Genomic DNA, 72089 nt, shown 5'->3' with positions numbered 1-72089 from the left:
ACAGGGTGTTACGGTACAGAGTCAATGTGGAGGCTATATACAGGGTGTTACGGTACAGAGTCAATGTGGAGGCTATATACAGGGTGTTACGGTACAGAGTCAATGTGGAGGCTATATACAGGGTGTTACGGTACAGAGTCAATGTGCAGGCTATATACAGGGGGTACCGGTACAGAGTCAATGTGGAGGCTATATACAGGGGGTACCGGTACAGAGTCAATGTGGAGGCTATATACAGGGGGTATTACGGTACAGAATCAATGTGGAGGCTATATAAGGGGGGGTACCAGTACAGAGTCAATGTGGAGACTACATACAGGGGGTACCGGTACAGAGTCAATGTGGAGGCTATATACAGGGGGTACCAGTACAGAGTCAGTGTGGAGGCTATATACAGGGGGTACCGGTACAGAGTCAATGTAGAGGCTATATACAGGTGGTACCGGTACAGAGTCAAATTTGAGGCTATATACAGGGGGTACCGGTACAGAGTCAATGTAGAGGCTATATACAGGGGGTACCGGTACAGAGTCAATGTGGAGATTATATACAGGGGGTACCGGTACAGAGTCAATGTGGAGGCTATATACAGGGTGTTACGGTACAGAGTCAATGTGGAGGCTATATACAGGGTGTTACGGTACAGAGTCAATATATACAGGGTGTTACGGTACAGAGTCAATGTGGAGGCTATATACAGGGTGTTACGGTACAGAGTCAATGTGGAGGCTATATACAGGGTGTACCAGTACAGAGTCAATGTGGAGGCTATATACAGGGGGTACCAGTACAGAGTCAGTGTGGAGGCTGTATACAGGGGGTACCAGTACAGAGTCAATGTGGAGGCTATATACAGGCGGTACCAGTACAGAGTCAATGTGGAGGCTTTATACAGGCGGTACCAGTACAGAGTCAATGTGGAGGCTATATACAGGGGGTACCAGTACAGAGTCAATGTGGAGGCTTTATACAGGGGGTACCGGTACAGAGTCAATGTGGAGGCTATATACAGGGGGTACCAGTACAGAGTCAATGTGGAGGCTTTATACAGGGGGTACCAGTACAGAGTCAATGTGGAGGCTATATACAGGGGGTACCAGTACAGAGTCAATGTGGAGGCTTTATACAGGGGGTACCAGTACAGAGTCAATGTGGAGGCTTTATACAGGGGGTACCAGTACAGAGTCAATGTGGAGGTTATATACAGGGGGTACCGGTACAGAGTCAATGTGGAGGCTATATACAGGGTGTTACGGTACAGAGTCAATGTGGAGGCTATATACAGGGTGTTACGGTACAGAGTCAATGTGGAGGCTATATACAGGGGGTACCGGTACAGAGTCAATGTGGAGGCTATATACAGGGGGTACCGGTACAGAGTCAATGTGGAGGCTATATACAGGGGGTACCGGTACAGAGTCAATGTGGAGGCTATATACAGGGGGTATTACGGTACAGAGTCAATGTGGAGGCTATATAAGGGGGGGTACCGGTACAGAGTCAATGTGGAGGCTATATACAGGGGGTATTACAGTACAGAGTCAATGTGGAGGCTATATACAGGGGGTATTACGGTACAGAGTCAATGTGGAGGCTATATACAGGGGGTACCGGTACAGAGTCAATGTGGAGGCTATATACAGGGTGTACCGGTACAGAGTCAATGTGGAGGCTATATACAGGGGGTACCGGTACAGAGTCAATGTGGAGACTACATACAGGGGGTACTGGTACAGAGTCAATGTGGAGGCTATATACAGGGGGTACCGGTACAGAGTCAATGTAGAGGCTATATACAGGTGGTACCGGTACAGAGTCAATGTGGAGGCTTTATACAGGGGGTACCGGTACAGAGTCAATGTGGAGGCTTTATACAGGGGGTACCAGTACAGAGTCAATGTGGAGGTTATATACAGGGGGTACCGGTACAGAGTCAATGTGGAGGCTATATACAGGGTGTTACGGTACAGAGTCAATGCGGAGGCTATATACAGGGTGTTACGGTACAGAGTCAATGTGGAGGCTATATACAGGGTGTTACGGTACAGAGTCAATGTGGAGGCTATATACAGGGTGTTACGGTACAGAGTCAATGTAGAGGCTATATACAGGGGGTACCGGTACAGAGTCAATGTGGAGGCTATATACAGGGTGTTACGGTACAGAGTCAATGTGGAGGCTATATACAGGGTGTTACGGTACAGAGTCAATGTGGAGGCTATATACAGGGTGTTACGGTACAGAGTCAATGTGGAGGCTATATACAGGGTGTTACGGTACAGAGTCAATGTGCAGGCTATATACAGGGGGTACCGGTACAGAGTCAATGTGGAGGCTATATACAGGGGGTACCGGTACAGAGTCAATGTGGAGGCTATATACAGGGGGTATTACGGTACAGAATCAATGTGGAGGCTATATAAGGGGGGGTACCAGTACAGAGTCAATGTGGAGACTACATACAGGGGGTACCGGTACAGAGTCAATGTGGAGGCTATATACAGGGGGTACCAGTACAGAGTCAGTGTGGAGGCTATATACAGGGGGTACCGGTACAGAGTCAATGTAGAGGCTATATACAGGTGGTACCGGTACAGAGTCAAATTTGAGGCTATATACAGGGGGTACCGGTACAGAGTCAATGTGGAGGCTATATGCAGGGGGTACCGGTACAGAGTCAGTGTGGAGGCTATATGCAGGGTGTACCGGTACAGAGTCAATGTGGAGGCTATATGCAGGGTGTACCGGTACAGAGTCAGTGTGGAGGCTATATACAGGGGGTACCGGTACAGAGTCAGTGTGGAGGCTATATGCAGGGTGTACCGGTACAGAGTCAATGTGGAGGCTAAATACAGGGGGTACCAGTACATACATTTCTACATGGAGGCTAGTTATTCACTCCTTTGCCCCCTCTGTATAGCAGGCCATTTATGACCTTCAACATGGTTTTGACTCGATTCAAAAATCACTTACTGATCTTAAACTAGCGCTAAATGCTAATAAAAACAGAAGTATTTTGGTCTCTGAGGACTTGGGTGTTTGCACATTGAAGGGAGCCCAAGTTGTGCAAGTTCCCCATTATAAATACTATTGGATTCTTGTGTTAACTTTGAACATTGTTATACTGTCACGCCCTGGCCATAGAGAGGCTTTTATTCTCTATTTTTGGGTAGGCCAGGGTGTGACTTGAGTGGGCATTCTAGTTTCTTTAGTTCTATGTTTTCTGTTTCTATGTTTTGGCCGGGTGTGGTTCTCAATCAGGGACAGCTGTCTATCGTTGTCTCTGATTGAGAATCATACTTAGGCAGCCTTTTTTTCTTTTGAAGTTTGTGTGTACAGGTAGTTGTCTTTGTTAGTGGCACTATAGCCCTAGTCAGCTTCACGGTCGTTTCTTTGTTTCTTGTTTTGTTGGCGACATTTATAATGAATTAAAGGAAAATTTACGCTCACCACACTGCACCTTGGTCCGGTCATTTCCACGACGACGGCCGTGACATATACTCAGAGTATAGGAACATTAGTTACAAAAGAGACATGAGAGGGGGCCATAATGAAGCTTGGGAGGGGCTGAGTGCAGGGAACACGATCATGTGTGACAGTACTGATAAGGTGGAGAAACCGTGGAAGGCTCATATCACTTAGTTCCCTGGTGCAATGTTTAGAGATAAGGAGACTCCACCCAATGTTTAGAGATAAGGAGACTCCACCCAATGTTTAGAGATAAGGAGGAGACTCCACCCAATGTTTAGAGATAAGGAGACTCAACCCAAAGTGGGGTATGAATACCTTTGGGATGAATTCCACTTGGTTCAGCTTCTCTAGTGTCCGTGAGTTATTTCCTCTGAAAGATTAGAACCTAACATAACTTTTTTGGGGAGGAGGGGATTGATGACAAGCTCTCTTTTAAAACACACATTGAAAAATTGACCCCCAAAAACCTGAGAATTAGGATTGGTTTCTTTTATAGAAAGTAGAAAGGAAGATTGTTCAAGCAACACTTCCCCCAGTTATGGTGATATTATCTGCATACATGAGACCTTTAGATTCAGACAGTCTATCACTCAGCACTGCGCTTTATCACTGGGGACAATTCCCCTTCACATCACTGCATTTTGAATGGTTCTGTTGGCTGGGAGTCTCTGACTACCAGAAGGGTTCTTCAGAGACTCCTCCTACTACCTCAGCTCATGTATTCACTGGAGATCCAGCCATTTTCAGACCCGCCTTCTGGACTAGCTGGTTCTGGAGGTCCCACGGGTCTCCACTGGGGGGGGGGGGGGGGGGGGTAGCCTGGTCTCCATTGGACAGTTCAGATACATTTTGAGGGAGATAGTTGTGTTTGATTTGATGAATCTGGTTGTGTTTATTGTCACGTGTTGAGGGTGCTACTAGGTTGTATTAAGTTGCGTGTTCAGGTTCAAAGGGCTCCTTTCAGTTTAGACCCTGCTCTCAATGGTGATCCTCCTGTCCAAATAAAAGCTCAATACAAATATATATGTATATTAAAAAAAACATTTAAAAAAATGTCTGTCTTGGTCTGGTGGTCATCATGCCTGGCTGTAGTCTGGTATGGTAAGAGAAACTGTTGAGAAACAACGTTTGAATCATTCGTTTTAAATGACAGTTATTTCTCAACTCGGAAGTCATGGGTTTTCTCAACTCGGAAGTCATGGGTTTTCTCAACTCGGAAGTCACACAAACTGTGTGACTCAGCTGGTAAAGCATGGTGCTTACAACATCAGGATGATTCCTGCTAGAGAAACCTGTTAAAGACATACAACATCAGGAGGACGGGGTTGATTCCTGCTAGAGAACCAGTTAAAGACATACAACATCAGGAGGAGGGGGTTGATTCCTGCTAGAGAAACCTGTTAAAGACATACAACATCAGGAGGAGGGGGTTGATTCCTGCTAGAGAAACCCATTAAAGACATACAACATCAGGAGGAGGGGGGTTGATTCCTGCTAGAGAAACCTGTTAAAGACATACAACATCAGGAGGAGGGGGTTGATTCCTGCTAGAGAAACCCATTAAAGACATACAACATCAGGAGGAGGGGGGTTGATTCCTGCTAGAGAAACCTGTTAAAGACATACAACATCAGGAGGAGGGGGTTGATTCCTGCTACAGAAACCCATTAAAGACATACAACATCAGGTTGATTCCTGCTACAGAAACCCATTAAAGACATACAACATCAGGATGATTCCTGCTACAGAAACCCATTAAAGACATACAACATCAGGAGGAGGGGGTTGATTCCTGCTAGAGAAACCCATTAAAGACATACAACATCAGGTTGATTCCTGCTACAGAAACCCATTAAAGACATACAACATCAGGAGGAGGGGGTTGATTCCTGCTAGAGAAACCCATTAAAGACATACAACATCAGGTTGATTCCTGCTACAGAAACCCATTGAAGACATACAACATCAGGTTGATTCCTGCTAGAGAAACCCATTAAAGACATACAACATCAGGAGGAGGGGAATGATTCCTGCTAGAGAACCAGTTAAAGACATACAACATCAGGAGGAGGGGGTTGATTCCTGCTAGAGAAACCCGTTAAAGACATACAACATCAGGATGATTCCTGCTACAGAAACCCATTAAAGACATACAACATCAGGATGAGGGGGTTGATTCCTGCTAGAGAACCAGTTAAAGACATACAACATCAGGAGGAGGGGATTGATTCCTGCTACAGAAACCCATTAAAGACATACAACATCAGGTTGATTCCTGCTAGAGAAACCCATTAAAGACATACAACATCAGGAGGAGGGGGTTGATTCCTGCTAGGGAAACCCATTAAAGACATACAACATCAGGTTGATTCCTGCTAGAGAAACCTGTTAACGACATACAACATCAGGAGGAGGGGGTTGATTCCTGCTAGAGAACCAGTTAAAGACATACATCATCAGGAGGACGGTGTTGATTCCTGCTAGAGAAACCTGTTAAAGACATACAACATCAGGAGGAGGGGGTTGATTCCTGCTACAGAAACCCATTAAAGACATACAACATCAGGAGGAGGGGGTTGATTCCTGCTAGAGAAACCAGTTAAAGGCATACAGTGTTTATACAGTTTTATGGTTTGACAAAGCAAATTACAAGATAGAATTTCACCCTTAGCTGGAACCGAAACACTTCAGTGGCCCCTGTGGTTAGTCAAAGGAGACCCCAATAAACTGGTAACAGTGAGATCATAGGAGGAATGACCCTGCCTGCTCACACCACAGAGGATATGTAGATGGCTGGACCTCTAGGGTCATAACCCGATTTGACGCCTTGGTAGAGGTACGTCTCCTTCACACACACAGAACAATAAGGGTCTATAAACAAAGACAGGCAGATATATATATATATTTAAAGGGCTGTCAAGGATGTCCAATTTTATGGGAGGATATTCCCAAGGTGTCTATCTGGTCAACAGTTTTATTGTTCTTCTGGCAGAGGGGATATTCCTTTTTTAAACACACCACGTAAACACACACGTGGTAACAGAGTATTCATGCTGAATTCAGTGACCTTGTGATGTTACCAGTGGCAACAAAGGATCTGCAGGAACTCTGAGTTCCATATGAGACACAAATTCAACCACTTCAGAGAGAGAGAGACGCGTTTCACCAGTTTGGCTTCTCGCCATATGACCAACATCTCAAAAGGGGTATGAGTTGTTAAGAGTTTGATGTACTGGTGCCCGAGCTCACCACCTTCTGTAGAGCCTTCCGGGTCGGTTGCCTTGCAGTTGCCGTACCAAGTGGTGATGTAGCCAGTCAAGATGCTCTCAGTGGTGCAGCCAGTCAAGATGCTCTCAGTGGTGCAGCCAGTCAAGATGCTCTCAGTGGTGCAGCCAGTCAAGATGCTCTCAGTGGTGCAGCCAGTCAAGATGCTCTCAGTGGTGCAGCCAGTCAAGATGCTCTCAGTGGTGCAGCCAGTCAAGATGCTCTCAGTGGTGCAACTGTAGAACTTTTAGAGAATCTGAGGGCCAACACCAAGAACAGAATATGACTTGGCCTACTGTTAGTTATCTGGCAATGCTCCATCTCATACGCTGTAGGCTTGTTTAGCTGACAAGATATGCTTTATTTTATGCCATTATTTTATTTTATAGTAAGAAGAATATAATTGAACTTAGCTGAATAAAATAGAAATAGTATTTTTCCATTCTTGAGCCAGTGTGCATATGAAGTGTCTATGTTTCGTGTGAAAGTGATCATTTTATGCTAGATTTAGAGTTATTTGGAAACTTTAGATGTGACTGATACAAACCTTAGAATGTCTTAGAAATCAAAACATATATGGGCTGCATGATGTGACTATAGTCTATTGATGATTTGAGAAAGTAGCAAAAATAAAAAAGACTGTGATCTGTTCCTTGCCTCAGGCTGCAACAGCTGTTCTCTCATCAAGTGATCATATTTTAACCTTTCAGACTATTCTCATTTTAATCTTGTCTTTGCTAATGTGTAAAAAATAGTTTTGATTTAGAATGGTCCATTATTAAATGGGGAGGAACAAGGGTAAGGGAAAAAGTATATGTCCTCTGTATCCCCTCAATTAGCAAACGTGGCAAGTAGCCTAGTGGTTAGAGTGTTGGGCCAGTAACCAGCAGGTAGCCTAGTGGTTAGAATGTTGGGCCAATAACCAGCAGGTAGCCTAGTGGTTAGAGCGTTGGGCCAGTAACCAGCAGGTAGCCTAGTGGTTAGAGCATTGGGCCAGTAACCAGCAGGTAGCCTAGTGGTTAGAGCGTTGGGCCAGTAACCAGCAGGTAGCCTAGTGGTTAGAGCGTTGAGCCAGTAACCAGCAGGTAGCCTAGTGGTTAGAGCGTTGGGCCAGTAACCGTAACGGTTTACCCAAGTTGACAAGATATAAATCTGTCATTCTGTCCCTGAACAGTTAACCCACTGTTCCTAGACCGTCATTGAAAATAAGAACTTGTTCTTAGCTGACTTGCCTGGTAGAATGAACAAATATTAACAGAGACCACGCACTTTCCCACTGGTTGGTGTTTCGATGATGTGTCGGTTACTTGGGTTTTATAGAGGAGCATCTGCTAAGAAATAAATATAGGAACACTTTCCACGCAGTATAAGAACACACTCCACGCATCGACCATTGTTTGAGGACCATGTTCTTGCTGCGCGACAGGTCATTAGGATCTGATGGAGGGACACTAGAGCCCTGAGTACCAGGCCGTTAGGATCTGATGGAGGGACACTAGAGCCCTGAGTACCATACCATTAGGACCTGATGGGGGGGACAATAGAGCCCTGAGTACCAGGCCATTAGGGCATGATGGAGGGACACTAGAGCCCTGAGTACCATACTATTAGGACCTGATGGGGGGACAATAGAGCCCTGAGTACCAGGCCATTAGGACCTGATGGAGGGACAATAGAGCCCTGAGTACCAGGCCATTAGGACCTGATGGAGGGACACTAGAGCCCTGAGTACCAGGCCATTAGGACCTGATGGAGGGACACTAGAGCCCTGAGTACCAGACCATTAGGACCTGATGGAGGGACACTAGAGCCCTGAGTACCAGGCCATTAGAACCTGATGGAGGGACACTAGAGCCCTGAGTACCAGGCCATTAGGACCTGATGGAGGGACACTAGAGCCCTGAGTACCAGGCCATTAGGACCTGATGGAGGGACACTAGAGCCCTGAGTACCAGGCCATTAGGACCTGATGGAGGGACACTAGTGCCCTGAGTACCAGGCCATTAGGACCTGATGGAGGGACACTAGAGCCCTGAGTACCAGGCCATTAAGGCCTGATGGAGGGACACTAGAGCCCTGAGTACCATACCATTAGGACCTGATGGGGGGGACAATAGAGCCCTGAGTACCAGGCCATTAGGACCTGATGGAGGGACACTAGAGCCCTGAGTACCAGGCCATTAGGACCTGATGGTAGTTAGCTATTTGTATTCTACCAAAGCATGTCCAGAGTGCATAACAGGAGATTACAGTGATGTGGAATTTTACTGCTGTCTTGACTCATGACTGCTGGTGTGATGGTAGTACGGTCACTGCAACAGCCCTAATACAAGTTTCATTTACTAAACAATATAACAAAAATAGACACTCTATCTCACTTCTTCAAACAAAGTCAATCAGGTGATTTATAATGTTAACATAAGATCTTACTGTTTACCACTGAAGAGAGGATCATCAGCATTCTAAATGTCTGAGTCACTTCCTTGTAGTCAGTGGTGCCTCTGAGTTATGAGGTTTTCCCAGAAGCTAACAACTCCATAACAAGAAAATTATCACATGTTGCCACAATAGTGACTTATTTTTTTTACACCAGTGTGTTCTCCTAGCAATCCCCATCTGCAAACACACACCATTTAATCACATCTGATTTTGGGTGGAAACAACCCTTTGAAAAGCTTTCTTTAAGCATGCTTAATTGTGTAATATATAACATTTAGCTGACACTTTTACACAAAGCGACTTTCCTGCATATATTTTCGACATGGGTGGTCCCAGCTGGAATTGAACCCACAATGCTGCTGTTGCAAGTGATGTACAATTGTGTGTGTGTATATCAGATGACTTAAAAGCATTCATTAAGAGATGTGGCAAGTACTTGATCCAAAGTTATTGACTGTATAAACCTAATCTCTGTCAGGCTGATACAGGCCCCGTGGTTCTGTTTAATGTCCCAGGATCAAGGTTTCCTATGAAGCCATATCGTGACGAAGAGGCTTTCGTGGGGTAAACAGACACAAACAAAGGGTGTGGTGTGTGTGTGTGTGTGTGTGTGTTTGTGTGAGGTGGGCTGGGCTGGGCTGCAGCTGGTAGGTTCACACACAGCTGCTCTCTGTGTCTGGATCTTTCGCGGTCTGTCAGCTAATCACCAACAACATGCAGTGACACACACACACACACACACACACACACACCCATAATTACCCAATCATCAGCCCCTGTTCACATATCATCCTTCCAGACCATGTACACACAGCCACAATTAGGCTTACCCCTCAATATCCTATGTCCACATACACAAACACACATACACACACATGCACCTGAGTCCTGGCACTCCGTCTACCCTTGTTCACCCAGGACGAGGCCCATTCTCTCTCCGACCCGTCTTGTCAGAGATCCCGTCATCAGTCACAGCTGAACATGGTATGCTGGAAACACTAAGTTTGTTGTTTTTCTTGTTTTTGAAAAACAAAGATATAAATAGTGAACTTGTTTTTGCATATGGATTCCGCAACCCGGTTAGCTTTTAACAGCTAGGACCGCTATTTCTTGTCCCGGGATCCCACTTAATAGATGCTGGCTTGACAGAGTCCCCGCTAGTTAAGCTGCTAGCCATCAAGCTAACGAAGTTCGTCCCAGATGAGTTTTTCAATGGAGCCCTTTTTGTCTTGAGAAGTAAATGAACGCTTCCAACGCTGTAGGAGCTGTATCTACAGTGCTTTGTTTCTGGACCAACCGGATCACTCTGAGTTCCAACGCTGTAGGAGCTGTATCTACGGTGCTTTGTTTCTGGACCAACCGGATCACTCTGAGTTCCAACGCTGTAGGAGCTGTATCTACGGTGCTTTGTTTCTGGACCAACCAGATCAGTCTGAGTTCCAACGCTGTAGGAGCTGTATCTACGGTGCTTTGTTTCTGGACCAACCAGATCAGTCTGAGTTCCAACGCTGTAGGAGCTGTATCTACGGTGCTTTGTTTCTGGACCAACCGGATCACTCTGAGTTCCAACGCTGTAGGAGCTGTATCTACGGTGCTTTGTTTCTGGACCAACCGGATCACTCTGAGTTCCAACTCTGTAGGAGCTGTATCTACGGTGCTTTGTTTCTGGACCAACCGGATCACTCTGAGTTCCAACGCTGTAGGAGCTGTATTTACGGTGCTTTGTTTCTGGACCAACCGGATCACTCTGAGTTCCAATTGTTTGTTTGCCGAGGATTATAGGATTTAAGTGGTTTCCTTGATCAAGCAGGTCGCCAGTCTACGTAAGAAACTGGGTAAAATGCAGAGTGGAATGTGTACATTTTCTACGCCGGTGGCTGGACAGTGTTCGGGATTCTTGGATGCATCTCCGCCTTGCCGTTTGTCAATGTCCAACTGGCCGGTGTTGCCCAGAGTTTGTTCACCAGGGGAGCCATCTCCTGCCTCTCCTCCCCCATCTGATAGCGGAGTCAAAGAAGAGCAAGAAGAGCATGCTAATCCATGATGTGCGCTTTTCATGAGCAGTGGAAGCCGAAGACAGCGGCCTCCCACAAAGCAGGCTACATTCCCAACGAGAGGCCTGGAGCAGATACAAACAATGGTCAAGTGACCGCTCTAACAATTGAAATGCATGTCCTCAAAGATTAAAGGGAAGAGGTGGGACCATTCTAGCCAATGTGAGGGCAGATATACATGTAAACAGGCCATAGAGATGGCGGATTCATCTTTGTATGGGATGTTGGCTATCATCAACAAGACAACTCCTATGACTAATTGGGAATGGGACGCAAGCGTAGGATTGATCACCCTGTCGCTGGCCGCCGTTGGGGAGGGTGTATAGTGTGAAAGGCCGAAACACCCTAGGAACCAAAAGGTACACTACTGATGATGCGCTCCCCAAATTTCACCAGGCTCACTGTTCATTAACTCTTGTAAGTGCTTGCACAAAGGATAGTAACATCTCATCCTGTGTTCTTGGAATCTGAATATCTGGACTTGTCCAGTGACTGCTGAGAAAGATCAGCTGACAACAGGGGAAAGTCCTTGTGGCGGCACGGAGAGACGGCTGACAGGAGGGAATAGACCCCACTGGGACAGTCATGGGGTAGCTTCCCATTTCTGTAGTTTCCCATGCGTCGCAGTATGTTGGAAACACCCGCTTTAGCTACAGAAAGTCAACATACGAGAATACCCCTAGAGTCTGCGAGAGCGGGGGCGGAAGATGACTCATCGGCTGACAACATGGTAACGACTGGACCGGAAACGACTACGAGTAATGAGAGCACAGCACAAGAGAACACCACAGCAACTGTCACAAGTTCTGCTGCAACAGCGGGCCACAAACAGATGCAGGTATGTGTCTGTGGTTGGAGGAAAGTTACATCACACCATGGGTTGAGGATCCACCAGGGGAAGAAGGGGTGTTTGGGTAAAGAGAGACAGAGGCCTCGCATTGATTACTTTCTGCGAAAGCGATCAAATCAGTCGAATGAAGCACAGCAACTGGACGCAAACCATAGTTTGCAGTGCATCAGTACCACTGTCATGGAGGACGTAAACTCAAGCACCGAAGTAACAACTGAGGTGGAACCAACAACAGTAGTGGAACTCACCGAGCCTCCCAGACCTGCAGTCGAGAGGAGACTACCAGGGCACAGACCATATGTGAAGTGGCCCGGCGCCAGTGACAAGAAGTTGTGGGAAACAGTGAATACTGACCTTACCTTGACCCTCGAGACACTTCGAGGCACAGTGGAGAAGAAGTTGGAGAGGATGGGGGACATTATCTATGAGTACGGGACAGAAAGATTTGGAGTGGAAGAGGCAAAAAGCGGGAGAAAGGTTCCAACCCCACCAGTTTCCAGGAGGCAACAAGAAATCAAGCGCCTCGTTCAAGAAAGGCGACAGCTTAAGAAACAGTGGAAGAAGGCCTCGGAAGTGGAGAAGGAGGGCATAGAGGCACTTCAGGCTGATATCAAAACCCGGTTGGCATCCCTCCGTAGAGCAGAGAACCTACGGAAACGCAGAAGGAAGAAAGAACAAACTAGAACTCGATTCTATAAAGATCCCTTCAAGTTCCTTAAAAGTCTCTTCACGAAGGAAAAAAGTGGAGCTCTAAAAACAACAAAGAAAGACCTAGAGGAGCACCTGAGAACAACAAACTTTGACTCAAAGCGACATGAACATCTGGCCATCCCATCAGATATCCCACCCATTGAACCCCCGGAACATCATATTGAGACCAGCCCTCCGACATGGAAAGAGGTGGAAAACACAGTTCGACGGGCAAGAACAGCATCAGCCCCGGGGCCAAATGGAGTCCCGTACAAAGTGTATAAGAACGCACCAGACGTCCTGAGGTTCCTCTGGAGGCTTATGAGAACAGCTTGGAAAAATAAGATAATACCCAAAGTGTGGCGTAGGGCAGGCGGGGTCCTGATCCCTAAGGAGAAGGATGCAGTGAACATCAGCCAATTCCGCCCAATCTCCTTACTGAATGTCGAGGGTAAAATCTTCTTTAGGGTCATTGCCCAGAGGACCTGCAAAGGAATTGGTACGTCGATACATCTGTACAGAAGGCAGGAATATCAGGGTTCTCTGGCTGCTTGGAACATTCCAGCATGATCTGGCACCAGATCCAAATGGCCAAGGTGGAGAAAAGGGACCTCCATGTAGTCTTTCTCGACCTCGCCAATGCATTTGGCTCTGTGCCCCATGAACTCCTGTGGTCTGCCTTCAGATTTTTCCACATACCGGACACCATCACAACCCTGGTGAAGTCGTACTTCCAGGATCTGCAGTTCTGCTTCACCATCTCAGAGTTCACCACCTCATGGCAGTGCCTGAATGTAGGTATAATGGCAGGATGTACCATTTCTCCGTTGGCATTCATAATGGCAATGGAGGTTATCATCAGATCCTCAAAATGGGTTGCTGGTGGACAGCGAGTCGACTCTGGTTTCCGCCTCCCTCCACTCAGAGCCTACATGGACGACATTACAACATTGACTACCACTGTCCCATGCACCAGGAGACTGCTCAGAAAACTCGAGGAGAACATCAGCTGGGCCCGTATGAAGATTAAACCATCCAAGTCACGCAGCATCTCGATTGTGAAGGGAGTACTCTCTGACCTGAAATTCTTCATCGGAGATGACCAAATCCCAACAGTGTCTGAGCAGCCGGTAAAAAGCCTTGGAAGGTGGTATGATGCAAGCCTGAAGGACAAAGACCAGGTGCAACAGCTGCGTAAAGACATCAGTAGTAGCCTACAGTCCATCGACAACACCCAGCTACCTGGAAAGTTAAAGGCCTGGTGTCTGCAGTTTGGTCTCCTACCCCGGGTGTTGTGGCCCTTAGCAGTGTATGAGGTTCCAATCTCAACAGTGGAGAAGATGGAAAGAGGAGTCACAGGCTACTTAAAGAAGTGGCTCGGAGTTCCACGATGCCTTACCACCATCGGCCTCTATGGAGATGGTGTCCTCAAGCTGCCCCTCACCAGTCTAACAGAGGAATTCAAGTGTTCAAAAATCAGGCTCCAGATGACACTGAATGAATCTCGAGACCCAGTGGTGAGCAACAACGCGCCGACCTTGGCAACTGGGCGCAAATGGAGGCCAGGAAAAGCAGTCCAGGAGGCAACAGCAGCCCTCAGACATGCTGACATTGTGGGTCATGTTCAGCAAGGGAGAGGAGGCCTTGGGCTAACTAGCCGTGCTGCTTGGAGTAAGGCCACTGCACCAGAGCGGCGGAAGATGGTAGTGCAGGAAGTACGCCATCAGGAGGAGGCTGCAAGGTGGGCCAAGGCAGTCTCTCTTTCCAAACAGGGACAGTGGACTCGATGGGACAGTGTGGAGAAGAGGAAGATCAGCTGGAAGGATCTGTGGGCCATGGAAGCGAGGCGGTTGAGCTTTTCCATCAGAGCAACATATGACGTCCTTCCAACTCCAGTTAATCTTCACCAATGGTATGGTGAAGATCCGGACTGTGCCCTCTGTTCCATGCCAGCCAACCTCAGGCACATTCTCACGGGGTGTAAAACAAGCCTCACCCAAGGACGCTACACTTGGCGTCACAACCAAGTCCTTAAAAACCTTGCGTCCGCCCTGGAGGACAAGCGAGCTGCCACCAACTCCCTACCACCCCCAGCAGCATCACACCCCTTACGGACAAACTTTGTCCGCGAAGGGGCTAAACCACCGAAGCGCGGCTCGACACCATTAGAGCGAGACCAGCTGCGCTTGGCCCGCGACTGGAAAATGCTAGCTGACATTGGCCGGCAACTTGTGTTTCCTCCGGAGATTGCAACCACCACCCTAAGACCTGACATGGTGCTCTGGTCCCGTTCGCTCAAGAAGGTCTTCATCATTGAGCTCACAGTACCCTGGGAGGACTCAGTAGATGAGGCTTATGAGCGAAAACATCTGCGCTATGCCGATCTAGCTGCCGAAGCACGGCATCATGGCTGGAACACAGAAGTCCGACCAGTGGAGGTGGGCTGCAGAGGTTTTGTGGCAACATCTACAACCAGACTGCTTAGAGACCTTGGAATTAAGGGCCAGAGCCAGCGTTCGGCAATCAAAGCTGTATCGGAGGCGGCAGAAGGCAGCAGTCAGTGGCTCTGGATGAAGAGGAAAGACCCCAGCTGGGCCCCGAAGTGAGAGGGCCAGGAGGTATGCGGTCAACAATGCTTGACTCAGGGAGGAGGACGCCCCTGCCATGCATAGTCCCATGGGATGTTGGCTATCATCAACAAGACAACTCCTATGACTAATTGGGAATGGGACGCAAGCGTAGGATTGATCACCCTGTCGCTGGCCGCCGTTGGGGAGGGTGTATAGTGTGAAAGGCCGAAACACCCTAGGAACCAAAGGTACACTACTGATGATGCGCTCCCCAAATTTCACCAGGCTCACTGTTCATTAACTCTTGTAAGTGCTTGCACAAAGGATAGTAACATCTCATCCTGTGTTCTTGGAATCTGTATCTGTGCCATTATAGTGTCTGACAGCATGGGCAGTGCCATTAGAGGCCATCTCCAATTTTAAAGTAGTACATTTTCTTCATTGGTTGATTGCTCCCAACTCAGGAATCCCCACCCAGTTGACTACTTCAAAATGGTGGAAGCCCTCTATGGCAATGTCCATGTTAAAATCATCCAAGATGGCGTAGCAGTAAGTCGTCCTGTCGTGTCGTGTCCCTGTATATTTTGTTTATATTTTGTTTATTTTTCGTTTTTTACATATTTTTCGTTTTTTACATAGCTATCCCTTTAAAAACATTTTGCTAAACCTAAGCTTCCAAATAAGCTGGATCTTCACAACTAGCTATCTAGCTAAACCGCAACCCCGGATGATTACCCCTGGCTAGCGTTTCCACCCACTTAGCTTGAAGCTAGCCCGGCCTGCGCTACCACCGTAGCATACTCCTGAGCTACAATACCCGGGCCCACGACCGGTCTATCGATGTCACCGCATGAAGAGGAATAAACAGACTCACCCCATCGCGACGTCCCCCAAAGGCTAACTCTCTAGCCCTCGCTATCTCCCTGCTTGCTAATTCGGCCTGCTAACTGCTAGCTTGTCCAGCTCCGGTCCGCTAACTGCTACCTTGTCTAGCCCGGGCCTACAAACTGTTAGCTTGTTAGCACAGGCCTGCTAACCGCCTGAATCGCCGCGTCCCAAACGCCCACCGGACCCATATTTACTTTCTATCTCTTTTGACTTTTAATTTGTTTATACCTTCCGGAAACCTGCCTCACCCAATGTGATACGGAATCGCTATTATTTTTTATTTCTTTTTAGAACACACTCAAGAACCTCCAGAAGCTAACCAGCTAACTAGCTACAAGCTATTTAGTCATTGTTCGTTTTTTTTTAACCTGGATAACACTCGCCAGTCCAGCTTCCCTTCCCCATCCACCGCTGCCCCCTGGACACTGATCTCTTGGCTACATAGCTGATGCACGCTGGACTGTCCATAAATCACGGTACTCCATTCTGCTTGTTTGTTTTATCTGTTGGCCCCGTTGCCTAGTCTACGCCATTTTACCTGCTGTTGTGCTAGCTGATTAGCTGTTGTCTCACCTACTGTTTTAGCTAGCTTTCCCAATTCAACACCTGTGATTAGTGTATGCCTCGCTGTATGTCTCTCTCAAATGTCAATATGCCTTGTATACTGTTGTTCAGGTTAGTTATCATTGTTTTAGTTCACAATGGAGCCCCTAGTTCCACTCTTCATACCCCTGATAACTCCTTTGTCCCACCTCCCACACATGCGGTGACCTCACCCATTACTACCAGCATGTCCAGAGATACAACCTCTCTCATCATCACCCAGTGCCTGGGCTTACCTCCGCTGTACCCGCACCCCACCATACCCCTGTCTGCGCATTATGCCCTGAATATATTCTACCATGCCCAGAAACCTGCTCCTCTTATTCTCTGTCCCCAACGCTCTAGGCGACCAGTTTTGATAGCCTTTAGCCGCACCCTCATACTACTCCTTCTCTGTTCCGCGGGTGATGTGGAGGTAAACCCAGGCCCTGCATGTCCCCAGGCACCCTCATTTGTTGACTTCTGTGTTCGAAAAAGCCTTGGTTTCATGCATGTCAACATCAGAAGCCTCCTCCCTAAGTTTGTCTTACTCACTGCTTTAGCACACTCTGCTAACCCTGATGTCCTTGCTGTGTCTGAATCCTGGCTCAGGAAGGCCACCAAAAATTCTGAGATTTCCATACCCAACTATAACATCTTCCGTCAAGATAGAACTGCCAAAGGGGGAGGAGTTGCAGTTTACTGCAGAGATAGCCTGCAAAGTAATGTCATACTTTCCAGGTCCATACCCAAACAGTTCGAACTACTAATTTTGAAAATTACTCTCTCCAGAAACAAGTCTCTCACGGTTGCCGCCTGCTACCGACCCCCCTCAGCTCCCAGCTGTGCCCTGGACACCATTTGTGAATTGATCGCCCCCCATCTAGCTTCAGAGTTTGTTCTGTTAGGTGACCTAAACTGGGATATGCTTAACACCCCGCCAGTCCTACAATCTAAGCTAGATGCCCTCAATCTCACACAAATCATCAAGGAACCCACCAGGTACAACCCTAACTCTGTAAACAAGGGCACCCTCATAGACGTCATCCTGACCAACTGGCCCTCCAAATACACCTCCGCTGTCTTCAACCAGGATCTCAGCGATCACTGCCTCATTGCCTGTATCCGCTACGGAGCCGCAGTCAAACGACCACCCCTCATCACTGTCAAACGCTCCCTAAAACACTTCTGTGAGCAGGCCTTTCTAATCGACCTGGCCCGGGTATCCTGGAAGGACATTGACCTCATCCCGTCAGTTGAGGATGCCTGGTCATTCTTTAAAAGTAACTTCCTCACCATTTTAGATAAGCATGCTCCGTTCAAAAAATGCAGAACTAAGAACAGATACAGCCCTTGGTTCACCCCAGACCTGACTGCCCTCGACCAGCACAAAAACATCCTGTGGCGGACTGCAATAGCATCGAATAGTCCCCGTGATATGCAACTGTTCAGGGAAGTCCGGAACCAATACACGCAGTCAGTCAGGAAAGCTAAGGCCAGCTTCTTCAGGCAGAAGTTTGCATCCTGTAGCTCCAACTCCAAAAAGTTCTGGGACACTGTGAAGTCCATGGAGAACAAGAGCACCTCCTCCCAGCTGCCCACTGCACTGAGGCTAGGTAACACGGTCACCACTGATAAATCCATGATTATCGAAAACTTCAATAAGCATTTCTCAACGGCTGGCCATGCCTTCCGCCTGGCTACTTCAACCTCGGCCAACAGCTCCGCCCCCCCCGCAGCTCCTCGCCCAAGCCTCTCCAGGTTCTCCTTTACCCAAATCCAGATAGCAGATGTTCTGAAAGAGCTGCAAAACCTGGACCCGTACAAATCAGCTGGGCTTGACAATCTGGACCCTCTATTTCTGAAACTATCTGCCACCATTGTCGCAACCCCTATTACCAGCCTGTTCAACCTCTCTTTCATCTCGTCTGAGATCCCCAAGGATTGGAAAGCTGCCGCAGTCATCCCCCTCTTCAAAGGGGGAGACACCCTGGACCCAAACTGCTACAGACCTATATCCATCCTGCCCTGCCTATCTAAGGTCTTCGAAAGCCAAGTCAACAAACAGGTCACTGACCATCTCGAATCCCACCGTACCTTCTCCGCTGTGCAATCTGGTTTCCGAGCCGGTCATGGGTGCACCTCAACCACACTCAAGGTACTAAACGACATCATAACCGCCATCGATAAAAGACAGTACTGTGCAGCCGTCTTCATCGACCTTGCCAAGGCTTTCGACTCTGTCAATCACCATATTCTTATCGGCAGACTCAGTAGCCTCGGTTTTTCGGATGACTGCCTTGCCTGGTTCACCAATTACTTTGCAGACAGAGTTCAGTGTGTCAAATCGGAGGGCATGCTGTCCGGTCCTCTGGCAGTCTCTATGGGGGTGCCACAGGGTTCAATTCTCGGGCCGACTCTTTTCTCTGTGTATATCAATGATGTTGCTCTTGCTGCGGGCGATTCCCTGATCCACCTCTACGCAGACGACACCATTCTATATACTTTCGGCCCGTCTTTGGACACTGTGCTATCTAACCTCCAAACAAGCTTCAATGCCATACAACACTCCTTCCGTGGCCTCCAACTGCTCTTAAACGCTAGTAAAACCAAATGCATGCTTTTCAACCGGTCGCTGCCTGCACCTGCATGCCCGACTAGCATCACCACCCTGGATGGTTCCGACCTAGAATATGTGGACGTCTATAAGTACCTAGGTGTCTGGCTAGACTGCAAACTCTCCTTCCAGACTCATATCAAACATCTCCAATCGAAAATCAAATCAAGAGTCGGCTTTCTATTCCGCAACAAAGCCTCCTTCACTCAAGCCGCCAAGCTTACCCTAGTAAAACTGACTATCCTACCGATCCTCGACTTCGGCGATGTCATCTACAAAATGGCTTCCAACACTCTACTCAGCAAACTGGATGCAGTCTATCACAGTGCCATCCGTTTTGTCACTAAAGCACCTTATACCACCCACCACTACGACTTGTATGCTCTAGTCGGCTGGCCCTCGCTACATATTCGTCGCCAGACCCACTGGCTCCAGGTCATCTACAAGTCTATGCTAGGTAAAGCTCCGCCTTATCTCAGCTCACTGGTCACGATGGCAACACCCATCCGTAGCACGCGCTCCAGCAGGTGTATCTCACTGATCATCCCTAAAGCCAACACCTCATTTGGCCGCCTTTCGTTCCAGTACTCTGCTGCCTGTGACTGGAACGAATTGCAAAAATCGCTGAAGTTGGAGACTTTTATCTCCCTCACCAACTTCAAACATCAGCTATCTGAGCAGCTAACCGATCGCTGCAGCTGTACATAGTCTATTGGTAAATAGCCCACCCTTTTCACCTACCTCATCCCCATACTGTTTTTATTTATTTACTTTTCTGCTCTTCTGCACACCAATATCTCTACCTGTACATGACCATCTGATCATTTATCACTCCAGTGTTAATCTGCAAAATTGTAATTATTTGCCTACCTCCTCATGCCTTTTGCACACATTGTATATAGACCCCCCCTTTGTTTTCTACTGTGTTATTGACTTGTTAATTGTTTACTCCATGTGTAACTCTTTGTTGTATGCTCACACTGCTATGCTTTATCTTGGCCAGGTCGCAGTTGCAAATGAGAACTTGTTCTCAACTAGCCTACCTGGTTAAATAAAGGTGTTCTCAACTAGCCTACCTGGTTAAATAAAGGTGTTCTCAACTAGCCTACCTGGTTAAATAAAGGTGTTCTCAACTAGCCTACCTGGTTAAATAAAGGTGAAATAAAATAAATAAAAATAAAAATAAAAACAGGTTATATCCATGAGTCCTCAATCTCTATGACAACCGACACTCTGATAGTCTTTTAAAAAGTTGCCAAAATTCCATGTGTCCACTTATATCAGTGCATTTGTAACAGCTTTATATTCAATCAAATAAGCCTCACATAGCAAATCTGTGCGTAAATAGAGCTGAAATATATATATATAAAGTAATCTTGTCCAAGAGAAATTGGCATGGCTATCAAAATGTCACGCCAGCGTAAGCCTATACTAAACACAGCCCTTATTTTAAGTGGCTGACAATAAGCTACAGGGCCAGGGGCAGACCTTACCGTGAGGGCCAGGGGCAGACCTTACCGTGAGGGCCGGGGGCAGACCTTACCGTGAGGGCCGGGGACGGACCTTACCGTGAGGGCCGGGGGCAGACCTTACCGTGAGGGCCGGGGGCAGACCTTACCGTGAGGGCCGGGGGCAGACCTTACCGTGAGCAGACCTTACCGTGAGGGCCGGGGGCAGACCTTACCGTGAGGGCCGGGGGCAGACCTTACCGTGAGGGCCGGGGGCAGACCTTACCGTGAGGGCCGGGGGCAGACCTTACCGTGAGGGCCGGGGGCAGACCTTACCGTGAGGGCCGGGGACAGACCTTACCGTGAGGGCCGGGGACAGACCTTACCGTGAGGGCCGGGGGCAGACCTTACCTGAGGGCCGGGGGCAGACCTTACCGTGAGGGCCGGGGGCAGACCTTACCGTGAGGGCCGGGGGCAGACCTTACCGTGAGGGCCGGGGGCAGACCTTACCGTAAGGGCCGGGGGCAGACCTTACCGTGAGGGCCGGGGACAGACCTTACCGTGAGGGCCGGGGGCAGACCTTACCTGAGGGCCGGGGGCAGACCTTACCGTGAGGGCCGGGAGCAGACCTTACCGTGAGGGCCGGGGGCAGACCTTACCGTGAGCAGACCTTACCGTGAGGGCCGGGGGCAGACCTTACCGTGAGGGCCGGGGGCAGACCTTACCGTGAGGGCCGGGGGCAGACCTTACCGTGAGGGCCGGGGGCAGACCTTACCGTGAGGGCCGGGGGCAGACCTTACCGTGAGGGCCGGGAGCAGACCTTACCGTGAGGGCCGGGGGCAGACCTTACCGTGAGGGCCGGGGGCAGACCTTACCGTGAGGGCCGGGAGCAGACCTTACCGTGAGGGCCGGGGGCAGACCTTACCGTGAGGGCCGGGGGTAGACCTTACCGTGAGGGCCGGGGGCAGACCTTACCGACAGTCTTGCCGTAAATAAATAACTAAATAGACAGAGTTTGTGCATATTGTCGAAATATATTGTTTAATATAAGGCCTTAAGAAATTGAAAAGGATATCTTTAAAAAACTGTGCTTAAAAACTTAAAAGCGTGAAATCCTTGGAGTGTGATTTGTCTCTGAAATGAAAGACAGTAGTTATGAAATGAAATTCACAAGAAAGGTCTGTTGTTGCCCTCGTGTTGTGCAGCTGTGGCTCAGAGACCCAGAAGGGAGTGTGCCCTCAGCACAGACTTCTTCCCCCACGAGGTGCTCTCTGGTTGGGGAAGCAGAGCGGGGGTCCCCCCCCTCCCTGCTGTGGTGCTGCCTACTACACATGATTAATGAGAGAGAGAGACCCATCTGCCTAAAGGAAAACCCCATCTGCCTCAAGGAGAAACTCCCTCAAAACACACAAACACAGACATGCATGCACACACACACACACACACACACACACACACACACACACACACACACACACACACACACACACACACACACACACAGAGAAAAGAGTACTGAGTGTAGGTCTACTGTAAATACACAACTAATACAAACACCCACATATAGAGGGGTTGGTTGTTTAGCAACAAAACCGCCGCCTATGCAACTTTGGAGCAAAACAGACGGGGTTGGCTTAGACTGCTGACAACATGTCAACTATATTTAGTCTCCTATGTTCATTGAAAACATAAATCAAGTTGCACAATGAGCACTTGTTGTCTCTCAGATACATCGTTACAGTTGTTGGTTAGCTAGCGAGCGAATTTTAGCCATTAACCAACACCTCAAAACAAGATGGGGTGGCAGGTAGCCTAATGATTAGATTGTTAGGCCAGTAACCAGCAGGTAGCCTAGTGGTTAGAATGTTGGGCCAGTAACCAGCAGGTAGCCTAGTGGTTAGAGCGTTGGGCCAGTAACCAGCAGGTAGCCTAGTGGTTAGAGCGTTGAGCCAGTAACCAGCAGGTAGCCTAGTGGTTAGAGTGTTGGGCCAGTAACCAGCAGGTAGCCTAGTGGTTAGAGCGTTGGGCCAGTAACCAGCAGGTAGCCTAGTGGTTAGAGCGTTGAGCCAGTAACCAGCAGGTAGCCTAGTGATTAGATTGTTAGGCCAGTAACCAGCAGGTAGCCTAGTGATTAGATTGTTAGGCCAGTAACCAGCAGGTAGCCTAGTGATTAGATTGTTAGGCCAGTAACCAGCAGGTAGCCTAGTGATTAGATTGTTAGGCCAGTAACCAGCAGGTAGCCTAGTGATTAGATTGTTAGGCCAGTAACCAGCAGGTAGCCTAGTGGTTAGAGTGTTAGGCCAGTAACCGAAAAGTTGCTAGACCGAATCCCTGAGCTGACAAGGTAAAAATCTGTTGTTCTGCCCCTGAACAAGGCAGTTAACCCACTGTTCCCTGGTAGGCTGTCACTGTAAATAAGAATGTGTTCTTTTAACTGATTTGCCTAGTTAAACAAATGTTAAATAAAAAATGAAGCACAAGATAAAACTAGCTGAATCGATCCACTTACGATGCCCCACATGACACTTTCTTGTCATTGTTGCTAGCTGTCTGGCCATTTAGAATTACCACCCCACACGGCCTTGTGACCCATGGTAGTGTGTGCGTCCTTTTTGGGACGTACAATAGACACATTTACATTTGTCCTTTAATTTATTTTATTTTTTTAAATGACTTGAAACTGTCATTTCGATGTTATTAATGAGGCGCCGAACTAATCAGGGACATTTGCATGATGGATGAGCATGTCATTGAGCTGGTATCACAGTAAATCATTAGGCTATTGTCAATGTACAATATACCTACCGGTCCTGGAATAAAACACACAGGGCTGCACGTTTTCCACCTGTATTTTTTCGTCTGTATGTCCTTGTATATGTTAGACGATGTGTATTTATGTATGAGACACAACCAACATTTCCCCACAGGGATAATAAAGACATCGTATTTTTTATAGACACATTCATAAAGGCCAACAAATAGTTTGAAAAGAAAGGGTCTAGTAGAGAGATGTGATCTTCCAGTCAGTCAGTGTGGTTTTTACAGAGGCGTTGTGGTCTAACTGACAATAACACATACTTACTTTTGATACAGCAGTACACCTGCGGATTAGGACTGCTTCTCAAATGGCACCCTATTCCCTAATTAGTGCACTACTTTTGACCAGAGCCCTATGGCACCCTATTCCCTAATTAGTGCACTACTTTTGACCAGAGCCCTATGTGACCTGGTCAAAGGTAGTGCACTATATAGGGAGCCACGACCCATGTGGTCCACCACCACCACATTAGCATGGCAGAGATAGTCATCGTAGCACACTGAGCATAGTGAGCACAGCCACGTGAATTTCAACATGTCCCTGTTCAGAGAGAGAGGGGGAGAGAGAGAGAGAGAGAGAGGTGGGGTGAGACTGGGAGGTAGAGGTGGGGGGAGAGATGGAGGAGGAGGGAGAGGTGGGGGGAGAGAGGGAGAAGGAGGGAGAGTTGGGGGGGGAGAGGGAGGAGGAGGGAGAGGTGGGGGGAGAGAGGGAGAAGGAGGGAGAGGTGGGGGGAGAGAGGGAGAAGGAGGGAGAGTTGGGGGGGGAGAGGGAGGAGGAGGGAGAGGTGGGGGGAGAGAGGGAGAGGTGGGGGGGGGGGAGGAGGAGGGAGAGGTGGGGGGGAGAGAGGGAGGAGGAGGGAGAGTTGGGGGGGAGAGAGGGAGGAGGAGAGGTGGGGGGAGAGAGGGAGGAGGAGGGAGAGGTGGGGGGAGAGGGAGAGAGGAGGGAGAGGTGGGGGGGGAGAGAGGGAGGAGGAGAGGTGGGGGGAGAGAGGGAGGAGGAGGGAGAGGTGGGGGGAGAGAGGGAGGAGGAGGGAGAGGTGGGGGGGAGAGAGGGAGAGGTGGGGGGGAGAGAGGGAGAGGTGGGGGGGAGAGGGAGGAGGAGGGAGAGGTGGGGGGAGAGAGGTGGGGGGGAGAGAGGGAGAGGTGGGGGGGAGAGAGGGAGAGGGAGGAGGAGGGAGAGGTGGGGGGAGAGAGGGAGGAGGAGGGAGAGGTGGGGGGAGAGAGGGAGGAGGAGGGAGAGGTGGGGGGGAGAGAGGGAGAGGTGGGGGGGAGAGGGAGAGGGAGGAGGAGGGAGAGGTGGGGGGAGAGAGGGAGGAGGAGGGAGAAGGGAGAGGTGGGGGGGGAAAGGGAGAGGGAGGAGGAGGGAGAGGTGGGGGGGGGGAGGGAGAGGGAGGAGGAGGGAGAGGTGGGGGGGGGAGAGGGAGAGGGAGGAGGAGGGAGAGGTGGGGGGGGGGAGAGGGAGGAGGAGGGAGAGGTGGGGGGGGGGGGGGGAGAGGGAGAGGGAGAGAGGAGGTAGAGAGAGGGAGAGGGAGAGAGGAGGGAGAGGTGGGGGGAGAGAGGGAGAGAGGAGGGAGAGGTGGGGGGGAGAAAGGGAGAGGGAGGAGGAGGGAGAGGTGGGGGGGAGAAAGGGAGAGGGAGGAGGAGGGAGAGGTGGGGGGGAGAGAGGGAGGAGGAGGGAGAGGTGGGGGGGGGAGAGGGAGAGGGGAGGAGGAGGGAGAGGTGGGGGGGAGAGAGGGAGGAGGAGGGAGAGGTGGGGGGGGGGAGAGGGAGAGGTGGGGGGGAGAGGGAGGAGGAGGGAGAGGTGGGGGGGAGAGAGGGAGAGGGAGGACGAGGGAGAGGTGGGGGGGAGAGAGGAGAGGGAGGAGGAGGGAGAGGGAGAGGTGGGGGGGGAGAGAGGGAGAGGTGGGGGGGAGAGAGGGAGAGGTGGGGGGGGGGGAGAGAGGGAGAGGTGGGGGGGGAGAGAGGGAGAGGTGGGGGGGAGAGAGGGAGAGGTGGGGGGGGAGAGAGGGAGAGGTGAGGGGGGAGAGAGAGGGAGAGGTGGGGGGGGGGAGAGAGGGAGAGGTGGGGGGGGGGAGAGAGGGAGAGGTAGGGGGGGGGGGAGAGAGGGAGAGGTAGGGGGGGAGAGGGAGAGGTGGGGGGGAGAGAGGGAGAGGTGGGGGGGGAGAGAGGGAGAGGTGGGGGGGGAGAGGGAGAAGGGAGGAGGAGGGAGAGGTGGGGGGGAGAGGTGGGGGGGAGAGAGGGAGGAGGAGGAGAGAGAGGTGGGGGGGAGAAAGGGGCCTACAACTTTATTTGGTGCTGTTCTAAAATCACTGTGCAGTGTGATGCTTTGGATTTGTACTACTTGGGCATTACTTTGCAGTGAGGTACATGTAGTAAAACCACAGAAGAAGTTGCTGATGTGTAGCTTCATTCTTTTTGTTGTGATGCAGGCCATGGAGTGTGAATACTAACTCCTCGATCACACCTACAGTGTCCTTGCGTTTTGGTACATCAGAAGTACATTCATTTCCAATGGAACGCTGTGTTAGCCTTGCAGCGTTGCATTGCAGAGGCAGTTTCAGTGCTTTCTGTGTGGTACATACATTGGATTTATCTAACGAATGCATCAAATTGTGTGCGTAGACAGCTTGACAGAAATGGTAGCAGAAGGTGAATGTTGAACTTTTGTTGCCCACATATCCAGATGACGCTGAATACCATTTGGCGCAATAACACTGTCGGTGTGATCAAGGTGTATGTAAAATGTAGTTTATGACGATAACCTGAGTGCATGCAGCATTAGCCTACCACATATGTCCCTATAACAAATTATTACATCAAGGTATTTTTTACTAAAACTCACTCCATCATTTTTGTTTTACTGCCTTTTGAATAAAAAAAAAACGATTTGTTTTCAACTCCTGAGCGGGGTACATCGGCCTAACAAAGGCAACGTCATACCTTTTTTTAGGAGGAGTCTTCCAGCCGTCAATCATCAAAGTTGTGTCACCGGTGCGAGGAGGAAGGATAAGGAACTCCCGATGACAGAATCTAAACTCTAAACTGGAATAAACCTCGTTTGTCCTCAAGTTATTAGTGAACATTTCGCTTAAAAAGTGAAGTAATCAACGGCGGGCTTGTAGCCTATTAATCATTGGACGATACGTCTACGGATAGTTTGTACGCTACCTTTTACAGCACCGATGTCAGATGCGCCATCTCCATGCGCGACAGGATTGCAGTTTTCTGAAGGAGAGTTTTCGTTTTTTGGGGGGGGTGACGAGTTGGAGACAATTAACTTCATGATGAGAGAACGAACCTGGATTTAGGATTCAAAGACAAGGTAGCTATGATTGTTTACGATAATTAATGGGATTTTATTAGCCATATTGAGAGTTTACTAATCTAGTTTCTCCAATATCCAGTCTGAATATTTCGTTTTCGTCAAACGTATTTCTGATCGCTTGACTCACGTCTTTGCGCCCTCTGTCCATTTCTCTTGGAAATTCGGAGTTCGCTTGTGCGTAGTGGTTGCAACTCAAACATATGTTATCTGTGGAAATCAGTCATATGGTCAAATATTTTCCTAGGTTAATACGCAGACGTCTCGTTTTCTTCATGGGCACATTGCAAGTTTATTTGACTAAGTACGATAAAGAGGAGGAGGAGCATAATGAAACCCGTAGTGGAAATTCCTTCCCGACAATAAGTAGTCTATGCTTCTAAAATACTGTCGAAACCGGCTGTAGAGGTAGTGGATTATCAACAGTCACTCACCAGATGGACAGTTCAGAGGGCAGCGAGTAGGATACAGAACGCTCAGATAGAAAACCAACTTACAGAACAGCTGAGAACTACTCTATACATAAACAACAGGAGAGACCAGACAGACAGCTCTATAGGCTACATTTCTATCGTCAGAGTGTTGCATCCCACACGGAATAAGCAGTAGTAGTTTCCAGAGTTCAGTATCATGAAATGACGTTACTGTAGTAGACTGAGTGTCTCTGGTGCAGTGAGTACAGAACTCTCACATACTTTTGTTGTATAAACAGGCACAGTTCTATACATACCATCTCCTAAAATGTGCACCCCATTGCCACAGTTTAACACCCAAATGGTCTGTTTTTCATGTGCTGTACACGTTAAAATAGGGAATATCCCTTTTTTGAGATAACATAGTTAAATAAACCCTGCTAGCATTTGTCTTTTGGTGACATTTTTACAACCAAGGTCATTTTTTTTACTTTTGAGTCAACCATTACAACTGGAAATGCCTGGCCGTTTGGGGGAGTGTCTAGCAACAGTATCCATAGAATAGACTTGACACATATGTACCTAGTTACAAACCCAGAGTGGAGATGTCCAATAGAGTGACTGTGCTGCATGAAGGGAGCTGTGTATACTGGTAGACAGGGACCAGGAGAAGGATCCAGACAGAGGAAGACTGATCATGAAGGGAGCTGTGTATACTGGTAGACAGGGACCAGTAGAAGGATCCAGGCAGAGGAAGACTGATCATGAAGGCAGCTGTGTATACTGGTAGAAGGATCCAGACAGAGGAGGACTGATTATGAAGGGAGCTGTGTATACTGGTAGACAGGGACCAGTAGGAGGATCCAGGCAGAGGAAGACTGATCATGAAGGGAGCTGTGTATACTGGTAGACAGGGACCAGGAGAAGGATCCAGACAGAGGAAGACTGATCATGAAGGGAGCTGTGTATACTGGTAGACAGGGACCAGGAGAAGGATCCAGACAGAGGAGGACTGATCATGAAGGGAGCTGTGTATACTGGTAGACAGGGACCAGGAGAAGGATCCAGACAGAGGAGGACTGATCATGAAGGGAGCTGTGTATACTGGTAGACAGGGAGCAGGAGAAGGATCCAGACAGAGGAAGACTGATCATGAAGGGAGCTGTGTATACTGGTAGAAGGATCCAGACAGAGGAAGACTGATCATGAAGGGAGCTGTGTATACTGGTAGAAGGATCCAGACAGAGGAAGACTGATTATGAAGGGAGCTGTGTATACTGGTAGACAGGGACCAGTAGGAGGATCCAGGCAGAGGAAGACTGATCATGAAGGGAGCTGTGTATACTGGTAGACAGGGACCAGGAGAAGGATCCAGACAGAGGAAGACTGATCATGAAGGGAGCTGTGTATACTGGTAGACAGGGACCAGGAGAAGGATCCAGACAGAGGAGGACTGATCATGAAGGGAGCTGTGTATACTGGTAGACAGGGACCAGGAGAAGGATCCAGACAGAGGAGGACTGATCATGAAGGGAGCTGTGTATACTGGTAGAAGGATCCAGACAGAGGAAGACTGATCATGAAGGGAGCTGTGTATACTGGTAGAAGGATACAGACAGAGGAAGACTGATCATGAAGGGAGCTGTGTATACTGGTAGAAGGATACAGACAGGAAGACTGATCTGATACAGAGGTAGAGGGAGGAGCCTGAAGCTAACACAGACACACAAGCTGTGAACCAGGGTTCCCAAACCAGGATAACCTGGGAAGACCCAAATACGCTGAAGGTGAAACCCACGTCGCTGCTCTGCTAACAGCTTCCTCCACTGTCCCCCTTAGTGGGAACAAACCAGTAGTCCTCTGACTGCCCTCCTCCACAACTATCAACATGTTATGCTCTAGAAAAGGACCCAATTTGCTAGTTCCGTTAGCAACATTTCAAGTTAGCTGTGAAGTGGTCTTACAGTATGTTATCTGTTACAAAGGCAGACCCAGCTAGATGTAGCAGTTATGTACTAGTCTGGTGTGTTTAGGGCTGAGGAGGCTCACCCTGGCTGACGTTGTGTTTTATGTCAATGACCTGGTATTATTCATATTCAGTTCGTCCTTAGTTTGTTCATCTCGTGTTTCCAGGGTCATTTGTCAGTGAGGGGCTGACCACAGCCGGGGACAGGTAGTTACAACAGCCCCTGTGTCCTCATGCAGCCGGGGACAGGTAGTTACAACAGCCCTCGTGTCCTCATGCAGCCGGGGACAGGTAGTTACAACAGCCCTCGTGTCCTCATGCAGCCGGGGACAGGTAGTTACAACAGCCCTCGTGTCCTCATGCAGCCGGGGACAGGTAGTTACAACAGCCCTCGTGTCCTCATGCAGCCGGGTACAGGTAGTTACAACAGCCCTCGTGTCCTCATGCAGCCGGGGACAGGTAGTTACAACAGCCCCCGTGTCCTCATGCAGCCGGGGAGAGGTAGTTACAACAGCCCTCGTGTCCTCATGCAGCCGGGGAGAGGTAGTTACAACAGCCCTCGTGTCCTCATGCAGCCGGGGACAGGTAGTTACAACAGCCCTCGTGTCCTCATGCAGCCGGGGAAGGTAGTTACAACAGCCCCCGTGTCCTCATGCAGCCGGAGTAGAGCCTTTTAGGGCAGGGCAGCTGGCTGCACTTCCATGGTCAACTGACTCTCAAATTCAGGAATTTAACATGATGACGCAAAGGCAATTAACACCTGACAGAGAGAATATTGTCAGGGTTCACACACACACACACACACACACACACACGTTATGTTCTTCTATCCTCGTGGGGACTTCAAATATATTTCCATTCCAAATCCTATTTTCCCTCATCCTTACCATGAACTTAACCCGTAAACCTAACTCTTAAAGCTAACCCCTTAAACTAATTCTAATTCTAACCCTAACCACTAAACCCTTACACTAATTCTAACCCTAACCACTAAACCCTAACCCCTTACACTAATTCTAACCCTAACCACTAAACCTTAACCCCTTACACTAATTCTAATTCTAACCCTAACCACTAAACCCTAACCCCTTACACTAATTCTAACCCTAACCACTAAACCTTAACCCCTTACACTAATTCTAACCACTAAACCCTAATCCCTTACACTAATTCTAACCACTAAACCCTAATCCCTTACACTAATTCTAACCACTAAACCCTAACCCCTTACACTAATTCTAACCACTAAACCGTAATCCCTTACACTAATTCTAACCACTAAACCCTAATCCCTTACACTAATTCTAACCACTAAACCCTAACCCCTTACACTAATTCTAACCACTAAACCCTAACCCCTTACACTAATTCTAACCACTAAACCCTAACCCCTTACACTAATTCTAACCACTAAACCCTAATCCCTTACACTAATTCTAACCACTAAACCCTAATCCCTTACACTAATTCTAACCACTAAACCCTAATCCCTTACACTAATTCTAACCACTAAACCCTAATCCCTTACACGAATTCTAACCCTAACCACTAAACCCTAATCCCTTACACTAATTCTAACCCTAACCACTAAACCCTAACCTCCTAAATTTAAATTAGCCTTTGTCCTCAGGGTGCTGTGGGAATTGTCAGCACGAGGGTTAATTTTCCTTATTTTACTATCCTTGTGGGGACTTTTGGGGATTTGAATGTCCCAGAACCAGCATGTTCTTCAGTAGAGGTTGGTTGCTCTTATGCAGGTATCTGTGTAAAACACCACTGTAGGACTTTGGTCAGATGTTTTTAATACAAACATACTTAAAATACAGTAGTGACTGTGTCCATTTTTTTTGTCATGTGTATGTGGTCACATGAGGGAATTGAACCCTTGACCTTTGGCTGCTAGCGCCGCTCAGAACCACATGAGTACCACCAATAGGGCTGGGCGATTATGGCCCAAATATCATATTTCTATGGCGATATGTTACTCTGTTTCTATGTTTCTATGTTTCTGAATGAGTTTTATGACTAGTGCCTGGACCCTAGACCGGCAACACATGAATTATAGGTGTTTTTAAATGGTCTTTCTTCATGCTAATGGGTTTTCCACTCAACCCAGCCAGGACAGAACTGACAGCGAAGTAGTCCAATTAGAGTTGAACTTTTCAGTTATTTAACACAGTATAAAAATACCTTTTCTTTTTCTTCTATAGAGGGTATTGTACCAATCTGTAGCTCCATACCTGTATACTGGGACTCGTGATACAGGGTCCTTGTATGTGTCTTCATTCATGTGTATTTTATCCCTCCTGTTATTACTTTGGGAAGGACTCGTAAGGAAAGCATTTCTCGCTGATGTCTAAACCCTTTAGATTCACCACGTGACAAATACATTTTTTTTAAATTACATTTTAATATATCGCCAAGATCTAACCACCAATAGGAGCACAGAGCACATATCTGACTGCCGTCCATACAAGATCTAACCACCAATAGGAGCACACAGCACATATCTGACTGCCGTCCATACAAGATCTAACCACCAATAGGAGCACACAGCACATATCTGACTGCCGTCCATACAAGATCTAACCACCAATAGGAGCACAGAGCACATATCTGACTGCCGTCCATACAAGATCTAACCACCAATAGGAGCACAGAGCACATATCTGACTGCCGTCCATACAAGATCTAACCACCAATAGGAGCACACAGCACATATCTGACTGCCGTCCATACAAGATCTATCCACCAATAGGAGCACAGAGCACATATCTGACTGCCGTCCATACAAGGCTTTGGCTATACTGCACTAGATTGAGACGGATGCTAACTGGATCGAACTGGATTTCTGCATCAGTCAGGCTGAGTATCCTAACGAAGACCTTTTTGAGGAACATCGTGTGACCCGTTTTAGTTCCATCATACCAGACTAAAGGAACAGGGAAGTGTTAAAACGCCTGGTCAATATCATCATCGTTGCCATGTCGTTCCTCTTTTATACACGCGTGCAGACACACAGGAAGTAGGAACCGTTAGAACAGGATGTTTGGTGTCCGTTCTACTAGAGCCAACCATCCTTATTGTTCTTAGAGATGACTTTTATATGAGCTCTGTCTCGTCTAGAGTCATAAAACACAGACACCTTTTGAGGAGAGAGATGATGGTAGGAAATCCTGCTTCCGTGTGTTCTGGTAGAGAGGGCGTGGGGGAGTAACCTTCACTAACATGTCTTGTAAATGTTCATTTGAAAGGTGATTGTTGCGTTAGTCCCACCACCTTCTACTAACAGGTTTTATCCAGTGGCTGTTCAGTGTCTTGTTTGACCGGCCTTCTACTCCCTCACTCTGACTACTTCTGGGGCTGGGTTGAGGCAGCAGGATATTGGGCTTGGGGGAGGGAGAGTGTTTTGGGAAAACACAAACCCATGAGCAAGTGCAGTTCACACACCCTTTAATAATGGTCAGACATGTGGCACAAACACTTGGATGATCAGGACACACACCCTTTAATAATGATGTGGCACAAACACTTGGAAGATCAGGACACACACCCTTTAATAATGATGTGGCACAAACACTTGGAAGATCAGGACACACACCCTTTAATAATGATGTGGCACAAACACTTGGAAGATCAGGACACACACCCTTTAATAATGATGATGCACAAACACTTGGAAGATCAGGACACACTCCCTTTAATAATGATGATGCACAAACACTTGGAAGATCAGGACACACACCCTTTAATAATGATGTGGCACAAACACTTGGAAGATCAGGACACACACCCTTTAATAATGATGTGGCACAAACACTTGGAAGATCAGGACACACACCCTTTAATAATGATGATGCACAAACACTTGGAAGATCAGGACACACTCCCTTTAATAATGATGATGCACAAACACTTGGAAGATCAGGACACACACCCTTTAATAATGATGTGGCACAAACACTTGGAAGATCAGGACACACACCCTTTAATAATGATGTGGCACAAACACTTGGATGATCAGGACACACACCCTTTAATAATGATGATGCACAAACACTTGGATGATCAGGACACACACCCTTTAATAATGATGTGGCACAAACACTTGGATGATCAGGACACACACCCTTTAATAATGATGATGCACAAACACTTGGATGATCAGGACACACACCCTTTAATAATGATGATGCACAAACACTAGGATGATCAGGACACACACCCTTTAATAATGATGATGCACAAACACTTGGAAGATCAGGACACACACCCTTTAATAATGATGATGCACAAACACTTGGAAGATCAGGACACACACCCTTTAATAATGATGATGCACAAACACTTGGAAGATCAGGACACACCCCCTTTTGGAGCGGAGACGGGTGTCAGCTGTATCTGAAGTGTGATAGATGTATTGTGTGTGTCCCAGGCTTCGTCCCAAATGGCATCCTATTCCCTAAATAGTGCACTACTTTTGACTAGGGCTCTAGGGCCCAGTTCTCTAGAACACGTCCACTGAGTGTACAACACATTAACGCCTTCCTAATATTGAGTTTGAGGGTTTCTTGCTCAGTTTTCATGGTCAGGAAACTTCAGCCTTATGGTCATTTTATATTGTTTACTACGTCTTTACTAACATAAGTTATGAGCCCATGTAATTTAGTAATTTGTTAATAATTATATATTTTTATTTACTTAACCACCAATGCAGTTAAGAAAACTGTGTTAAGGGCTTGTAAGGTAAGCATTTCCCTGTAAGGTTTACACCTGTTGTTTACAGCGTATGTGACAACCATTTGATTTAACTATTTAAAGTTAAAACAATTTCTGGGATATCATCTGATCTCTTTCCCGGAGCTGATGGGCAGAATTCCAGAGGTTTTCTAGCACATTCCAGGACTGTATGACTGCTTGTTGTGGTCTGTGTTTCTAGGAATACCATTGGGCCATGTCTGTACAATATTATGGCTGAGTGTGTGTGTCACTTCTGGTACATTTTTAAACGACAAACCTTTTTATTTTGTAATGGATAAAATACCATCAAATTATTGTCCATCTTAATCATAACTGTTCAGATGTAATGTTTAAAAAAACGTTTTCCAAGACCATGAACATTTTTATCATAACTAGTTCTCATTACTGTAACATGTTCATAACCTGGATTTAATTAGTCAATTATTTATGTTTTAAACTATTAGTCATATAAAGAACGATTATCCGGTGAATGAACTCATCCGGATTGACTGACCTTCATGTCTCAAAGTAATGATGCGCTGTCGTTTCTCTTTTCTAATTTGAGCTGTTCTTGCTATAATATGGACTTGGTCTTCTACCAAATAGGGCCATCTTCTGTATACCACCCCTACCTTGTCACAACACAACTGATTGGTTATCTTCTGTACACGCCCCCTACCTTGTCACAACACAACTGATTGGTTAGTTATCTTCTGTACCTTGTCACAACACAACTGATTGGTTATCTTCTGTACACGCCCCCTACCTTGTCACAACACAACTGATTGGTTATCTTCTGTACACGCCCCCTACCTTGTCACAACACAACTGATTGGTTATCTTCTGTATACCACCCCTACCTTAACCAATCAGTTGTGTTGTGACAAGGTAGGTGGCGTGTACAGAAGATAACCAATCAGTTGTGTTGTGACATCTTCTGTACACGCCCCCTACCTTGTCACAACACAACTGATTGGCTCTAACGCATTAAGAAGGAAAGACATTCCACAAATTAACTTTTAACATGGCACACCTGTTAATTGAACATCATTCCAGGTGACTACCTCATGAAGCTGGTTGAGAGAATGCCAAGAGTGTGCAAAGGGTGGCTACTTTTTGAACAATCTCAAATATAAAATGTTTTGATTTGTTTAACACCTTTTTGGTTACATGATTCCATATGTTATTTAATAGCTTTGATGTCTTCACTATTTTACAGTGTAAGAAATGATGAAAAACCCAGGAATGAGTCGGTGTCCAAACGTTTGACTGGTCGTGTAAATATTTTTACGTTCCATTCCCGGAATTATCCCAAAGGGTTAAATGGATATTCTAGATCAGTAAAGTTACTTTAAGATGATTTCATCCTGAAATGCCATTATCACAGATATTTACTTGTATTGGTTTTGTGCTGTAAATGCAACAGAGCTGGAGACCGTGACCAGGTAAACACCTCAGCATGGATTTCTGTAAACCAATATGTCCTTTGTGTGACCCAAACAGTTCCAGGTGCTGACTAACAGATACAACTGTAGGCTATTCAACTAGACCCCAACAGAGTCAACTGTAGGCTATTAAACTAGACCCCAACAGATACAACTGTAGGCTATTAAACTAGACCCCAACAGAGTCAACTGTAGGCTATTAAACTAGACCCCAACAGAGTCAACTGTAGGCTATTAAACTAGACCCCAACAGAGTCAACTGTAGGCTATTAAACTAGACCCCAACAGAGTCAACTGTAGGCTATTCAACTAGACCCCAACAGAGTCAACTGTAGGCTATTCAACTAGACCCCAACAGAGTCAACTGTAGGCTATTAAAATAGACCCCAACAGAGTCAACTGTATCAGTTGCCACTCATTTGTTGGGTAAATCACCAGTGTTTCAGCATCATCTTGTATTCATCTTTGAATGTCAGTGTAATGTCCTCATTAACACAGTTTATATCAACGTCTTGTCAGATGTTTTCCGACCTCAACAGTAGTGTTTTATTTAAACTTTTTAACTAGGCAAGTCGGTTAAGAACAAATACTTATTGACAATGACGGCCTACGAAAAAGGCAAAAGGCCTGCTAAAAATATAGGACAAAATACACATCACGACGAGACAACACAACATGAAGAGAAACACATGACAACACAACATGAAGAGAAACACATGACAACACAACATGAAGAGAAACACATGACAACACGGCATCGTGGCAGCAACACATGACAACACGGCATCGTGGCAGCAACACATGACAACACTGCATCGTGGCAGCAACGCATGACAACACTGCATCGTGGCAGCAACGCATGACAACACTGCATCGTGGCAGCAACGCATGACAACACTGCATCGTGGCAGCAACGCATGACAACACTGCATCGTGGCAGCAACGCATGACAACACTGCATCGTGGCAGCAACGCATGACAACACTGCATCGTGGCAGCAACGCATGACAACACTGCATCGTGGCAGCAACGCATGACAACACTGCATCGTGGCAGCAACGCATGACAACACTGCATCGTGGCAGCAACGCATGACAACACTGCATCGTGGCAGCAACGCATGACAACACTGCATCGTGGCAGCAACGCATGACAACACGGCACCGTGACAACACTGCATCGTGGCAGCAACGCATGACAACACTGCATCGTGGCAGCAACGCATGACAACACTGCATCGTGGCAGCAACGCATGACATCACTGCATCGTGGCAGCAACGCATGACAACACGGCACCGTGACAACACTGCATCATGGCAACAACGCATGACAACACGGCATCATGGCAACAACGCATGACAACACGGCACCATGACAACACTGCATCATGGCAACAACGCATGACAACACTGCATCATGGCAACAACGCATGACAACACTGCATCATGGCAACAACGCATGACAACACTGCATCATGGCAACAACGCATGGCAACACTGCATCATGGCAACACTGCATCATGGCAACACTGCATCATGGCAACACTGCATCATGGCAACACTGCATCATGACAACACTGCATCATGACAACACTGCATCATGACAACACTGCATCATGACAACACTGCATCATGACAACACTGCATCATGACAGCAACACATGACAACACTGCATCATGACAACAACACATGACAACACTGCATCATGACAACAACACATGACAACACGGCATCATGGCAGCAACACAACATGGTATCGGCACAAAACAGGGTACAGACATTATTGGGCCCAGACAACGGCACAAAGGGCAGAAGGTAAAGGCATTACATCATGCAGAGTGTATGATAGTGTAATGTCAGGAAGAGTCCACTTCACAGGTCAACAATTACAACATTGTGCTAAATGTCTCAACATCCAATGAGGGATAAGATGAGCGCCACAAATCAGGAAATGACTTGGTGCTTATCTTTTCTAATCATTTAGGATTGTTGACATACAGCTGGATCTACAAAATAGATCTAAGGATGAGGACATTTGTTGACAGACCACTTTTAAGTTCTGAAAACAAAACGCTTGATTTAAGTGTGTGTGTGTATTATTATTATTATTATAGCCTCTAAATCAGGGAGGTCAACTTTTATAGGCTCACGGATCAACTTCCAGAAACAACCCCCGACCTTTTGGAACACCGAATAGTAGATTAGACCAAGTGCCATTTTGAAGTGTTTGTCCATCAGCAATAGTTCTCTTATGTCTGTCAGTCACTCAGTTAGTCATGTCAGCTACCATGTTTCTGTTGTTGATTTGTACGTTAGTCTCGTAGTGCTGAGTGATTTTTTTTGGCGGGGAGGGGTTATTTAACAACTAATTGACCGACATCGGTTCAGTTACTTGAATTCCATCTTAGTTTTTTGTGTGAGCCCAGCGCTAGACTTCATTCACCAGAGAAATCAAGTCAAGAATGATGTGGGACGCCGGGCTGCAGGGAGTTGATTTCATTAAGAAAACATTCACCCCAGTTCAGTGGAGAAACTTTAACTAATTACAATGACCATAATCCTTTGCGGCAGTTTTTCCCAGCTCTGAGAGGAAGAGGCGACCCGAGAAGTTTCACTTTCGCCAAAATCTGGCCTAAATAAGCCCAATGCATTTATATAGGCTTATATTGAACATGGATTTGTCACCTGCCTTCCTGCCTTTGGGAGAACGACTCCCATGAGCGTCTCCTCATGGTAAACACTTCTCTGGATGGATAGGCCTATGAGCGTCTCCTCATGGTAAACACTTCTCTGGATGGATAGGCCTATGAGCGTCTCCTCATGGTAAACACTTCTCTGGATGGATAGGCCTATGAGCGTCTCCTCATGGTAAACACTTCTCTGGATGGATAGGCCTATGAGCGTCTCCTCATGGTAAACACTTCTCTGGATGGATAGGCCTATGAGCGTCTCCTCATGGTAAACACTTCTCTGGATGGATAGGCCTATTCGCGTCTCCTCATGGTAAACACTTCTCTGGATGGATAGGCCTATGAGCGTCTCCTCATGGTAAACACTTCTCTGGATGGATAGGCCTATGAGCGTCTCCTCATGGTAAACACTTCTCTGGATGGATAGGCCTACACTTTATTTATGCCTGCTACGTTATGTTATTTACACAGACTTCGAGAGAGCAATGAACACAACGACGAGAGAGAGGGACGGACACAACGACGAGAGAGAGGGACGGACACAACGACGAGAGAGAGGGACGGAGATGACAGTTTTTGAAAGTGTACCTCATCTACATTGAAGAACTAGTGAAAGGATTTTGTCAGAATTATTTCATATACATTTTCCTAATTCATAGTAATTTTCTATTTGGACCTGACAGACAATTGAATGTTCATTAATAATTTTGGCTTTGGAATTTCCATTAAAAAGCTAAAATCATTAATGTCATTATTTCATAATACATTTATGGAAAAAAATGTACTTCCAGGATACGTCCACCATATTCCTGAGACCGTCACATGATTCACTTCCTGGATACGTCCACCATATTCCTGAGACCGTCACATGATTCACTTCCTGGATACGTCCACCATATTCCTGAGACGGTCACATGATTCACTTCCTGGATACGTCCACCATATTGCTGAAACCGTCACATGATTTCCAATAAGTCCAGATGGAGAAGAGATGATGCACAATGGGAGAATCTCAATTGCATACTCCTCACATCCTCTCGTAATCTCCCTCCTCGCTTCCTTCTCAAAACCCATTGGAGGAGAAGGTCAGAGGGGAGAGACATCTGGCTTTCTCATCCAAAGGGTTTTTGAGGAGGAGAGAGGACGCGAGGAGTATCTAATTGAGATCCTCCCATTGTCTGGCTGGACAACTCTCCTAACAAGCTTCATTCAGCATGACATCCTTCTGCTTAGACTCCAGTTGCATTGCACACGATGAAAAATGATATTTTGCATTTCAAACTAATCCATTTTATTATTCTTCATCAGCCAACAGCCAGAGCAGTATTATGGTCAGAGGTAATGAGGGTGTGTGTTTGAGTTAGACTTCCTTCCTGCTGTTATCTTGTATAATTGTTTAATGAGGACTTTGGCTGCGACTCCAGTCTTCAGAGACTGATTTAGGGCTTATTCAAGTTGAAGAGAGTTCTAGCAGAGGCACCGTGATGAGATTCAAATGTACATAATATTGACATAACTTTTCAATTTACATTAGCAACGGACTCTCCTGTGCCTGCCGAGAGAGTGTTTGGGGGCTTGGCAACGGACGTTCTTGCGCTGTAGTTTTAAAATGTACTGTAAATATCCCAGTAACGAAGGCAACTTTTCATCTCAACCATATATTTATTTTTTACTTTTTTAAATTTCACCTTTTTATATAACCAGGTAGGCTAGTTGAGAACACCTTTATATAACCAGGTAGGCTAGTTGAGAACACCTTTATATAACCAGGTAGGCTAGTTGAGAACACCTTTATATAACCAGGTAGGCTAGTTGAGAACACCTTTATATAACCAGGTAGGCTAGTTGAGAACACCTTTATTTAACCAGGTAGGCTAGTTGAGAACAAGTTCTCATTTGCAACTGTGACCTGGCCAAGATAAAGCATAGCAGTTCGACACAAACAACACCACAGAGTTACACATGGAGTAAACAATAAACAAGCCAATAACACAAACAAGGAAAGGCGGCCAAATGAGGTGTTGGCTTTGGGGTTGATCAGTGAGATACACCCGCTGGAACGTGCTCTACGGGAGGGTGTTGTTATGGTGACCAGTGAACTGACATCAGGCAGAGCTTTACCTAGCGTAGACTTATAGATGACCTGGAGCCAGTGGGTCTGGCGACGAATATGTAGCGAGGGCCAGCCGAGTAGAGCATACAGGTCGCAGTGGTAGTTGTATAAGGTGATTTGGTAACAAAACGGATGGCACTATGATAGACTGCATCCAGTTTACTGAGTAGAGTGTTGGAAGCTATTTTGTAGATGCCATGGCCGAAGTCGAGGATCGGTAGGATAGTCAGTTTTACTAGGGTAAGTTTGGAGGCGTGAGTGAAGGAGGCTTTGTTGCGAAATAGAAAGCCGAATCTAGATTTGATTTTGTATTGGAGATGTTTATGAGTCTGGAAGGAGAGTTGGAGATGTTTAACATGAGTCTGGAAGGAGAGTTTACAGTCTAGCCAGTCACCTAGGTATTTATAGTTGTCCACATATTCTAGGTCGGAACAGTCCAGGGTGGTGATGCTAGGCGGGCGGGTGCGGGCAGCGAACGGTTAAAAAGCATGCAGGTGGAGGCCACGGAAGGAGTGTTGTATGGCATTGAAGCTCGTTTGGAGGTTAGTTAACACAGTGTCCAAAGAAGGGCCAGATGTATACAGAATGGTGTCGTCTGAGTAGAGGTGGGTCAGGGAATCACCCGCAGCAAGAGCGACATCATTGATGTATACAGAGAAAAGAGTCGGCCCGAGAATTGAACCCTGTGGTACCCCCATAGAGACTGCCAGAGGTCCGGACAACATGCCCTCCGATTTGACACTCTGTCTGCAAAGTAGTTGGTGAACCAGGCGAGGCAGTCGTCAGAAAAACCAAGGCTATTGAGTCTGCCGATAAGAATGTGGTGATTGACAGAGTCGAAAGCCTTGGCCAGGTCGATGAAGTACTGTGCAGCCGTCTATCTTTTTTCGATGGCGGTTATGATATCGTTTAGTACCTTGAGCGTGGCTGAGGTGCACCCGTGACCGGCTCGGAAGCAGGAGGAAGCATGGCCAGCCATTGAGAAATGCTTATTGAAATGTTCAATTATAATGGATTTATCAGTGGTGACCGTGTTACCTAGCCTCAGTGCAGTGGGCAGCTGGGAGGAGGTGCTCTTGTTCTCTATGGACTTTAGTGTCCCAGTTGGAGCTACAGGATGCAAATTTCTGCTTGAAAACGCTAGCCTTTGCTTTCCTGACTGACTGCGTGTATTGGTTCCTGACTTCCCTGAACAGTTGCATATCGCGGGGACTATTCGATGCTATGGCAGTCCGCCACAGGATGTTAAACTCTTCACAAGCATGTGCAAACAATTAAAGTGTTCATATTCTCATCCATAACGTTACACTCATTACTTTTTACCTTCAAGACGAGAGCACAGTTACTAAAGCGAACAAAGTCTTCGTCAAGTAACGTTAGCCGATCAAACATGAGTGATTAGCCCCCCCCGCTCCTCATACAAATATAAGGTACAGTAGGCCTACCTTACAACTATATAAGGTACAGTAGGCCTACCTTACAACTATATAAGGTACAGTAGGCCTACCTTACAACTATATAAGGTACAGTAGGCCTACCTTACAACTATATAAGGTACAGTAGGCCTACCTTACAACTATATAAGGTACAGTAGGCCTACCTTACAACTATATAAAGTACAGTAGGCCTACCTTACAACTATATAAAGTACAGTAGGCCTACCTTACAACTATATAAGGTACAGTAGGCCTACCTTACAACTATATAAGGTACAGTAGGTCTACCTTACAACTATATAAGGTACAGTAGGCCTACCTTACAACTATATAAGGTACAGTAGGCCTACCTTACAACTATATAAGGTACAGTAGGCCTACCTTACAACTATATAAGGTACAGTAGGCCTACCTTACAACTATATAAGGTACAGTAGGCCTACCTTACAACATTAGAACAAACCAGGCTTCATTTTGATCCATATCATGCTAGTCATTCCATATAAAGTAATAAGGTAGAGTAAACTCTGACTGAAAACGTGGGTAATTCGGTGTGAGGTGACATCAGCTGTTTTACATGGCTCACTGCAGCCAGACGAATCACTGAGGACTCTTTTTTAATTTATTTTTACCTACTGCAAAAAATGTCAATGTAACCGACTGTTATGTTATTGCAATTTCAGTTAAAATCTCAATAAAACAAGCCTCTCATCAATACATTTACTCTGCTATTAAGATGTTTTACTGTAGCAGAGCTCAATGAGACCGTTCTGTTTCCCCTGCTCTGCTCTGAGGGGAGTGACTGGAGGAAGGCTCACCCATAACCTCCGGCGCTAGTGGTCGAGACCGTTCTGTTTCCGCTGCCCTGCCCTGAGGGGAGTGACTGGAGGAAGGCTCACCCATAACCTCCGGCGCTAGTGGTCGAGACCGTTCTGTTTCCGCTGTCCTGCTCTGAGGGGAGTGACTGGAGGAAGGCTCACCCATAACCTCCGGCGCTAGTGGTCGAGACCGTTCTGTTTCCGCTGCCCTGCTCTGAGGGGAGTGACTGGAGGAAGGCTCACCCATAACCTCCGGCGCTAGTGGTCGAGACCGTTCTGTTTCCGCTGTCCTGCTCTGAGGGGAGTGACTGGAGGAAGGCTCACCCATAACCTCCGGCGCTAGTGGTCGAGACCGTTCTGTTTCCGCTGTCCTGCTCTGAGGGGAGTGACTGGAGGAAGGCTCACCCATAACCTCCGGCGCTAGTGGTCGAGACCGTTCTGTTTCCGCTGCCCTGCTCTGAGGGGAGTGACTGAAGGAAGGCTCACCCATAACCTCCGGCGCTAGTGGTCGAGACCGTTCTGTTTCCGCTGCCCTGCTCTGAGGGGAGTGACTGGAGGAAGGCTCACCCATAACCTCCGGCGCTAGTGGTCGAGACAGAGGAAATGCTCAAGTTTACGTTACAGCAATGTCTCTGGAATCTCCTGAAAGGACTAGTTTACGTTACAGTAATGTCTCTGGAATCTCCTGAAAGGACTAGTTGACTATTTTACAACTTGACGTTAGATGGTTCCTCACCCTGAAGGTAGTAGATAAACCAGGAGAAACTGTCATCCATGGTTCAGTACTCTTTAAACAGCCATTACTAACTTCAGCTAACTTTAGCCACCACTAGCTAACAACCAATGGACATGATGGGGGCAACTAGGTGGGGACTAAAATGGAAATAGGTCTTGGCCTAAATTCACAAAACATCTCAGAGGGGAGGGGGTGGGGTGCGAGAGTGTGTCTGACTCACTGCCATCAGTCTGACAGTGTGTGAATAGTGTTGGTGTGCTGACACAAACCTAGACCTAGACCTCATCTCTTCACCACATACACATACATAGTAGGGTTACACACGTACAGTAGGGTTACACACGCACAGTAGGGTTACACACACGCACAGTAGGGTTACACACACGCACAGTAGGGTTACACACACGCACAGTAGGGTTACACACACGCACAGTAGGGTTACACACACGCACAGTAGGGTTACACACACGCACAGTAGGGTTACACACACGCACAGTAGGGTTACACACACGCACAGTAGGGTTACACACACGCACAGTAGGGTTACACACACAAACGTGTAGAGTAGGGTTACACACATAAACATGTAGAGTAGGGTTACACATGTGTATAGTAGGGTTACACGCTTTAGGCCAGGGCGGTATACCGGGATATTTGGAAATAGGAATGATTTCTTTCCAAAACCGTCGATGTTAAGTATTTCTTTTAAAGTGTTATTTTTATAATTTTATAATTAATTTTATATATTTTTTATAAATGTGACTTTTTAAGGAAATACCTGAAGTCACCTTGTGAAATACGTTAGGAGATAAAGAAGATTGTGTCCTTCATTTCACCGATCACCATTTTTCGTTGTGAAGCATAGCGCTAGTCCCCAGTCATGTGGTGTTTGTTTACAAGCACACGACGAGAGACCCCGGGAGTCAGGTGATGTAGTTACATTACGCAATTCACAACTAAATGTTTGCCAGCTAGATACCTTAGTTGATAACTGTCTAAAATGTGCTAAATACTCTGCAGTCGTGCATTTTGGATTGCTAATTTAGTAGCTAGTTAGCGAAGTGGTTAAGCTTCTTCCAAAATCAAGTTTCGCTTGGTAACAGCTGATAATCCCCTCCTGGATCAAGAGCCTTTCTGTTTATTTGTTTTGTGTTTGTGCAGCAATCTGTGAGTAGCATTTTTGAGTTCCTTGTAGAACTTTGAGCTGGGATGTCTGTCCTGCTTAATCAATGCGCTCATTAGCATTTAGTTAGCATTCTCTATGGGATTTTACATGTACTTGTTAGCATTGCTAACCTTTGGATTACAGTAGCAACCCCTAGTGTTCAGTGCCGGTATTACTGGATATCCCATTATGGCACAAGGTCGGTATGACAGTCTGGATACCTCCCAAGCCTAGTAGGGTTTAACATGGGTAACCAGGATCACGGACTGTTCTGGGATCACTTTTCACATGTCCCAGAGTGTGTGCTGTACATAGTCTATCGGTAAATAGCCCACCCATTTTTACCTACCTCATCCCCATACTGTTTTTATTTATTTACTTTTCTGCTCTTTTGCACACCAATATCTCTACCTGTACATGACCATCTGATCATTTATCACTCCAGTGTTAATCTGCAAAATTGTAATTATTTGCCTACCTCCTCATGCCTTTTGCACACAATGTATATAGACTCTCTTTTTTTTCTACTGTGTTATTGACTTGTTAATTGTTTACTCCATGTGTAACTCTGTGTTGTCTGTTCACACTGCTATGCTTTGTCTTGGCCAGGTCGCAGTTGCAAATGAGAACTTGTTCTCAACTAGCCTACCTGGTTAAATAAAGGTGTTCTCAACTAGCCTACCTGGTTAAATAAAGGTTAAATAAAAAAATTAAATAAATAATAGTGCGTGGCTGCCTGCCTTTTCTTGCTGACCCCTCTTGTTTGCTCAGAAAGCCAATAAGTTAATGATTATCACAGTTCTATGTACCCTGCTGTCGAGCACGAGAGCAGGACCATCATGCAACAACATGTCTAGGTGGCACTGAAATGAGAGTCCACAGAATGTCTGATTGATTGTAGATAACAGAAGCCCTCAGCATGTAAATAACAGAAGCCCTCAGCAGTGGTAGAATGAAAGAAATTATGCAAGAATTTAGACTCAGACTTAGTCTGAGAATAATATTAGCTTCTTTCTCGTTCTGTGTGTTAGAGAACAGCTTAGTTCTGAACAGTGTCTCATACTGTTCCTGGTCATCTCGATCGTGGTGTTGACACACAGTTGGTCTTTCTTGCCTACAGGTTGCTGCCGCACCCCTCCCCCTCTGTGTCCCATTGGCTGCTGTTCCCCAGGGGGTGGGACTCAGTATGGGTTAAGAGCTGTGAGGCCAGACTGAGAGGACAGTGAAGCCTGACACACTCCACCCGCCACACAGGTAAGACCAACTCCTGTTACACACACAGAGAGAGAGAGAGACTCCACCCACCTACACAGGTAAGACCAACTCCTGTTACACACACAGAGAGAGAGAGAGACTCCACCCACCTACACAGGTAAGACCAACTCCTGTTACACACACAGAGAGGGAGACTCCACCCACCTACACAGGTAAGACCAACTCCTGTTACACACACAGAGAGGGAGACTCCACCCACCTACACAGGTAAGACCAACTCCTGTTACACACACAGAGAGGGAGACTCCACCCACCTACACAGGTAAGACCAACTCCTGTTACACACACAGAGAGGGAGACTCCACCCACCTACACAGGTAAGACCAACTCCTGTTACACACACACAGAGGGAGACTCCACCCACCTACACAGGTAAGACCAACTCCTGTTACACACACAGAGAGGGAGACTCCACCCACCTACACAGGTAAGACCAACTCCTGTTACACACACAGAGAGGGAGACTCCACCCACCTACACAGGTAAGACCAACTCCTGTTACACACACAGAGAGAGAGACTCCACCCACCTACATAGGTAAGACCAACTCCTGTTACACACACAGAGAGGGAGACTCCACCCACCTACACAGGTAAGACCAACTCCTGTTACACACACAGAGAGAGAGAGAGACTCCACCCACCTACACAGGTAAGACCAACTGTTATGCTCACAGGTAAAAGAACATTAGACAGTCAATGCAATAAAGATTGCTTGTGTACTATAGGTGTGAGGGGAGGATGGCTGAGAGGGAGAGAATGAAGAAGAGGGAGGATGAGAGGACACAGGGGGCCTGAAGGCACTGGGGCAGAAGTGTTGCTAGGAGACAGTGGAACTGAAACACAAGACAGCGAAAGGGTAGAACGAGGGAGAGATGAGGAAGAAAGATAAAGGACACCTGGAAGTAGAGAGGGGAAGAGAGTGGGGGAGGGTTATGGTGGGTAAGAGGAGGTCATTGTGTTTCAATGAGAGAAGTACTCTGAGAAGGGTTAGTGGGGGAGGGAGAGAGCCTGCTTTCAGCCTTGCTCAGGTGGGTTGTTCTGCTCATTCCAACTCGAATAGCAAGAGAAGAATGTAAATATTTGATTTTGTCCGAACAGGAATCCTGTCTTTTTGTGTGTGATGATGACCAGGTCTTAGTGTTGTATTGAACTGCTGCTGTGTTCTATGTTCTTATCAACTAAATCAAAGCAAATGTTGAGCCTCAGCTTTAATGCAAATGAGTCACCCAATTTTTGCATGTCACTGATGTCAGTAGAGACAATAACTCTAGTAAATGAAGTAACCCAGTGATGGTGTCAGACAATAACTAGTAAATGAAGAACCCAGGGATGGTGTCAGACAGTAGAGATAATAACTAGTAAATGAAGTCACCCAGGGATGGTGTCAGACAATAACTGGTCAATTAAGTAACCCAGGGATGGTGTCAGATAATAACAAGTAAATGAAGTCACCCAGGGATGGTGTCGGATAATAACTAGTAAATGAAGTCACCCAGGGATGGTGTCAGACAATAACTGGTCAATGAAGTAACCCAGGGATGGTGTCAGATAATAACTAGTAAATGAAGTCACCCAGGGATGGTGTCAGATAATAACTAGTAAATGAAGTCACCCAGGGATGGTGTCGGATAATAACTAGTAAATGAAGTCACCCAGGGATGGTGTCAGACAATAACTGGTCAATGAAGTAACCCAGGGATGGTGTCAGATAATAACTAGTAAATGAAGTCACCCAGGGATGGTGTCAGACAATAACTAGTAAATGAACTAACCCAGTGATGGTGTCAGTAGAGATAATAACTAGTAAATGAACTAACCCAGTGATGGTGTCAGTAGAGATAATAACTAGTAAATGAACTAACCCAGGGAAAAGGAAGTGAGTCTATAAAGGTTTTATAGACTCTGTTTTGAAAAGCCAAAATCTTCAGGATCCCATCCTGTCTTACTCTGTTGAGTCACTCTGAGATGAGGTCCAGATTAGTGAGGGGGGGGTTTAGGGGAGGAGGAGGTTTAGGGAGGGAGGTGGGTGTGTTGAGGGGGAGGGGTGTATGTTTGTGCCCCCACACCCACATCCTTGTGGTTATGATTCCACCTTGGTTGGCTGTATCAGCTGTGCTCTTGTAGGGTTGGAAGCCAAAGCTGCACAGCCAATATCTCTCCTAGGTTGTGCAGTTGTCATCAGTCAGACTAGGACCACAGATTAGGATCACGAGGGCTCTCTGGAATATAAAGCACATGATCAGTGATTCGCTGCCTAGAAACATTGAATTTCCCTAAATAACCTTTCCAACTTTCCTGAAGGACTTTCTGGCCATTTCAAAATAAATATTTCAAATGTTCAAATTGACCCATAGGTCTCCATCTTAGAGTCAAGCAGATTTTGAATAAATTGTAGATTTGAATAAATTGTAGATTTGAATCAATTGTAGATTTGCAGTCTGATTACCATTCATCTGAAATTGCTCATGCATTCTGTGGAGGCATTATTCTGGAGCATTGATTCTTAGAAACCTGTGTTCTCTTGAAGTGAAGCCATTACACCCACCCCCCCTCCCCCGAGTCCTTAAAGTAGAATGAACATGTGGGCTATTTGTAGTCATGTGTTTTTGCACTAACTGGCCATATTAACTCAGGGGGAGATTTCCATCCTATTCAATGTTTTTATGTAGTTTTTTTTACCTTTATTGAACCAGGCAAGTCAGTTAAAGAACAAATTCTTATGTTCAATGACGGCCTAGGAACAGTGGGTTAACTGGTCTAGGAACAGTGGGTTAACTGGTCTAGGAACAGTGGGTTAACTGGTCTAGGAACAGTGGGTTAACTGGTCTAGGAACAGTGGGTTAACTGGTCTAGGAACAGTGGGTTAACTGGTCTAGGAACAGTGGGTTAACTGGCCTAGGAACAGTGGGTTAACTGCCTGTTCAGGGGCAGAACGACAGATTTGTACCTTGTCAGCTCGGGGGTTTGAACTTGCAACCTTTCAGTTACTAGTCCAACACTCTAACCACTAGGCTACCTGCCGTCCCTACACTCTAACCACTAGGCTACCTGCCGTCCCTACACTCTAACCACTAGGCTACCTGCCGTCCCTACACTCTAACCACTAGGCTACCTGCCGTCCCTACACTCTAACCACTAGGCTACCTGCCGTCCCTACACTCTAACCACTAGGCTACCCTTCCGTCCCTACACTCTAACCACTAGGCTACCTGCCGTCCCTACACTCTAACCACTAGGCTACCTGCCGTCCCTACACTCTAACCACTAGGCTAGTTGACCACTAATTTGTGTGTAAAGCATTTTGTTGCATTGTGCATATGACAAATAAACAAACTTGAATGTGTCCCCTCATCTCTCTCCTCTTCCTCGTCTATATCTCTCTCCTCTCCCTCGTCTATATCTCTCTCCTCTCCCTCGTCTATATCTCTCTCCTCTCCCTCGTCTATATCTCTCTCCTCTCCCTCGTCTATATCTCTCTCCTCTCCCTCGTCTATATCTCTCTCCTCTCCCTCGTCTATCTCTCTCTCCTCTCCCTCGTCTATCTCTCTCTCCTCTCCCTCGTCTATCTCTCTCTCCTCTCCCTCGTCTATCTCTCTCTCCTCTCCCTCGTCTATCTCTCTCTCCTCTCCCTCGTCTATCTCTCTCTCCTCTCCCTCGTCTATCTCTCTCTCCTCTCCCTCGTCTATCTCTCTCTCCTCTCCCTCGTCTATCTCTCTCTCTTCTCCCTCCCTCTAGGTGGCTAGAGATCAGAGGTCGTAGCTAGAGGTCATGGCGGGCCTGAGGAGAAAGCTGAAGTTTCTGGTGACGTTGATGACGGTCAATCTCTTCATCTTCATCCTAGTGTTCCACGGAGGAGGAGGAGGACAGGACAAGGGACACAACAAGGTGAGAGGGGACAGGACAAGAGACACGACAAGGTGAGAGGGGACAGGACAAGGGACACAACAAGGTGAGGAGGAGGGGACAGGACAAGGTGAATAGGGGACAGGACAAGGTGAATAGGGGACAGGACAAGGTGAATAGGGGACAGGACAAGGTGAATAGGGGACAGGACAAGGTGAATAGGGGACAGGACAAGGTGAATAGGGGACAGGACAAGGTGAATAGGGGACAGGACAAGGTGAATAGGGGACAGGACAAGGTGAATAGGGGACAGGACAAGGTGAATAGGGGACAGGACAAGGTGAATAGGGGACAGGACAAGGTGAATAGGGGACAGGACAAGGTGAATAGGGGACAGGACAAGGTGAATAGGGGACAGGACAAGGTGAATAGGGGACAGGACAAGGTGAATAGGGGACAGGACAAGGTGAATAGGGGACAGGACAAGGTGAATAGGGGACAGGACAAGGTGAATAGGGGACAGGACAAGGGACACAAGGTGAGGAGGGGACAGGACAAGGTGAAGAGGGGACAGGACAAGGGACAGAACAAGGTGAGGAGGGGGCACCACAAGGTGAGGAGGGGGCACCACAAGGTGAAGACAAAGGGTGGGGGGGAGGTGACAGGACAATATTCATTGTGATGTAGAACTGCTTCTCTGACCTCTCCTCGGGGACCCCCAGAAGTCTCACAATGTTTTTGTATCACTGAACCATCTGCCCTGATTCACACTAATCAAGGGCTTGATGATTAACTAATGACTGGAGGTGAACTTGACAGTTCATGCAGCTTTAGTATTCTGATCAGAGTGTTCTGGACACATCATGTATCCACGTGTAAATGTGTCTACCGGGTCACAGTGTGTCACAATCCCCTTTTCCTGCTCTATATTCCATTTCCACTATGCATCCTACCAACAGAGCCCACTGTACGCGCTTTCAGTAGCCTGATCTACGTCTGTTACGTTCCCCAGTTTCTGTGTTGTGAGTTTGTATGTTCATTTGAAGAAATAACTTCCTGGATTCCAAGCAGCTGATTGGTCAGCCCCATGGTGGATTGAGCTCTGACCCCTCCCTCTCGTCAGGGGATACAGCTTGTCTCTCCAATCACCAACTCCTTCTCCAGCTTGATAAAAGCCAGTGTTCCTTTGTCAGGGAGAAACAGCTTCTCTTTATGTCCTGTGTTGATTGTTGTGGCGGTCAGTAAAAGTAGTGTGGATATTATTTTGTAGCCACTCCTTCCGGGGTCTGTGTCTGCCAATAGGACTTCGTGGTTTTGGTTATTGAAATTGTTCACTTAAAGTATAATTAATTTTTCTGTTTCATTTGTTCCCGGGTGGGGGGCACCTTGGGAACGTTTAGGCAAGAGGCCTGCGGGTATACGTGACCCGTAGTATTGAATCTGTCTATGGACAAGAGGTAAGACCTGGGTGGACCACCACCTGTATTCTGGTTAGCGCGCCAGGCGGTGCTGAAGGTTAGGTAAGAGGTGGGGAGGCGGGGTAAGAGGTGGGGACTCTAACTTTTAACTTTATTTTCTTTGGTCCAGCCCCTTTTCCCCACCTTACCGTGTGAAGGAAGAATAAATTCCCTGTAAACAGTGTTTTTCTCTGCCTATGTCCACCTTCTCTGCACCTCCGATCACCATACTGTTACCCTCCACGGGGGCTGAGATGTAGCAGGGTGTTGTGTTTCACTCCACTGGGAGCTGAGATGTAGCAGGGTGTTGTGTTTCACTCCACTGGGAGCTGAGATGTAGCAGGGTGTTGTGTTTCACTCCACTGGGGGCTGAGATGTAGCAGGGTGTTGTGTTTCACTCCACTGGGGGCTGAGATGTAGCAGGGTGTTGTGTTTCACTCCACTGGGGGCTGAGATGTAGCAGGGTGTTGTGTTTCACTCCACTGGGGGCTGAGATGTAGCAGGGTGTTGTGTTTCACTCCACTGGGGGCTGAGATGTAGCAGGGTGTTGTGTTTCACTCCACTGGGGGCTGAGATGTAGCAGGGTGTTGTGTTTCACTCCACTGGGGGCTGAGATGTAGCAGGGTGTTGTTTCACTCCACGAGGGGCTGAGATGTAGCAGGGTGTTGTTTCACTCCACGAGGGGCTGAGATGTAGCAGGGTGTTGTGTTTCACTCCACTGGGAGCTGAGATGTAGCAGGGTGTTGTGTTTCACTCCACTGGGAGCTGAGATGTAGCAGGGTGTTGTTTCACTCCACTGGGAGCTGAGATGTAGCAGGGTGTTGTTTCACTCCACTGGGAGCTGAGATGTAGCAGGGTGTTGTTTCACTCCACTGGGAGCTGAGATGTAGCATGGTGTTGTGTTAATCACGATACTGTTACCCTCCACTGGGGGCTGAGATGTAGCAGGGTGTTGTTTCACTCCACTGGGAGCTGAGATGTAGCAGGGTGTTGTGTTTCACTCCACTGGGAGCTGAGATGTAGCAGGGTGTTGTTTCACTCCACTGGGAGCTGAGATGTAGCAGGATGTTGTTTCACTCCACTGGGGGCTGAGATGTAGCAGGGTGTTGTTTCACTCCACTGGGAGCTGAGATGTAGCAGGGTGTTGTGTTAATCACGATACTGTTACCCTCCACTGGGGGCTGAGATGTAGCAGGGTGTTGTTTCACTCCACTGGGAGCTGAGATGTAGCAGGGTGTTGTGTTTCACTCCACTGGGGGCTGAGATGTAGCAGGGTGTTGTGTTTCACTCCACTGGGGGCTGAGATGTAGCAGGGTGTTGTTTCACTCCACGAGGGGCTGAGATGTAGCAGGGTGTTGTGTTTCACTCCACTGGGGGCTGAGATGTAGCAGGGTGTTGTGTTTCACTCCACTGGGGCTGAGATGTAGCAGGGTGTTGTTTCACTCCACTGGGAGCTGAGATGTAGCAGGGTGTTGTGTTTCACTCCACTGGGAGCTGAGATGTAGCAGGGTGTTGTGTTTCACTCCACTGGGAGCTGAGATGTAGCAGGGTGTTGTTTCACTCCACTGGGGGCTGAGATGTAGCAGGGTGTTGTTTCACTCCACTGGGGGCTGAGATGTAGCAGGGTGTTGTTTCACTCCACTGGGGGCTGAGATGTAGCAGGGTGTTGCGTTACCCTCCACGGGGGGCTGAGATGTAGCAGGGTGTTGTGTTACCCTCCACGGGGGGCTGAGATGTAGCAGGGTGTTGCGTTACCCTCCACGGGGGGCTGAGATGTAGCAGGGTGTTGTGTTACCCTCCACGGGGGGCTGAGATGTAGCAGGGTGTTGCGTTACCCTCCACGGGGGGCTGAGATGTAGCAGGGTGTTGCGTTACCCTCCACGGGGGGCTGAGATGTAGCAGGGTGTTGCGTTCCCCCCTCCAACGTACGTAACAACGTCCAAAACCTCCTGAAGTGGTCAGCCAGATCGGAACACAGTCAGACCACAAAGCCACTCGTTTAGACCCGTCTTTTCAATGTGATCCTTGTATTCTGATAGCAGAAGTCACATCTAAGTGTCAAGTCTAGACACAATCATACGTGGAATACAGTGGAGGCTGCTGAGGGGAGGACGGCTCATAATAATGGCTGGGATGGAGCAAATGGAATGGCATCAAACACTTGGAAACCATGTATTTGAAATCATTCCGCTCCAGCTGTTACCACGAGCCTGTCCTCCCCAATTAAGGTGCCACCAACCTTCTGTGATGGAATGGCTGGGAGTCCCTGAGGTGAGGTCTGAAAACCACTCGTCTAAAAGACCGAACTGATTCTACGCTTTGCGAATGTGTCGGGGCCTGTTGACTTTTTTGTGTTTTTAATAATATTTCCACACAAACCATGTTTCACTTAGAGGATGAAATAACACTGAAATTGTGAAAATGATGATAATGTCCTTTTAGTGTAAAAGCTTTAATTAAACGCTTGGATTGTTTTTTTGCATGTTCAGGTGGGATGGAGTTTTTGGCCATCAGCATGACATCACAATCGGATCTGATTATTCTGACCTATCACCAGTCATCTCTTATTTGCATATGTATCCTCCTCCTTTGAAGGACACGCCCACACGATCAGACTCAGCATTCCCCTAGCAAGAGGAGGCTCGGGGGAAATAAATTATAAAATATATTTATTTTTGAGAAATGAACCGTGATTTATTAAACCTAATGTGATTTTAAATGTGAAATTAAAAAGCCTGCACAGGGCTTTAATTGTTGAAACATGTTGAATCATCTTTGTGTTAAATCAGTGTTGAATTGTCTTTTTTAATCCTCTTTTTTTTCTAAGGTATGTTTTGTTGTTCTCGGTTTAGGATACTCAATTTATTTATTAATTTCGTCCTTCCTTCCTCCATTCAAGGTCCTTTTCCCCTCCAAGCGCTTCTGGTCCAAACTGGCTCCTAGTCAGGCCTACTGGAACCGCCAGCAACAGAGACTGGACCTCCAACACAACCCCATCCTCGCCTCCTCCAATAGTAACAACACTAGCAATGATGATGTCAGACCTGTCCCTGATTGGCTCAACGACACGGGGCTGAACCCTGACCCCTGCCAACCGAACTACAGAGTCACCACTCACGTGAAAGATTACAATTCCCTACCTCCTCGTTTTAAAGACTTCCTGCTCTACATGCGCTGTCGGTCGTACCCTCTAGTGGTGGACCAGCCTCACGTCTGCCAAAAGACCCGGAGAGGGGAGCCGCCCTTCCTCCTACTGGCCGTCAAATCCCTCGCTCCTCACTTTGACCGCCGCCAGGCCATCCGCCAGTCGTGGGGTCGAGCCGGCGTCCTCGCCAACCGGACGGTTGTCACGGTGTTCCTGCTCGGCAACACCACGGCCGTGGACCACCACCCAGATCTGTCGGAGATGCTGCGCTATGAGAACGCTCACCACAGCGACATCCTGCAGGTATCAAGAATATACACGTTAATGTTCTCGGGGTGTCAATAATAGACACGTTAATGTCCTCGGGGTGTCAATAATTGACACGTTAATGTCCTCGGGGTGTCAATAATATATATATATATCTATCGGTTACTTTAAAGGGGACTTTATGGGAAAACACCCTAAAATGTTGGGAGGGGGTGGGGGGTTATAAGCTGACATAGAATTGTTTTAAGTTGGTCATACCGTGGATCATTTAGCTATTTGTTTTTTAAATTTTAGGACCCCTTTAGGTATAAAAAAAAATATACATTTTAAAAATGATTTGATAAAATATTGAATTTGTCCTTTTACTACCAAATCCACCACCAAACAGATCTCTATCTGAAACTGGTAGATTTTGATGGGGGTTCATGTTATTATGTTACATAGATTGACACACCGCTTCATCAGTCGACAAGGGGGGTGTGTTTAAATATAATATGGTATTTGTGTGGTGATGTATGGTGTCTTTAGAACTCACTGACTGGTCCACAATGTTGGTTTTGATCTGTAATACAGTTGGAAGTCGGACGTTTACATACACCTTCGCCAAATACATTTAAACTCAGTAAAAGTTCCCTGTCTTACGTCAGTTAGGATCACCACTTTATTTTAAGAATGTGAAATGTCAGAATAATATTAAAGAGAAATGATTTATTTCAGCTTTTTATTTATTTCATCACATTCCCACTGGGTCAGAAGTTTACATACATTCAATTAGTATTTGGTAGTGTTGCCTTTTTAATTTGTTTAACTTGGGTCAAACGCTTCGGGGAGCCTTCCACAAGCTTCCCACAATAAGTTGGGTGAATGTTGGCCCATTCCTCACAGAGAGGGTATAACTGAGTCAGGTTTGTAGGCCTCTTTGCTCGCACATGCTTTTTCAGTTCTGCCCACAAACAGTTCTACTTTTATTTCATCAGACCAGAGGACATTTCTCCAAAAAAGTACGATCTTTGTCCCCATGTGCAGTTGCAAACCGTAGTCTGGCTTTTTTATGCCGGTTTTGGAGCAGTGGCTTCTTCCTTGCTGAGCGGCCTTTCAGGTTATGTCGATATAGGACTCTCTTTACTGTGGATATAGATACTTTTGTACCTGTTTCCTCCAGCATCTTCACAAGGTCCTTTGCTGTTGTTCTGGGATTGATTTGCCCTTTTCTCACCAAAGAACGTTCATCTCTAGGAGACAGAACGCGTCTCCTTCCTGAGCGGTATGACGGCTGCGTGGTCCCATGGTGTTTATACTTGCACACTATTGTTTGTATAGATGAACGTGGTACCTTCAGGCATTTGGAAATTGATCCCAAGGATGAACCACACTTGTGGAGGTCTACAATTTTTTTCAGGTACACCTCCCAATTGACTCAAATTGTGTCAATTAGCCAATCAGAAGCTTCTAAAGCTCTACATAATTTTCTGGAATTTTCTGAGCTGTTTAAAGGCACAGTTAACTTAGTGTATGTTTGACCTACTGGAATTGTGATACAGTGAAATAATCTGTCTGTAAACAATTGTTGTAAAAATTACTTGTCATGCACAAAGTAGATGTCCTAACCGCCAAAACTATATTTTGTTAACAAGAAATTTGAAAAACAAGTTTTAATGACTACAACCTAAGTGTATGTAAACTTCTGACTTCAACTGTATGTCTTGTCCAATGTTGCAGTATTGTTGTGACACAGGGATACTCAGACTCTTAGTGTGCTGACATGTAAAATAGGATAAACAGTGGAATAATGAACCAAATACTCAAATCTGTATGTAGTATATTTTGTTGTTGTATAATAATAATAGTTTTAACTCTACCCCCAGTGGGACTACCGGGACTCGTTCTTCAACCTGACCGTCAAGGAGGTGCTCTTCCTGGACTGGATGACCACACGCTGCCCTGGAGCTCAGTTCGTCTTTAAAGGGGACGATGACGTCTTTGTCAATACGTTGAGGATCCTGGCCTTCCTCAAGGGCCTCACGGGGCCCCGGGCAAGGGACCTGTTTGTAGGGGATGTGATCACCAACGCGGGGCCAAACAGGGATAAAAAGGTGAAGTACTTCATCCCAGAGAGTTTGTTCGTTGGCAAGTACCCGCCATACGCGGGCGGAGGGGGGTATCTGTACTCCGGGGACCTGGCCAGGCGGCTGCACGGAGCCTCGCAGCACGTACCTCTCTACCCCATTGACGACGTCTACACAGGGATGTGTCTGAGGAAACTGGGGCTGGGGCCGGAGAAACATAAAGGCTTCAAGACGTTTGACATTGAGGAGAAGTACAGGAGGAACCCGTGTGCCTATAAGGGTCTGATGCTGGTACACAGCCGGACACCGCAGGAGATGATCCAGATCTGGGCCTGGCTCAACGACCCCAACTTGACCTGTCAGTAACTTCCCAGCCCGTCTCCATTTTGACTTCAGAAACCGGGGACAACAGGTGTCGGTGGCCATTTTTTTATTTGAGCTGTCAGTAACCAGGGAAGACAGGTGACTTAAACTGTCGGTAACTGCCTGGACCAGACACCACGACAGGCGGCCATTTTGTTATGCTGGTTGTTATAGTAACGCTGTGAGAGGGCAGTGGCCATTGTTTTGTGACACTTGGTAGGGTTGTTACATTCTAAAGGTCAGACACAATTTTTATTTAATTTTTTAGGGAAGGATTATTACTCTTGGAGGATCCGTCGAACATTGGCAGCTTTAATGTTGTTATTATCATGTTTGTTGATGCTAGTTAACCGTCTTCAAAGTTGAATCTTGGATGAACATTTCGGGTTTTGAATCACAAGATAAAGAGGGCGTGACTCTGTGATGGCGGTACGATGGCAGACCAACGTGTCTCTGGGCTTTCTAAATGGTCGTCATGGCGTTATGATGGTCAACGTGTCTCTGAGCTTTCTAAATGGTCGTCATGGCGTTATGATGGTCAACGTGTCTCTGAGCTTTCTAAATGGTCGTCATGACGTTATGAGGGTCAACGTGTCTCTGAGCTTTCTAAATGGTCGTCATGACGTTATGAGGGTCAACGTGTCTCTGAGCTTTCTAAATGGTCGTCATGGCGTTATGATGGTCAAGTCTGATGGATCTTTCATGATTCCCTGCTGTGTGTCTGACAGCACAAAGAGTCTGTACCATGTTGTATTATGAGGAGTTGGAGACAGAGGAGTCTGATCCCAGATCTGTTTTGGTGTGAAAATGACCCTAAGAGTTGGCACAAACTGATCTGGAAGCTAGGCTAATGGATGAGTTCTCAGCTGGTCTGGGCCGTGCTAGATAAAGATGTTTGGTCGTTCTGTTGGAGAATGTAACTTGGGAATGTAAATAAAATTAAAAGAGCACATGTTGAACTTTAAAAACAAACCCGTTTCCCTGAAGAGATCTGACTGATGGACCTTAATGATGACACTTTAACACTGTGTCTGACTGATGGACCTTAATGATGACACTTTAACACTGTGTCTGACTGATGGACCTTAATGATGACACTTTAACACTGTGTCTGACTGATGGACCTTAATGATGACACTTTAACACTGTGTCTGACTGATGGACCTTAAGGATGACACTTTAACACTGTGTCTGACTGATGGACCTTAAGGATGACACTTTAACACTGTGTCTGACTGATGGACCTTAATGATGACACTTTAACACTGTGTCTGACTGATGGACCTTAATGATGACACTTTAACACTGTGTCTGACTGATGGACCTTAATGATGACACTTTAACACTGTGTCTGACTGATGGACCTTAATGATGACACTTTAACACTGTGTCTGACTGATGGACCTTAATGATGACACTTTAACACTGTGTCTGACTGATGGACCTTAAGGATGACACTTTAACACTGTGTCTGACTGATGGACCTTAATGATGACACTTTAACACTGTGTCTGACTGATGGACCTTAATGATGACACTTTAACACTGTGTCTGACTGATGGACCTTAATGATGACACTTTAACACTGTGTCTGACTGATGGACCTTAATGATGACACTTTAACACTGTGTGTCTGACTGATGGACCTTAATGATGACACTTTAACACTGTGTGTCTGACTGATGGACCTTAATGATGACACTTTAACACTGTGTGTCTGACTGCACAAAGAGCTTTCAAAATGCTGTAAAACAGTGACTATAGTAAGTGCCAAATAAACTAACAGGGTTGACTGTAACAGGGTTGACTGTAACAGGGTTGACTGTAACAGGGTTGACTGTAACAGGGTTGACGAGTTCATGTTAAATCAGCCATAAATCTCTTTGTGACCAGGGGGAATGGAAGATTGTTGTGTGCGACAGGGAGGGCTTCTTTTTTTTAAATCTATATATTTCTGGGTAACATGTAACGTGTTCTGCTCAACCCGCCTCAGGTTTCCACCACAAAACATCAGAAAATGTACCAAAAGAGCAGAACCAGCTCACCTGCTTTTACACTGATTTGACTGTTCGATGTCCAATGTTGCTTTTGGAAAAAATAATATTTAAGAAGGAATAGTTTCAACATTATTTAAACGAGGGTTCAGTTCATGTAACAGGGTTGACCTATAAAATCAGGGACAGGTTTTTTATTTTATTTTAACCTTTAAAATAATTCACTAATCATATTAAATGAATTAATCTCTATAAATGACTTTGTGAAAGCAACAAAAGTAACTAGGTCTTTACAACGTTGGTGAAAACCTTTTGGGGTTGAAGTGTCCGGCAACAGTTGCTACATCCAGTAACTGATAAATACCTCATGAGCTCAACTGTCACCACATCAGTCCTTCCATCCACAGCCCTGTCTGGTTCTTCAGCCCAGTCCCTCAGCTTTTCACCAAAACAGGGGCGGGGAGTTCATTTATATATATATATTTTTTTACTGCTGATTGCAGCTTTAAGTGGGTTAGAATCTAGCCAAAATAGTGACTTTTTATGTCACTGTAGCAAGTCTTTTCATATTAAAAGTCTGATTCTGTGGTCTATATTAAAGGAACTGTTAAAATAGAGTTTTGGTGGACAGTTGTAACTGAAACATCGAAGGGATGCAGAAGAAACTCTGTTCAGCGTTGCTTCAGGGCCTCCTTGTGAGCCGGACATCTTCATTTAACAACGATACCGTCAAGCTGAACTGGCTGGTTTATAGCATATTTTCACAAAGACAACTATCATCCCCCCCCCCCCCCTCCACAAACTATAAACAAAGATAAAGCTGGAACCGTAACCAAGGCGATTGGCTCGTGGGTCATTCATGTTCTGTAACGGTGTTTACAGCCAGATCAGAGAAATACAGTTTTATTTATCCACAATCATTACTGTTCTTGTCAGATGGTAAAAAAAAAACATGTCAAAGGTCAAATCCAGTTTGTTCTAGTCCACCGCTGCCTTAAAGGTTTATAGGAAGACGAGTGTTAAGACGCTACAAGATTTACTTCAGTTTATGTCCGAGAATTTCCATTATTGAAATGTTGATGTAAGTAACATTTTGATCTCCTCGCAGTGATCTGCATCTAGGACGATCTAGGACGATCTAGGACGATCTGGGACGATCTAGGACGATCTAGGACGATCTGGGACGATCTAGCCCAAAGAGCTGTATGTTTTTACAAGGTGTTTATTTATCAACCAATGTATTCATCAACTGTCTGCTCAACTTCTTATTGGGTGACAATTATAGTACATTTTTGTTTTTGTGTATTTTACTGTTGAAAGAAATGGATGTTGAATAAGTTACATATATACACTGTGCCCAGGTCAGGAATGACTCGCGTCAATTAATATATCTATATGCTGTACGTAGTGGGGTGTTGTGCCGGGAAGACAGGCTGTACGTAGTGGGGTGTTGTGCCGGGAAGACAGGCTGTACGTAGAGGGGTGTTGTGCCGGGAAGACAGGCTGTACGTAGTGGGGTGTTGTGCCGGGAAGACAGGCTGTACGTAGTGGGGTGTTGTGCCGGGAAGACAGGCTGTACGTAGAGGGGTGTTGTGCCGGGAAGACAGGCTGTACGTAGAGGGGTGTTGTGCCGGGAAGACAGGCTGTACGTAGAGGGGTGTTGTGCCGGGAAGACGGGCTGTACGTAGAGGGGTGTTGTGCCGGGAAGACGGGCTGTACGTATAGGGGTGTTGTGCCGGGAAGACGGGCTGTACGTAGAGGGGTGTTGTGCCGGGAAGACGGGCTGTACGTATAGGGGTGTTGTGCCGGGAAGACAGGCTGTACGTATAGGGGTGTTGTGCCGGGAAGACAGGCTGTACGTAGAGGGGCGTTGTGCCGGGAAGACAGGCTGTACGTAGAGGGGCGTTGTGAAGGGAAGACAGGCTGTACGTATAGGGGTGTTGTGCCGGGAAGACAGGCTGTACGTATAGGGGTGTTGTGCCGGGAAGACAGGCTGTACGTATAGGGGTGTTGTGCCGGGAAGACAGGCTGTACGTAGAGGGGTGTTGTGCCGGGAAGACAGGCTGTACGTAGAGGGGTGTTGTGCCGGGAAGACAGGCTGTACGTAGAGGGGTGTTGTGCCGGGAAGACAGGCTGTACGTAGAGGGGTGTTGTGCCGGGAAGACAGGCTGTACGTAGAGGGGCGTTGTGAAGGGAAGACAGGCTGTACGTAGAGGGGTGTTGTGCCGGGAAGACAGGCTGTACGTAGAGGGGTGTTGTGTCGGGAAGACAGGCTGTACGTAGTGGGGTGTTGTGCCGGGAAGACAGGCTGTACGTAGAGGGGTGTTGTGCCGGGAAGACAGGCTGTACGTAGAGGGGCGTTGTGAAGGGAAGACAGGCTGTACGTAGAGGGGTGTTGTGCCGGGAAGACAGGCTGTACGTAGAGGGGTGTTGTGCCGGGAAGACAGGCTGTACGTAGAGGGGTGTTGTGCCGGGAAGACAGGCTGTACGTATAGGGGTGTTGTGCCGGGAAGACAGGCTGTACGTAGAGGGGTGTTGTGCCGGGAAGACAGGCTGTACGTAGAGTGGTGTTGTGCCGGGAAGACAGGCTGTACGTTGAGGGGTGTTGTGCCGGGAAGACAGGCTGTACGTAGAGTGGTGTTGTGCCGGGAAGACAGGCTGTACGTAGAGGGGCAGGAAAACCAGTCATTGTCTCTGTCTTAATAATAATATTTGTAACATGCAAATACACATCTGAGCCTCATTCAGTCTGCAGTTGAAAACGTTGTGGAGCGTTGCAGACATAAATATCATGAATAGAGCTTTGTGATTCCTCATCCTGCAGGTCAGAGAGGCATGTTAGTTCTACAAAAAAAATATATCTGAACATTCCACAACAGTGTGCTCTGCTGAACGCAGCCCTGTTGTTTACAATTAATCTGCCACATTGATAATGATCCATTCCCCCTGGGGGGGGGGGGGCCTCTGTGAGGGCAGGGCCTCTTCTTCAAAGAGGGCGGAAGTCAGTCTCCAAAGACCTCTCTGTTAGACTGTCCAATGTGTACAATAAAAGAGTTGGTGCTGTTTTATTGAAAACAGTGAATCTGATCAACCGTTTTATGTTCAGTTTGCAGCAAAACAAATCTTAACCCCGATTTCATTGCAACCTCGTAGAGACACGCCTCCATAATTCTGCTAGAACCAATGAAATGACTCCCCTGTTTGCCTGGGTCAGTGTACAGGGCCGTATTCCTCTAGTCCTGAGATCCTGTTGAATTCTTCCTTCAGTCCTTTCTTGGTGATTTACATCTGGTCTGTCGTGTGGTTGTTTTCTCTCCATCACATCTCTGTCAACAGACCCTGTCAAATCAGAACAATTATTATGGAAGGAAGGAAGGAGGCATTTGTAGAAATATAACCGGGCTGAATATCTGGTACAGCCTAATGGTGCTGAGTTCTCTCTGAACTGTACTGGTCCAATAACTTTTGGAACGTAAACCTAAATTGTTCAAAGCTATTTTCAATGGTGTACCCAAATGAACACGCCTCAGAAGTGTAAGCTAAGAAGCTCACAAATTAGTTTTTCCTAGGAGATTTTGGGGCGTGATACTAGTTATTCCTGCCATAAAGTCGTTAACCTTGTCCATTTCTTCAATTCATCTTCTTAAAATTTTATTTTAAACCTTCACCACACTGCTAACCTTATGCCTAACCTTAACCACACTGCTAACCTTATGCCTAACCTTCACCACACTGCTAACCTTATGCCTAACCTTCACCACACTGCTAACCTTATGCCTAACCTTAACCACACTGCTAACCTTATGCCTAACCGTAACCACACTGCTAACCTTATGCCTAACCTTAAATTAACACCAAAAAATAAAAATGTTATTTTGATGAATTTTTACGATCTAGACCATTGACTTTGACTCCGTAAAAATCTCCTAGGGAAAACAAATATGCAAGCAGCTCTCATGTCCTGTGAGGGTCATTTGAATTCCTGTTTCCCTGGCGTTCAGTGGGACTTACTGTAGGTCTCAGCACCAGTCAAACCAAAAACAGTGACAGGATGTCGCCCACGCATGTCCTGTCAGGTGGTTAGAGTAGGGTGGAGAATGTTTACATGTGTAAATGTATACATAATGTATATTATTTATAATCCTGATTTAAAAACATTTTATTTTGTATTTTTTTAAGTCTATGCTATGCCGGTATGATTCGAGCTACTGCATTAGGCTTTCAGTATATCACATTGTTATTTATCTGACTGAGGCTGAAATTCAGGCACTTGGTGACTTCCTGTTAATATCTCTTCTGTTATGTCTAATATCGCCTCTGTTTCTCGTCTCGCGTCTCTTTGGTCAGTTGTCCGGTTTTTCCAAGGCCTTGATGAAAGATGAACATTAATTAATTCTCCTCATTTCTGTTTGAATGTAAAATATTCCTCTATTGCGACACAACTGAACAAAAAATATAAACGCAACATGTAAACACAAAAATCCGTTAGGCGGCTTTTGGTAGAGATATTCAATTCTCGTGCAACAGCTGTGGTGGACATTCCTGTAGTCACCATGCCAATTGCACACTCCCTCATAACTTGAGACATCTGTGACATTGTGTTGTGTGACAAAACCGCACATTTTATAGTAGCCTTTATTGTCCCCAGCACAAGGTGCACATGTGTAATGATGATGCTGATTTAATCAGCTTCTTGATATGTCACACCTGCCAGCTGGATGGATTACCTTTGCAAAGGACAAATACTCACTAACAGGGATGTAAATGAATTTGTGCACAAAATGAGAGAAGCTTTTTGTGCGTATGGAACATTTCAGGGATCTTTTATTTCAGCTCATGAAACATGGCACCAATACTTTACATGTTGCATTTATATTTTTGTTCTGTATACATATTGGTACTCTAGAGTGTTGTCTATTTTCAATGGTCCAAACCCTTGATTCCCTTGGTTATGAAACATTACAAAATCATCAATCCCATTATTGTTGATGTCCTCTCTCCTGACCATAACATTCCTGTAATCTGTTGGAATTGTGTATGACTTAGTGTTGCAAAATTCCAGTAACTTTTTTCCCAAATTCCCATATTCTCTAGAAATCCAGGTTGGAGGGAACAAGGAAGAAATCTAGCATTTTCCAACCAGGATTCCTGGAAAGTTACCCGGGAATATGGGGAAAGTTACCCGGGAATATGGGGAAAGTTACCCGGGAATATGGGGAAAGTTACCCGGGAATATGGGGAAAGTTACCCGGGAATATGGGGAAAGTTACCCGGGAATATGGGGAAAGTTACCCGGGAATATGGGGAAAGTTACCCGGGAATATGGGGAAAGTTACCCGGGAATATGGGGAAAGTTACCCGGGAATATGGGGAAAGTTACCCGGGAATATGGGGAAAGTTACCCGAAATGTTTATTTTTATTATAAAATATGTTTTGCAACACGACGAGTTGATTTGGACGCATTCTGCACAGTGGATATATGTATATATTATATACCAACACATGCCTTTTGTTTCTCCTTACCCATTTAAGTCAGTTTGATGTGTTTTCCACCTGTGGTTTCTCAGAGCTGTGCCATGTGTGGTTCTGTTGCTATGACTAGATTATTATTATTATTTCCAATAAAGAATATTTTGCTGTTTTTGTAGATGGTGTTGGATAATGGTGTTATTGAAGAAATGCTATCCCTGTTTTTTAGATTTGTACAAACTTATAATATCCCAGATGTTCTGTTTGTATGTTTTTAAACTCCCGTAGCCGCTGGTAAAGATTCTTCTAGTTATTTTAATTCTATATTCAGCCACTGAATAAGATAAGCAGCAGCTGAGTGATGTTTGTAAACTACTTTCAGGCTGGTAGCAAAAGGCCCACACATTGAGATGACCCGAGGTGAGAACAAAAACACAGTTGATTTTTTGTTCTACAGCTCTCATTTATGAAATGGATGGTTATGTAAAAATATTTTGAGGTTCAGTGGTTGAGGGTAGATCTAGTCTGTAGTGACCTCCTATTGAAAAGATGTGGTAGTGTATTTAGAGACCTCTGTAGGAAAGATGTGGTAGTGTATTTAGAGACCTCTGTAGGAAAGATGTGGTAGTGTATTTAGAGACCTCTGTAGGAAAGATGTGGTAGTGTATTTAGTGACCTCTGTAGGAAAGATGTGGTAGTGTATTTAGTGACCTCTAGGAAAGATGTGGTAGTGTATTTAGTGACCTCTGTAGGAAAGATGTGGTAGTGTATTTAGTGACCTCTAGGAAAGATGTGGTAGTGTATTTAGTGACCTCTAGGAAAGATGTGGTAGTGTATTTAGTGACCTCTAGGAAAGATGTGGTAGTGTATTTAGTGACCTCTAGGAAAGATGTGGTAGTGTATTTAGTGACCTCTAGGAAAGATGTGAAAGTGTATTTTGTGTGACTTCTTGGAAAGAGTGTATTTAGAGACCTCTGTAGGAAAGATGTGGTAGTGTATTTAGTGTGACTTGGAAAGATGTGGTAGTGTATTTAGAGACCTCTAGGAAAGATGTGGTAGTGTATTTAGTGTGACTTCTTGGAAAGAGTGTATTTAGAGACCTCTAGGAAAGATGTGAAAGTGTATTTTGTGTGACTTCTTGGAAAGAGTGTATTTAGAGACCTCTGTAGGAAAGATGTGGTCATGTATTTAGTGTGACTTTTTGGAAAGATGTGGTAGTGTATTTAGAGACCTCTGTAGGAAAGATGTGGTAATGTATTTAGTGTGACTTGGAAAGATGTGGTTGTGTAGCCTTACTGTCCTCAGCACAAGGTGCACCTGTGTAATGATCATGCTGTTTTAATCAGCTTCGTGATATGCAACACCTGTCAGGTGGATAGTGAGCATTTCTCTTTTGGCAAGATAATCTAACAGGGAGGAATAAGCTTTGGAATCTTTTTCAGCTCAAGAAACATGGGAACAACTCTTTACGTGGGTTTTATATTAAACATCTTATAATACAACTAAATAAATCAAATATATTGGAAACTGTTTCCACTGGACAGTTCTCACCACCAGGGGGCAGAAGTGATGTGGATGTTAATTCACGTCAAGACTACAGAGGAACATACACACATCTGAGAAATGTTTTGGTTGTTCCCAAAACAGGTGGCAAGTTGGTATGTCCCTAACATCCACATCAATACCATCTCATCCTGTTCCATCTAGATGATATTTCCCTATAACATCCACATCAATACCATCTCATCCTGTTCCATCTAGATGATATTTCCCTATAACATCCACATCAATACCATCTCATCCTGTTCCATCTAGATGATGTCATTTTGATGGCAACATGTCAGCTTGTAACATTACCACATAACAACAGGGTGATGAGAGTTCTTTGAGAGTAGAGCTGCAGTTACCTTCCCTGTCAATGACTCTCAAACACACACACACATCTAAGTCCTTCATACACCTTCCTAACACCGTAGTTTAAGAAAATACACACACACACACACCTCGTCATCAGCCTCACCCTCATCACATCATTTTGGGAGGTGGTTGCCACGACGACCGTCTCTGAGGACACTGCTAATTCACCCTGGTTCAGATGATCGAGCCCCAGAGCTCTCTTCTTTCTCTCGCCCTCTTTCTCTCTCCCTGGAATGTCTAAACAGCTAGAGGATGAGATAAGAAGTGAATAAGCAACATGGATGAAGTATGTCAGAGAGGCGAAAACAAAACAAATAAACAGAAGCTGCTTAGTCCTGGTTGATCTGGGCTTCATTATCCAAGAGAAACGCTGATCTCTCTTCTCAGAGCCCCATTTAGAAGCTACTTAGTCTTTGTTGATCTGGGCTTCATTATCCAAGAGAAACGCTGATCTCTCTTCTCAGAGCCCCATTTAGAAGCTACTTAGTCTTTGTTGATCTGGGCTTCATTATCCAAGAGAAACGCTGATCTCTCTTCTCAGAGCCCCATTTAGAAGCTACTTAGTCTTTGTTGATCTGGGCTTCATTATCCAAGAGAAACGCTGATCTCTCTTCTCAGAGCCCCATTTAGAAGCTACTTAGTCCTTGTTGATCTGGGCTTCATTATCCAAGAGAAACGCTGATCTCTCTTCTCAGAGCCCCATTTAGAAGCTACTTAGTCCTTGTTGATCTGGGCTTCATTATCCAAGAGAACCACTGATCTCTCTCTTCTCAGAGCCCCATTTAGAAGCTGCTTAGTCCTGGTTGATCTGGGCTTCATTATCCAAGAGAACCACCGATCTCTCTTCTCAGAGCCCCACATTTTCCATCCTTCCTTTCTTGGAAGTTGATGTGGCTGGAAGTCAATCCAACGCACCATAACAATGTCTTTGTTTTCACTACTAGGACTACAGCCTGTGTGCAGACACACACACACACACACACACACACAACTGTCTAGGATTCCAACCTGCCTGCTGGCCCCTGTACTGGTAGAGAATGGGAGGGACCACAGAGTTATTCCATCACTGTCTCGTATTCCACTTTCCTTTCCAACAGCCTTGTCTTTCTCTTTTTTATGTTCACATTAAACTTGGCCCACTGCGAAGGCTTGGAATGTACTTTTGGCGCTGTGGCTGTAACTGACTAACTGACTGTCTAACTCTGTCTCTAACTGTCTGTCTGGAACTGACTTTCTGTAACTGTCTGTAACTGTCTTTGTGACTGTCTGTGCACTTCCACGTGGAATTGGAGGGCCTCTCAGTCACTCTTTCTCCCTCTTCCTTTATTTATGAAAGGAGGTCAAGTTATATACACAGGAAATGAGATGCTGATCCTGATGCTTCAGTGGGGCTTTCTATCTATTTTCTCTCTCCTCTTTCTCCTCTCTTCTCTCTTTCTCTCTCCTTTGTTCTCTCTCTCTTCTCTCTCTCTTTCTCTCTCCTCTTTCTCTCTCCTCTTTCTCTCTCCTCTTTCTCTCTCCTCTTTCTCTCTCCTCTTTCTCTCTCCTCTTTCTCTCTCCTCTTTCTCTCTCCTCTTTCTCTCTCCTCTTTCTCTCTCCTCTTTCTCTCTCCTCTTTCTCTCTCCTCTTTCTCTCTCCTCTTTCTCTCTTTCTCTCTCTCTCTACTCTTTCTCTCTCCTCTCTCTCCTGCCTCTTCTCTCTCTTTCTCTCTCTTTCTCTCTTTCTCTCTTTCTCTCTCCTCTCTCTTTCTCTCTCCTTTCTCTCTCCTCTCTTTCTCTCTCCTTTCTCTCTCTTTCTCTCCTCTCTCTCTCCTCTCTCTCTCTTTCTCTCTCCTCTCTCTCTTTCTCTCTCCTCTCTCTCTCTTTCTCTCTCCTCTCTCTCTTTCTCTCTCCTCTCTTTCTCTCTCCTCTCCTCTCTCTTTCTCTCTCCTCTCCTCTCTCTTTCTCTCTCCTCTCCTCTCTCTTCTCTCTCCTTTGTTCTCTCTTCTCTCTCCTTTGTTCTCTCTTCTCTCTTCCTTTCTCTCTCCTTTGTTCTCTCTTCTCTCTCTTTCTCTCCTTTCAATTCAATTTGCTTTAAGGGCATGACATAACAATGTACATATTGCCAAAGCTTACTTTGGATATTTACAATATTAAAGTAAAAAGATTCAAAATTGTCACCGGGAACATCAGTAACAACAACAACCAAGGGAATAGCATAGAGGACATGTGCAGGTTGATTGGTCTGTCAGACACTGTCCCTCAACTTATGGTAGGCAGCAATGTAGTGCGCTGCCAACCCACAGCTCTCTGCGTCCTCCCCCAACAGGACGGGTAGCCTACTCTCATCAGAGAGGTCTTCAATGTAGTGCGCTGCCAACCCACAGCTCTCTGCGTCCTCCCCCAACAGGACGGGTAGACTACTCTCATCAGAGAGGTCTTCAATGTAGTGCGCTGCCAACCCACAGCTCTCTGCGTCCTCCCCCAACAGGACGGGTAGACTACTCTCATCAGAGAGGTCTTCAATGTAGTGCGCTGCCAACCCACAGCTCTCTGCGTCCTCCCCCAACAGGACGGGTAGCCTACTCTCATCAGAGAGGTCTTTGAAACCTTGAATACAAGTTTCAAATTTGGGGAAATGACACTAATTGTTTGATTTCTTTATACATTTTATCAGGAAATGCAGCTCTGTCTCAGGTTGCACAGCCTTTCCTCTACAGGGAGACAGGTTCTGCTGTGGTGCAGTGGTTGCACAGCCTTTCCTCTATAGGGAGCCAGGTTTTCCTGTGTCTACCCTTCTCAATGGCAAGGCTGTGTTCACTGAGCCTGTACTTTGTCAAGGTTTTTCCAAGGTTTTGATCAGTAACCATGGTTAAATAGTTAGCCATGGTGTTCTGTTGATTTAGAGCCAGATAGTACTGCATTGTGCTTGTGTTTCCCAATAAGTAATGTAGTTTTGTGTTGTAATTTGGTTTATTCTGATTGATTGGATGTTCTGGTGCTGAGGTTTTAGTGTGTTAGTAGAACAGGTTTGTGAACTCAGCCCCAGGACCAGCTGGATGAGGGTCCTGAGGTTTCACTGTGTTAGTAGAACAGGTTTGTGAACTCAGCCCCAGGACCAGCTGGATGAGGGGACTCTTTTCTTTGCCCAGCTCTTGGCATTGCAGGGCTTGGTTATGATATGAGAGGGGGTCACCGTATTTTAGATGTTTCCAAAACTGAATTGTTCTTTTTTGAGTTTTTATTATAAGTGGATATTGGCCCAGTTCTGCCCTGCATGTATTGTTTGTAGTTTTCCTCTGGACATGTAGGAGAATCTAACAGAACTCTGCAGGGTTTCAATGGGGTGTTTGTCCCATTGGGTGAAATATTGTTTTGCAAGAGTACCCCCCACCTCACGGCCATAAAGTGCAATTAGTTCAATGACATTTTATTTATTTATTTATTTTACCTTTATTTAACCAGGTAGGCAAGTTGAACAAGTTCTCATTTACAATTGCGACCTGGCCAAGATAAAGCAAAGCAGTTCGACACATACAACGACACAGAGTTACACATGGAGTAAAACAAACACACAGTCAGTAATACAGTAGAAACAAGTCTATATACGATGTGAGCAAATGAGGTGAGATAAGGGAGGTAAAGGCAATAAAGGCCATGGTGGCAAAGTAAATACAATATAGCAAGTAAAACACTGGAATGGTAGTTTTGCAATGGAAGAATGTGCAAAGTAGAAATAAAAATAATGGGGTGCAAAGGAGCAAAATTAATTAATTAATTAAATACAGTTGGGAAAGAGGTAGTTGTTTGGGCTAAATTATAGGTGGGCTATGTACAGGTGCAGTAATCTGTGAGCTGCTCTGACAGTTGGTGCTTAAAGCTAGTGAGGGAGATAAGTGTTTCCAGTTTCAGAGATTTTTGTAGTTCGTTCCAGTCATTGGCAGCAGAGAACTGGAAGGAGAGGCGGCCAAAGAAAGAGTTCGTTTTGGGGGTGACTAGAGAGATATACCTGCTGGAGCGTGTGCTACAGGTGGGAGATGCTATGGTGACCAAAGAGCTGAGATAAGGGGGGACTTTACCTAGCAGGGTCTTGTAGATGACATGGAGCCAGTGGGTTTGGCGACGAGTATGAAGCGAGGGCCAGCCAACGAGAGCGTACAGGTCGCAATGGTGGGTAGTATATGGTGCTTTGGTGACAAAACGGATTGCACTGTGATAGACTGCATCCAATTTGTTGAGTAGGGTATTGGAGGCTATTTTGTAAATGACATCGCCAAAGTCGAGGATTGGTAGGATAGTCAGTTTTACAAGGGTATGTTTGGCAGCATGAGTGAAGGATGCTTTGTTGCGAAATAGGAAGCCAATTCTAGATTTAACTTTGGATTGGAGATGGAGATTTAATTAGTTTGTTTTTTAATGGTGTAGAACACAGTGCTTTCTCTCTCTCTGTTCATTCACTGTGTCATTAAGGTGTCCAGTTGAGCTTATTTTTAAACCTAAGTAATTGTAGTGTGTGCAGTATTCTATATATTTTGTACCAATTGAGAACTTTGGTCTAATTCTCTGAGATCTGGATCTTCTCTGGAAAATCATTATACAATCTTAGAATAAAAGGTGCTATCTAGAACCTAAAAGGGTTCTTCTGCTCTCCCCATTGGAGAACCCTTTGAAGAATGCTTTTTGGTTCTAGGTAGAACCCTTTTGGGTTCCATGTAGAATCTTTTCTACAGAGGCTTCTACTTAAAACCAAAAAGGGTTCTGCCTGGAATCAAAAAGAGTTCTCATATGGGGACAGGTAGAGAACCCTTATGGACCTTTTTTCCCTAAGTGAAGAAATAGTTCCCATATGAGGACAGGTAGAGAACCCTTATGGACCTCTTTTCCCTAAGTGAAGAAAGAGTTCCCATATGGGGACAGGTAGAGAACCCTTATGGACCTCTTTTCCCTAAGTGTAGGGATGCTTGTAGAAATGACTAACGACCATGTCAAGACGTTCCTTACACCCTCTGAAGATGTTTCCACTACCTGCTGTGCTTTGTCTCTGTTCCAAATGACACCCTATTCCCTATCTAGTGCACTACTTTTGACTAGGGTCCTGTTCAAAGTAGTGCACTAAATAGGGAATAAGGTGCCATTTGGGACGTAGTTTTAGGGTGACGGGGCCATTAATCTACTGGGTTTCATAAAGCAGTTCATCTTGTTGTGGAGCTGAGCCATCCTGATGACATCAGTGTGATGTCACGCAGGCTGGCAGAGAAATGCTGTGATAAACCTGTAGTACACTTTAGATAAAGAGTTCTCTCTCTCACTCACTCACTCACTCACTCACTCACTCACTCACTCACTCACTCTCACACACCACTCCGAGTCCTGAGAGGAAAGGGAGTAGCTCATTCATCACAGAGGGAATGTAATCTCCCAGGAACTACAGAGCAGCAGGACCCATTCCTCCTCCTAGTACCTCTTCCTGTCTGAGCAGACTCCTCCTACACAGCAGACTCCTCCCACACAGCAGACTCCTCCTACACAGCAGACTCCTCCTACACAGCAGACTCCTCCTATACAGAAAGCCTCTCGGCCCTCTATCTTGACCTGAAACAAGCTGCAACAAACCACATCTAGTACAATGACAAGGTATCTGGCATCACACTAACAAGGTATCTGGCATCACACTGTGTCCTGGAATGGAAAGACATTAACAAGGTATCTGGCATCACACTGTGTCCTGGAATGGAAAGACATTAACAAGGTATCTGGCATCACACTGTGTCCTGGAAT

The 72089-nt window shown here is 46.3% G+C and overlaps 1 protein-coding gene across 1 annotated transcript; it reads left to right on the top strand.

Moving 5' to 3' along the window:
* Nucleotides 1-26646: 26646 nt before the first annotated feature.
* On the top strand, nt 26647-64594 carry LOC116359702 (N-acetyllactosaminide beta-1,3-N-acetylglucosaminyltransferase 2-like). The gene is made up of 5 exons (XM_031813009.1): nt 26647-27012; nt 45655-45788; nt 49547-49696; nt 54011-54559; nt 56389-64594. Exons 3-5 carry the CDS (start codon nt 49580-49582, stop codon nt 56953-56955), a joined length of 1233 nt encoding a protein of 410 aa, XP_031668869.1. The 5' UTR covers nt 26647-27012; nt 45655-45788; nt 49547-49579; the 3' UTR covers nt 56956-64594.
* The last annotated feature ends 7495 nt before the right edge of the window (nt 64595-72089 follow it).

Source organism: Oncorhynchus kisutch, unplaced genomic scaffold (assembly GCF_002021735.2).
Source record: "Oncorhynchus kisutch isolate 150728-3 unplaced genomic scaffold, Okis_V2 Okis04b-Okis11a_hom, whole genome shotgun sequence".
In the NCBI taxonomy this organism is placed as follows: Eukaryota; Metazoa; Chordata; class Actinopteri; order Salmoniformes; family Salmonidae; genus Oncorhynchus; species Oncorhynchus kisutch.
This window is presented reverse-complemented; position numbering and strand designations above follow the sequence as displayed.

Excerpts from the sequence above, each read along its gene's own strand:
- LOC116359702 (XM_031813009.1), top strand. The coding sequence starts at position 49,580 with ATGGCGGGCCTGAGGAGAAAGCTGAAGTTTCTGGTGACGTTGATGACG. Across the intron at positions 49,697-54,010 it reads AGGACAAGGGACACAACAAG|GTCCTTTTCCCCTCCAAGCG; the intron begins GTGAGAGGGGAC and ends CCTCCATTCAAG. Across the intron at positions 54,560-56,388 it reads ACCACAGCGACATCCTGCAG|TGGGACTACCGGGACTCGTT; the intron begins GTATCAAGAATA and ends CTCTACCCCCAG.